At 43.4% G+C, this 70,342-nt stretch overlaps 6 protein-coding genes across 8 annotated transcripts; 4 read left to right on the plus strand and 2 right to left on the minus strand.

Moving 5' to 3' along the window:
• Positions 1-15,128: 15,128 nt before the first annotated feature.
• On the plus strand, positions 15,129-17,823 carry LOC127765857 (transcription factor NIGTH1). 2 transcript variants are annotated; one of them, XM_052290829.1, is made up of 4 exons: positions 15,129-15,775; positions 15,887-16,585; positions 16,716-16,792; positions 16,957-17,823. In XM_052290829.1, exons 1-4 carry the CDS (start codon positions 15,631-15,633, stop codon positions 17,530-17,532), a joined length of 1,497 nt encoding a protein of 498 aa, XP_052146789.1. In that variant the 5' UTR covers positions 15,129-15,630; the 3' UTR covers positions 17,533-17,823. The 2 variants fall into 2 exon arrangements, with proteins under 2 accessions (XP_052146789.1, XP_052146781.1); XM_052290821.1 differs by having other exon boundaries at positions 15,135-15,811.
• A 2,848-nt stretch (positions 17,824-20,671) lies between these two features.
• On the plus strand, positions 20,672-24,604 carry LOC127771167 (uncharacterized). The gene is made up of 2 exons (XM_052297010.1): positions 20,672-20,912; positions 21,224-24,604. The coding sequence occupies exon 2, from the start codon at positions 21,226-21,228 to the stop codon at positions 24,505-24,507; it is 3,282 nt and encodes a 1,093-aa protein (XP_052152970.1). The 5' UTR covers positions 20,672-20,912; positions 21,224-21,225; the 3' UTR covers positions 24,508-24,604.
• A 216-nt stretch (positions 24,605-24,820) lies between these two features.
• LOC127771177 (BES1/BZR1 homolog protein 4-like) lies at positions 24,821-26,447 on the minus strand. Its single transcript, XM_052297020.1, has 2 exons — positions 25,845-26,447; positions 24,821-25,227 (listed from the first exon to the last, which is right to left on the minus strand). The coding sequence occupies exons 1-2, from the start codon at positions 26,229-26,231 to the stop codon at positions 25,072-25,074; spliced, it is 543 nt and encodes a 180-aa protein (XP_052152980.1). The 5' UTR covers positions 26,232-26,447; the 3' UTR covers positions 24,821-25,071.
• A 12,237-nt stretch (positions 26,448-38,684) lies between these two features.
• On the plus strand, positions 38,685-47,237 carry LOC127759932 (transcriptional corepressor LEUNIG-like). The gene is made up of 18 exons (XM_052284144.1): positions 38,685-39,144; positions 39,871-39,968; positions 40,319-40,428; positions 41,114-41,467; positions 41,549-41,637; positions 42,104-42,191; positions 42,265-42,340; positions 42,463-42,512; positions 42,637-42,945; positions 43,408-43,587; positions 43,691-43,930; positions 44,076-44,187; positions 44,536-44,645; positions 44,767-44,916; positions 45,382-45,537; positions 45,894-46,010; positions 46,364-46,570; positions 46,943-47,237. The coding sequence occupies exons 1-18, from the start codon at positions 39,101-39,103 to the stop codon at positions 47,081-47,083; spliced, it is 2,631 nt and encodes an 876-aa protein (XP_052140104.1). The 5' UTR covers positions 38,685-39,100; the 3' UTR covers positions 47,084-47,237.
• Positions 47,238-49,292: 2,055 nt separating this feature from the next.
• LOC127783375 (ubiquitin carboxyl-terminal hydrolase 14) lies at positions 49,293-58,010 on the plus strand. Of its 2 annotated transcripts, none has more exons than XM_052310643.1 (19): positions 49,293-49,524; positions 49,615-49,795; positions 50,300-50,430; positions 50,504-50,840; positions 51,672-51,766; positions 51,981-52,114; positions 52,198-52,254; positions 52,361-52,438; positions 52,984-53,038; positions 53,810-53,890; positions 54,023-54,221; positions 54,296-54,353; positions 54,424-54,546; positions 55,094-55,182; positions 56,104-56,193; positions 56,273-56,446; positions 56,565-56,689; positions 56,899-57,025; positions 57,483-58,010. In XM_052310643.1, exons 1-19 carry the CDS (start codon positions 49,429-49,431, stop codon positions 57,653-57,655), a joined length of 2,403 nt encoding a protein of 800 aa, XP_052166603.1. In that variant the 5' UTR covers positions 49,293-49,428; the 3' UTR covers positions 57,656-58,010. The 2 variants fall into 2 exon arrangements, with proteins under 2 accessions (XP_052166603.1, XP_052166611.1); XM_052310651.1 differs by having other exon boundaries at positions 50,318-50,430.
• A 7,415-nt stretch (positions 58,011-65,425) lies between these two features.
• Positions 65,426-67,419, minus strand: LOC127766937 (gibberellin 3-beta-dioxygenase 2). The gene is made up of 2 exons (XM_052292115.1): positions 66,800-67,419; positions 65,426-66,692 (listed from the first exon to the last, which is right to left on the minus strand). Exons 1-2 carry the CDS (start codon positions 67,270-67,272, stop codon positions 66,044-66,046), a joined length of 1,122 nt encoding a protein of 373 aa, XP_052148075.1. The 5' UTR covers positions 67,273-67,419; the 3' UTR covers positions 65,426-66,043.
• Between the last annotated feature and the right edge of the window lie 2,923 nt (positions 67,420-70,342).

Raw genomic sequence — 70,342 nt, forward strand, 5'->3', positions numbered from 1 at the left:
ATACATAAAAAAAAATTGGCCAACTAACTGAACACGGCCTAAACTTGAAAGTTTAATCCATCCAACACATCATACCGTGTAGACAGATAAATCAGTCTGAGGAAAAAAAAACGAGATATATTATTTACGCATGATCAATTCCAGTGTTATATATCACACGTCAACGTGGTCAAATAATATGGCAAAGTTAGGGTTTAGGCGACGCCCTGGCGACGGGGCGGCGGTCTTTGCATCTTTGTATCGGAGATGGGTTTGGATGGAGTTTTACTCCGATCTACTCAGGAAGTCTGCAGGGATCTCGCCTGCCATCTGGAGTTTGGTTAGGGGAGACGATCGGATCGTCTCTGCTTTCCTCATGTCGGTCATGGTGACCTGCCGGGATGGTTTGGGGTCTCCAATCTAGATCGGTTTTGGTAATTATCCTGTGATCTTTCGTAAAGGGATTGGAGATCGGGAGTTATGGTTAGTTCAGATACAACAGGGAAGGTATGATCCTGGAGTTCCTTTCTGTTGTTTGTTCGTTTGGGATCCGGACTCGGCGGATCATATGTATATATACATCGTTTGGACGATGCGCCGTGTGTTTCAAGGGTGTGCAAAAACAACCATCTGTTCTTTAGGATCCAGGGTTCAAGTGTTCAAGTTTCATCTCATGGCGGCCTCAGGAGGTGGGGGTGACAAAGGGATTGTCGGTGAGACGATTACCCACCCGAAGCCTCCAGGAGACGCCGGGGTTGATTCCGCGGCCTTATTTCCTAAGGGGATGGATGTGATGGTGGTTGATGGGAAGCTGATGGAGGGGTCGTCGGAGCAGGATAGGCGCGAGGAGATCAAGCAGATGAGCTCAAAAGTAGAATCTGACACAGGCCTGACTGGCAATCCTGTGAAGAGCCCGGCCGATTTCACTGAAGGAGATGATGGTGCGGAGGATGATGAGGTGGTGGAGATTGATCTGGAGGAGGAGGAGGTCGAAAAAGCTGGTCAATGGACTATATTGTCACGTTTCTACTCTCTTCGTATCCCCAACACCACAGCTTTGTTTGAAGACATGTGCAGGGCCTGGAGACTGCGAGCTGACATGAGCTACAAAGCGTTGAAGGACAATATGTTCATTGTCACCTTTGGCTCAGAAGGGGATTACAACTTTGTTTTGCAGGGAGGGCCGTGGTTACATCGAGGTGATGCTTTACTTGTGGCGAAGTTTGATGGGTTGCAGAGGCCGTCTGAAGTTCCTTTGCAGGTTATTCCAATATGGGTGAGAATATATGATCTTCCTTTAGTTTTGATGACAAAGACAAGGGGAGAGTTATATGGCAGTAAACTGGGCCGGGTCAGGGAAGTGGATGTTCGAGAGGATGGGTGCAACAAGCACGATTTCTTTCGGATACGGGTTGATCTTCCGGTTGATCGACCTTTGAAGGCCAAGCTAGCAATCAAAACCATTGTTAAAGGCAGCGAGGTGGTCAGGCGGTTTGACTTGCGTTATGAGAGGGTTCCGTACTTCTGCTTTATTTGTGGTTTTATTGGCCACTCAGACAAGGAGTGCAATAAAAGGATTGTAGACAGTGATAAACCTTTTCAGTTCTCAGCAGAGCTACGATATTCCCCGCTAAAATCTTTTGAGAGGAAAACCAGCAAGATTCGAGCTATGCAAAAACCGGGGATGGCTCGTAACCTGTCCTTCCGTGAGGCGGGAAGTGCAAGTTCTTCCTCATCAAAGCTCAGGAGAGGTGGCCAGCAAGATGGTTCAAGTCTGAATAGAGCTGACATAGTGGATGGGTCTGAGGACAGAGAGACGGTCGGTGATGTGAGGGTTGATGAGCAACTAGCTGCACAAACAAAATCTATGTCAGTGTCTGATGCGGGAGGACAAGGCCCAAGTAAATTGGGAATGGATTTATCGCTGCCAAGTAATATGATCCCGGCCATCAGGAATTTACACCAGCAGGCATCCTTTGGTGATGATTCCTCGGAAGATCAAAGTGAAATAGCCAAAGGGGGCCGGCTTGACCTGAGTGGCGGGAAGAGGACAGGGCAAGTTCAACAGGCACTGTTAACCTATGAGAGTTCTATAGCAGAACCTGCAGCAGGGCGTGGGGAAGCAGAGAAGGGCTTCAGGGCGCTGAAGCGATCCAGGAAGGCTGCGACGGAGGGACAAGGGGGAGATATGGAAGCAACCAGTCCAGGGGCGACTGGTAAACTGACGGGACCCGTTCTGAGGGCCCGTCAGGAGAAATGAGTTGTTTAGCTTGGAATTGTCGCGGTATTGGGAACGCTGCGACAATTCGTGAGGTGAGTGCCTTGGTTAAGGAGGCAGGTTCCCTGATTGTGTTTTTGAGTGAAACTAGACAAAAGATAGATAAGGTTCGGCGTCTACGTAATAGATTGGGCCTGAAAGGTTTTGCAGGAGTAGACAGCGAGGGTATGAGTGGTGGTTTGGGTCTGTTTTGGCATGAGTCTGTTCATGTGGAAATAAAAGCTTTGAATGCGAGATATATTGATGCGTATATTCGTTTATCTCCGAACAGTCCGTTGTGGCATGCTACCTTTGTGTATGGTGAACCTAGAGTGGAAAATAGACACAAAATGTGGTCCCTGTTGTCTTCCTTGAAACAATCTGCCAACCTCCCATGGCTGGTAATTGGGGATTTTAATGAGGTGTTGTGGCAATTTGAGCATTTCTCGGTTAAAACCAGGCCGGAGCAACAGATGCAGTCTTTCCGTGATGTGTTGCAGGCCTGTGAACTTTTTGATCTTGGTTTTAAAGGGTTGCCACACACTTATGACAATAAGAGAGAAGGGCGAAGTAATGTCCGGGTTCGGTTAGATAGAGCAGTGGCTGATAACGAGTGGAAGGACTTGTTTCCAAACTCACAAATCACCCATTTAATCTCTCCTCGATCGGATCATAGCCCCATCAGCTTGAATTTCTGCTCCCAGGATAAACAGGAGCCTCGCCATCGATGCCTGCATTATGAAATCTTTTGGGAAAGAGAACCGGCTGTGGGGGAAATTATTGCAGACTCGTGGGAGCAATCTGGTGAAAAAACAAATCTAGGAGACATCAATTGCGCTCTCAAAAGGGTTATGGCTTCATTACAGTCCTGGAGCAAAACTAAGTTTAAGAATATTGGGCGTGAGTTGGAAAAAGCTAGGAAAAAACTACAGAGCTTGATGGAATCTAATGCAGATAGAACGGTGATTCGTCAGGCAACAGATCATATGAATGAATTGCTCTATAGGGAAGAAATGCTTTGGCTGCAGAGATCACGCATTAGCTGGTTAAAAGAAGGGGATCGGAATACACGGTTTTTTCATAGCAAGGCAGTTTGGAGGGCAAAAAAGAACAGAATTTGTTCCTTACGGGCAGCTGATGGATCTATTCACCGTACGACAAAAGATATGGAGGACTTGACCACTGAATATTTCAAGAATGTATATAGAGCAGACACAACACTGGATCAGGAGAGAGTCTCTAGGCTGTTCCAAAGACAAGTATCTGATCAGATGAATGAAAATCTCTGTAGAGACTTCAGTGAGGAAGAGATATCAACAGCCGTGTTTCAAATAGGGCCCCTCAAAGCGCCAGGGCCGGATGGGTTTCCAGCTAGGTTTTACCAGCGTAATTGGGGCACTATTAAGGAAGAGGTGATATCAGCAGTAAAGGAGTTCTTTCGGTCGGGCATAATGCCGGATGGGGTAAACGATACAGCGATTGTTCTCATCCCTAAGGTTGATCAGCCGGTTGAACTGAAGGATTTCAGGCCGATAAGCCTGTGCAACGTCTTATACAAAGGGGTATCCAAGTGTTTAGTCAACAGGTTACGCCCCATGTTGGATGAGCTGATTTCGCCAAGCCAAAGTGCTTTCGTTCCGGGCAGGTTAATCACAGATAATGCTCTCCTAGCCTTTGAATGCTTTCATTTTATTCAGAAGAATAAGAGGTCATCCAATGCGGCGTGTGCGTATAAGTTGGATTTATCCAAGGCCTATGACAGGGTGGATTGGAAGTTTCTGGAGCAAGCATTGTACAAATTGGGATTTGCTCACCAGTGGGTTAAGTGGATCATGGGTTGTGTAACCATGGTGAGGTTTGCAGTTAAATTCAATGGATCCCTATTAAGTACTTTTGCTCCTTCACGGGGTCTACGTCAAGGTGACCCGCTTTCTCCATTCCTATTCCTGTTTGTGGCTGATGGATTATCCCTTTTGCTAGAAGAGAAGGTGTCCCAGGGGGTTCTGTCTCCGGTTAAGGTGTGTCGAGGAGCCCCTGGCATTTCACATTTGCTTTTTGCTGATGATACCCTGCTTTTTTTCAAAGCGGTGCGAGAGGAAGCGGAGGTGATCAATGAAGTAATTAGTAACTATGCAGCGGGTACGGGCCAATTAATTAATCCAGCTAAATGTGCCATTATGTTTGGTGATTCTGCAAACGCTGCTACACGGCAAGAGATTAGATCAGTTTTGCAACTGTCAACGTCGGGTTTCGAAGATAAGTATTTGGGCTTCCCTACGCCGGAGGGGCGGATGCATAAAGGTAGGTTTCAGAGTATGCAAGAGAAGTTTTTGAAGAGGATCATGCAATGGGGGGAAAACTTCCTATCTACTGGAGGCAAAGAGGTTCTAATCAAAGCAGTGTTACAAGCGATACCAGTGTATGTCATGGGTTTATTCAAACTACCGGGATCAGTCTGTGAGGATCTTAACCGGGCGTCCCATAATTTTTTGTGGGGAGCAGAGGATGGCAAGCGTAAAACTCATTGGACATCTTGGAACAATTTGACGAAATCTAAATCGTGCGGTGGCTTGGGCTTCCGGGACATCAAATTTTTCAATCAGGCTCTGCTCGCGCGGCAAGCCTGGCGTTTGTTGACTTCCCCTGAGAGTCTGTGTGCAAGAGTACTAAAGGCAAAATATTACCCGAATGGGTCTATTATCGACACGTGTTTTTCTGGTAATTCATCGCCAGGATGGAAGGGAATCGAACACGGCCTGGAATTGCTAAAGAAAGGTATAATCTGGCGTGTTGGTAATGGCCGTTCTGTCCGAATTTGGAGAGATCTCTGGCTTCCAAGGAGTCACTCTAGGAGGCCCTATTCTGGGAAGAGAACATGTAGATTCAAATGGGTGTCTGACCTCATTGACAGTAATGGGGAATGGGATGAAGGAAGGATTAATCAGTACTTCCTGCCAATAGATGCTGAGGCTATATTGAACCTTCGCCTCCCTGGAAGTCAAGAGGACGATTTTGTGGCCTGGCATCCAGACAAATGGGGTAGATTCTCTGTTAGAAGTGCTTATCACCTAGCAATTTCTCTCAATGAGCAGGAACAGGCGTCTAGTTCGTCAGGAAATGAACTTAAAAGAGCTTGGGAACTACTCTGGCATTGTAATGTGCCGCAGAAGGTCAAGATCTTCGCATGGAAAGCAGCCTCGAACTGTCTGGCAACGATGGATAACAAGAAGAGGAGGAATTTGGAGCAAGTGGATATATGTACTTTGTGTGGTGTGGAAAAAGAGGATACTGCACACGCCTTATGTAGATGTCCCCAGGCTAGGTATCTGTGGCACGCAATGAGGGAGGCTAATTGTATCCACTTCTCGGCGGATGATAGATGGAGTGGTTCAAATTGGATTCTAGACCAACTGGGAATTCTGCACGAGGAGGAAAGGGATATTTTTCTGATGATGCTGTGGCGAATCTGGTATGTAAGAAATGAGGTTTTTCATGGGAAACCTTCTCCCCCTATACCTGTGTCTCAGCGGTTTATTGCTAGCTATGTGGAGTCTCTCCGGGAAATCAAGCAATACCCAAATGCTAACCTGGCTAAGGGAAAGCATGTGGTTCGTCAGGGTCCAATAAGTGTCCCTAGTTTGAAACCACAGGTGAGTAATACAGTCCACACCTGGAAGAAACCAAATAACGGTTGGATGAAGCTCAATGTGGATGGATCGTATGATGCTAATGATGGCTCTAGTGGTATAGGCGTAGTTTTAAGGAACAGCTCAGGCACAATCATCTTCTTGGCCTGTGGAAAAGTGAACCGGTGCAGAGGAGCTCTGGAGGCGGAACTTTTGGCATGCAGAGAAGGATTGTCGTTGGCTCTCCAGTGGACCTTGCTTCCCATTGCTGTGGAGACGGATTGCTTGGAGGCGCTGCAGATGATTCAAGCGAAGGAGGAGATTCGTTCTGAGTTGTCCTTCTTAGTCAGAGAGGTTAAATCCCTCTTGGCCGGAAATAAGGAGGTGGTGGTTTCTAAAATCCACCGGGACCAGAATAGCATAAGTCACTTGTTAGCAAACAAGGGTAGGTGTGAGTCCCTCATGGCCTTCTGGCCGTCCGATTCTTGTAATTTTATCTCACACCTTGCTGGTGTTGACGCTATGGCTAATTAATATATCTCCCTTTCCCCGCAAAAAAAAATTCCAGTGTTATATTTTTTCCTTTATAAAAATACCGGGGAAATGCTGCTATCTAGGCGACTGGGCGGGGGAGCAAAATCGGGCGCTCCCCCCGGCCCCGCTCCCCGCGCGCGGCCGTGCGCCTGCATGCCGCTGGCCCACCATGTGTCTGGCCCACCACAGTGCCTGCCCCCTGCAATAAATTAACCATATATTTTGGAAACTCTCTATTAAGAAATTTTGGTTTATTTTTTTCCACCAAAAATGTTTAACCTAGTGCACTCACAATGTTTCACTATGTATAGATCTAATGTTGCAGTGAACTGAAATATTCCATTACAACAAAAAACCCACATATTTTGGAAACCCCCTATTAAGGGAATTCGTTTTATTTTTTGCTCCATTGAAAAATGTTTCACCTAGTGTACTTATAATGTTTCACTATGTATGGATCAAATGTTGCAGTGAACTAAAACATTCTTTCGCTGTTTGCTGAAACATTGTTTTTATATAAGGTGAAACAACACCCGATTTAAACGAGTGAAACATTTTCGATGTACTTAGTGAGACAATTCCGATATACCTGGTGGAACATCGTGCAACATTTAAAAAAAGGCAAAATTGGTTATATAGCATCGAAAGTTCACGTTTTTGGTTTTATAGCACCGAAAGTTACCGGTTAACTTTAATAGCATCCAAAGTTCACCTTGTTTCCATTTTTAGCACTTCCGTCAATTTTTCCGTCCGTCTTGATCGTTATTGATCTAGCCACACACATGATATGACATTTCTACCCCTCATTGACATGCATTATACTTGTACTTATGAGGGGTAGAAACGTCATATCGTGTGTGTGACTAGATCAAGACGGACGGAAAACGATCGAGAATTGACGGAAGTGTTAAAAATGGGAACATGGTAAACTTTGGGTGCTATTAAAGTGAACCGGTAACTTTCGGTGCTATAAAACCAAAAACGTGAACTTTCGATGCTATATAACCAATTTTGCCTTAAAAGTAATTCAATAATAAGCTAATTTTTTTTTCGTCGGAATATATCCATGTGTAGTCTTGTTTTACAAATTTAATTGCAACGAATTTAATGGTGTAATCGGATCATGATTTGGATAAGTAATTTAAAAGAAAAATCAGTTTAAAGTAGTTTGTATGTAAATCGGAGGCGATTTTACTCCGAATTGATCGGGCGCCCGAGCCTAGGCTGCCCCAAAATACCGTTTAGGAGTTTAGCAATTTGCTACCGAAAAACAAGAAAATTGTAAGTCGTCGTTGGAGGTTAGAATGGGGCCTAAGCCGAAGTGTCAGATTTGGAGCCCATCTGGAGAACGCCGTGCATGATGGGCCGCGGTCTGTCATTTATGGGCCTATCTAGAGCGGCCCATAGCCCCGATACCGGGCCAGGCCAAAGCTATGTGGGCTGCATGGCCCACTCGCCGAATTTCCCCCCTCTCTCTCTCTCTCACGGCCCATGTGCTCGCAATTACCAAAACTTTGCATTGTGGCCTCGTCCTGTAAATGACAAGGGATCAGATCAAGCGCTGCAACACAGGCACATGGAGTAAAACTACTTCAATCTCAACCAAAATTTATGAAAACCGGTATTTAATATTTTTTAAAAAAATATAAAAACAGGTAGTATTTGAAATCTGGAGGGCAAAAACAGAGTATAAAACCTCTGATGCTTTTTACTTGCAAAGTGGGAATTGATCAAGAGTTATCATTGTGAAGTGGCAACTCGTCATTCAGAGATCGATGCCAACCAACAGCTGCTGTTCCCAATGGCATCCATCCACTCTGCATGCAGTTGCAGTATCCCTTTCCAAGATTTGGATCATCACCAAGAGCTCCTCTGCCTATGCCTAGCTTCCTCATGTTTCTACTGGCCCAAGAAAAGCCTTTTTGCAAATGCAGCTAGAGTACTTTACTTGACTACCTAAAGCCCCTTTGAAAGCAGAGTCTTCTTCTTCTTCTTCTTCTTCTTCAGTTCATCTTGTGGATGGATGGATGGAATATGGATTCCCATCCTTGCTCCAAGATGCTTCTTTTTCATCTTTTCCCAACTCCACTTTTCCATTGTCTTTGACATCTTCAAGCACCTTCCCTTAAAACCCTTTAAAGCTCACCACAGTCCACAGCAGCAGCATAGATCCCCCTCTAACCTTATCCCAATGCATGTGTTTTAATTATAGTACTCCCTCCGTTTCAAAATATAATGATTTATAGTATTTAGATTTTAATACTCATATAAGCATTCCTTCTCTGATTTCTACGATTCCCATCATTTCAATAATTCCAAAGCCAGTTAAATGCTTGGAAAGAGAATCTATGCAATTCAAAATTTAAAAATTGACAACTAAAATAACAAAAAAAATTGCCCTAAACTTAGTATTTTCTAAACAACCTATAAATCCTTATACTCCAAACTCCCTTTGTTTAAGAAAAAACAACAACAACTTCTGAGCCCAGAAGTTTATTCTTTCTAGGACGGATGGTGTATTTTGGACCAGAGCGAGTAGTAAGCATTTTGTTTTGTTTTCTTTTCTTTAGCTATACCTCTTGTTTGCAGCCAGCCATGGCAGTATCTATCTCCAAATGATTGGCTTGGGTTTGTGAGCCCAAGCTTCTGTCTCCTGCAGTCCATAGGTTCCAAGAGGCAATGCGACAAGTGATTGGTGGCATGAGGTAAAGAGAGCAGCAGTAAGGATGGATGGATGCAATGCGTGTTCAGAAATGACAGCAGTTGGACTCTGAATTTTGCTGCAAAGGTAGCTAGTGGGGGGATACTCCTATATAAAGTGGTCACAGAAAGATTTGTGCCATACTACTCCAGTCAATGCAGTGCACTCATCTTGTCATGGAAGTTGGGACACTGCGCAGCAGCTGCAGGAGTGTTCAGGTAAAAAAGGATTTGAGTCAGAGTTCAGGCATTGTTCTCCTGCTAGTAGTACTGGAACTAGCGATCCTCTGAATTCGTGTGAAGCAATAAGCCAAGAAAGATCTGCCAAGACACCACTGCATATCATGTTATTTAATCTTTGCAGAAAAGAATTGGAGATAAAAACGAGCTTTCAAAACAGAAAAGAAAAAAGTTCTTCAGTCTGAAATGACTTGACATTGTCACACTTCGTCAGAATTGCTGTACTCCCAGTTCCATACTTACATGCCGATCCATTGGCCGATAGCCCGATATTTCTTGTGTTGCACCGGGATGAACAATACATTGGATGGATTGTTCATGGCTCCTTGTGGTACGGAAGAATCGATTCGTAAAGCCTATACTCGAGAAGGCTGATCTGCAGCTAGGCAAAGCATCAAGCATTGTACAGTAGAAAACAAATGCAGAGAAACTTGAGAGCGAATGGCTTGGGTTCAGAGGCAGCCAAGCCAAAAACACCTTGCAGAAGCAAGAGAGAATCATGCAGTAGCATTTCAGGCTTTGATTAACGTGGCTTAGCATCTTTGATGTCGGGGAAAAGACGGGTTGCTAATCTAATCAATGGGATTAAAACGGTAAAGAGAGTGGTTGCCTGGTCAGGCAGGTTCTGATTTCTGAAACTTTAGTTTGACAACAGGTGGCCTACTTCTCGAAGATGACCGTGGCGTGGACCAGTGATTTTTACTGCTAGATTACTACTGCACTAGATAGGATTGAAGATTACACTAATGTGAATGAGGATGAAAAGGAAAAGTTAATCTCGGACCATATGAGGAATGTTTTACTGCTAATGCATCATTCGTTATCTTTCTGAAAAGGCAGACTCTGAAGAAACTCGTTCTCCATCGAACCAAAGTTTCTGATTTGAAAGTAATATTCAGTGTTGAAAGTTGAATTTTTTTAGATAATGAATGTTGCAAGTTGAATACACTAACACAGTAATAGATGCGGATAAATTATATAAAACCGCCAAAAAAAAATGTTTGAACCTACTAAAAGAGAAGACTTTTAGGCACAGACAAACAAGTCAGAACAATGCAGTGACAAGAAGACTAGAAACTGTTCAGAGTCTCCTCTGATGCAGTTTATTCACATCGGTTTTTACAAATGCATCTGCTTATGATGATCAGCATCTAAAACCGTCATCATTATCTAAAAAATCTAAAACCGTCGGAGCTCAATCGAATCTAGACCTAAAATTTCAAGTCCCAGAGAGAGAGAGAGAGAGCAATCATCTCCTCTCTTTTCTTTAACCATCCATCCATTTGCAAAGCAAACAAAGCAAAGCAAAGGAATGTCAATCGATCATAGCTAAGCTAAGAGCTGGAGGATATGAGGAACATTCAGAACCCAAATCCGAATCGACCCAACAAGAGATATGATTTTTTTCCCTAAAGGAAATTCCCTCTCTTTTCGATCTTTCCACTTGCATTTTCTCAGCTTTGCTGCTCATCAATCAGAGAAGAAGAAACAAAGTTGGATGGTGCTTTACTCTAAGAACCTTAACCGGTGACAATTAGCATCCCGTTGGATTCCTAATGAGCAATGGCCGTTCCTTTTCTGCATCGCTGCCCACATTGCATTATTCTCCTCCTTAGCCCCCCCAAGCATATGCATGCAAAAACCGCGGAATAACTAAGGGAGGGCCCACATGTCAGTGCGCTCTGTTGCTGTCTACACTAGATACTTACACACGCCTATTATACAAACATGTCTCGAGCACATTGTATTCTCAGCTGATAGTGAATACTGTAGATCTTTTTTAAAAAAATAATGGGTATTTCATTGAGTGACAGAATCACGGGTTGTTTGGTTCGGGACCTTAGGGGTTGTTTGGATGAGTGCCAAATTTTATTGCCCTTGTAGCTCGCTTTGGCGACTTAGGACTAGTTCGGTTATCAGAAGTCAGCCATAGGACTAAGATATTAATCTCACTATACCTTTTTAAGTCATTGATGTTTGGGATCTAGCTAGTTTGTTATAGGGTATTTTGTCGTGACTATGGCTACAACCAAACAAATATTTAAGTTGCTTGCTTAAGCTGAGACGTGGTAAAATATGGCAAATTATGGACACAAACCAAACCGTCCTATCTTTGGCCTCGTCTGTATGCAGGGATGCACGTATGTAAATGTAAAAGTAGTGGAGTACATTGTAAATCCTGGTGTACATGGAGTTGTAACCATAGTTCTACTTTTCTTTCTTACTTCCATGTGATCCGGAACGATTTTCCAAGAGAACTGACAAAAAACACACACAGCAAGTAGCAGTAGCACTGTCATGGATGGAACCGAGGCAAAATTCAGAAATCCGAATAGCAAACACCACCAAAAAGTACACACTCAACACTGGAGAACAAAAAGGAAAACTCGGGGGTAATTAATCAAAACCTCGGTCCATCGATCGATCAGATCAGACCATGGAATTTAGAGCAGGGCAATGCAGGTAATTAAATTAAATTAACCAATCAACAAGATCCATCCATGCTGACGATCTTGTTCCAGTACACTCACTGTTCATTGGCCCGGAGGCCGAAGAGAAGATGGGGGCAAAGCTCGCTGGGATCATTTGGTGTGGAAAGGCGAGCGAAAAAAATGGGAAAAGAAATGGCAGCTCTAGGACTAGTATCAGCTGGTGGTATTGTATGCATGGGTCGGAGAGAAATGAAAAGAGGAGGAAGACGATGAGGGAGGGGAATATTCTTGGCGTCGGGCCAGACAAAAGGGATATTCAGAGGACGATTTTGGTCAGGGAAGGCAGGCCACCACTGACCAAACCACGCGTGTCACGAGGACAAAGTTGCCTCAACGGCTCAACGGTTAGACCCAGGGTTTAACTTATCACTAATTTTTCGAAGTGAAAACAGCTCCTTACTGACTTGCCAAAAGCTGATAAAAAACAAAAATATTCGATCAATACCGTACGAAAACCGGCTAACATAAACCGATTTTTCACAAACGAAAACTTAGTGCAACATTTCTATGAATATATACAAAACTTTCTGTGAGACATTTTTGAATTTCCGATCAAATATGAGCCACTATGTATAGCTTTGTCATCCTTCTTGTAAAACATTTACAGAGGCGGGGCTCCTATTAAAAACGTCAGCTGTACGAACAAATCATTTTATTGATGGACCGCTTAAAAAGGTCACATGTATATATCATTTCCACGCAAGATTATATCCACTAGCGGCTTCTTGTCCACCTGTGGAAACAACCATTTTCACATGCCTTTACTTAGAGGCGGGCACAAAACCTGCCTATAGAAATGCATTATTTAGCCCGCCTAAAAAAACGTTTAATTCCGTATGTGTAGGGATAAGTGTACATATCAGAACAATTTTTCTAATGCTACAAAACATGTACCGCAAATTCTTTAAGTGCTTGCTCCGTAACATATTATAAGTTGTTTTGGTTCTTTTAGTCAAACTTTTTATAACTTTGACTAAATTTATCGAGAAACACGCTGACTTTTGTAATACCAAATCAGTTTCATTAAATATAATATTAAATATATTTTGATTGTATGTTTGGTATTGAAAATATTGCTATAATATTAAACATGTTATTGAGATACCAATGGCATATCTCAAACTTTGCAAAATTATAATGGTATGGTTCCAAATTACCCTATTTTTAATAAATTTAGTCAAGTTTACAGAAGTTTGATGAAAAAAATAAAACTACTTAGGGTGTGTTTAGTTCACGCTAAAATTAAAAGTTTGATTGAAATTGAAACGATGTGACGGAAAAGTTAGAAGTTTATGTGTGTAGGAAAGTTTTGATGTGATATAAAAGTTGAAAGTTTGAAGAAAAAGTTGGGAACTAAACCAGGCCTTATAATATAAATGGAGGGATTACATGCCTAAAAACATGTAGCGTGAGTAAGACCAATGAATTCATGCATGCATAAACAACAGATGTGCAAGCTAGTGTTCCTGTACACACATGCATGTATTGGTCTGTACCTTGTACGCGAATATTCTTGTCTCTGGACCATGCAAATGTATATGCATGCATATATATACTTTTGGGGCATGTACATGTACGGTGTTCAGGTACGTAGATGATATACGTATATACGTATACATGGGCTAGCTATACGTTGGATATATAGCATGCAGTACGACGACTGCGACCATGCCGTTCGTACAGAGAGAGAGAGAGAGAGAGAGAGAGAGAGAGAATCCATGGAAAAGGTAGGGATTGGAGTCTTGTACCTCAAGATTGCCCCAAGAAAGCGACCAACCCTAATTATTGCACAGGGAATTCGATGCACTAAAACACACACACACACACACAACACCTTTCTCCCATCTCCTCTTCTTGTGTGTATGAACTAGCTAGAGAGAGAGAAATCAAGAGAGAGAGAATCTTCTTAGCTTCCTCCCCACTTCCTAAAAAGCCAAGAGTAGTAGCAGCAGGAAGATTCTCACATTCTCCTTCCCTTCACCCCTCTCTTCTCTCTCTCTCTCTCTCTCTCTAAAGGATACCATGTCTTCCTTTGTGGTGTCTTTTTGTGTGTGTGCTTCATATCCCCCTCCAAAGCCTTAAGATATTCCTTGCTTGAGCCATGCTGATATATTCCCTTGTGAATGCAAAGTGTGCCAGTCCTCCTATCTATCTAGCTATCTCTCTATCTACACACACTCACTAGACTACCATATGTGCTATAACAGTGCCACAACATGCATATACATGTACATAAACACATGCATGTGTGAAGAAGAAGAGCACAGAAGAATTTTGGAGCTTGTGTGTGAAGGGATGCAGCTCACCCCTTTTCAAAGCAAAGAGACCTAGGGCATGCAATCTTTTTTCATATCTTTGGCTTGAATTATGTGTGGTATATGCTTTTAGTACTGCTTTACCCATTTAATTCCTTCCTCCTTTGATTAATCATGTAAAGAATCTTCACCCATTAGAACATCAACCAGTAAAGAGAGAGAGAGAGAGAGAGAGAGAGAAAAGAAAAGTTGATTAATTGGCCCTTGTCTGTTGGATGTGAGAATCTATGAATATCGGTATCGATAATTCCCGGTTGAAATTTAGGTACTAATATAGATTTCTTTTGATTTTTTGTAATGCAAGTTGGGGAGTTGGGAGAGAGAGGGTGGTGTGATTCCCACAGCTAGGTATATCTGGTGATTATCCCCATTGCAATATGCTTTAAAACCCAATATTAGGTAAAATGTAAAAATTCCCCAAGACACCTAGCTGGGTTCTCTTAGACTCTTGCAAGGTTCTCTTTGGACTACTTTGAACTTTGAGCTCATCTTTAATTCGATCCCTTGAATCAGACGCACCCCGGCGTTAAGCTTTAGTTTTCCCCTTTTTCCCTGCTGCATTTGCCCGGTAGATTCTTAGATTTGTTGTAAAGTTAAACTTACCACAGAAATGAGGCAGGCAGCATCTTGATCTGTAAAAAAAAAAAGGATTAATGGCAAAGAAAGATACATTCAGATCATAGCAGCTGATCAGCTAGGCTAAAACAGTGTAATTTGAACAGGACAAGAAGACGTGGCTAACAAAAGTTTCAGTTTTTCAGTCACGCATGCATGCTGAAAAACAAAACTGCATGCATGCAGTGTACAAACACTGATCAGAGATATTCAGAAAGCAGGCAGTACATATTTGAATGGAGCAGAGAGAAATCTATATATATATAGAGAGAGAGAGAGATCTAGAGAGAGAATGCAATGCATGGTGCAATATATGCAATATGGCCCCATCTGGTCGTAATGTTAGGAGATATGTTGATTCCCCTGTTGGTACGTAGTACATGAAACCTCCTGCATGCAGAGGAGGAGCAGAATTAACCTTTTTCTTTTTGTTTTTGTTTGCCTTTGATCTTTGCAAGAAGTTACCATGCCTTTGCTTTATCCCTCTCTCTCTCTCTCTCTCTCTCTCTCTCTCTCTCTCTGATCTCTCACTACTGTTGCTAGCTAGCTATAGCTGTTTAGCTAAGTGTATATGTGCAAGATCATACAAAGCTAGCTTTTCCTTTTCCTCTAAATCCAACTTTATTCTCCTCTTCCTTCTCCCAAAACTCTCCCTTAAAAAGAAGCTGATTCCCCATCTGATCCCTCATCAAAACCCTTCTCACATTCGATCTCGATCACTCACACTTACACTCGCAGTTTGCACAGCTACTTCATCTCAAGTAGTAGTAGTAATATACTAGCTAGATCGGTCGGCTATTTGCTGTAGCTAGCTAGTGTGAGCTAGCTTGGTTTGTAGAGCTTGTGTACTTGGAGGGAGGAGATCGATAGCCATGGCTTCTTCGTCTTCTGACCTAACCCTAGACGACCACCACCATCTGACGGCGGTGGCTGCGGCGTCGGGGCAGGCGACGCAGAAGCTTCAGGAGTTCTTGTCACGTCTCGAGGAAGAGAGGCTCAAGATCGACGCCTTCAAGCGTGAGCTCCCTCTCTGCATGCAGCTTCTCAATCATGGTGAGTAATTGTATGTAACCTAAGCTAAATCGATCGCCATGGCTAACCCTAGCGAGGATTGGTGTGTGTTTGCAGCTATGGAGGCGTACAGGCAGCAGCTGGAGGCGTACCAGATGGGGAGCCAGCATGGCGCCGCGGCGGCGGCGGCGGCGAGGGCGCCGCTGGTGCTCGAGGAGTTCATACCGGTGAAGAACATCGGGATCGACGTCGTGGCGGCGGACAAGGCGGCGGCGGCGGCGGCGGCGGCGGGGGGCAACAGCGTGTCGTCGGAGAAGGCGAGCTGGATGGTGTCGGCGCAGCTGTGGAACGCGCCGGCGTCGGCGTCGGCGGTGGACACGGCGGCGAAGGGGCCCCAGACGCCCAAGGAGCACTCGGAGCACCACCCGCTCGACACGAGCCCCAAGCTGATCACCGCGCTCGACGGCGGCGGCGGCGGCGGCGCGTTCCTGCCCTTCTCCAAGGACAACGCCATGGGTGACGGATCAGCCGCCGCCGCCGCCGCGCTGCCGGAGCTCGCGCTCGCGCCCGCGGAGAAGGCGGCGGCCGCGATCACCATCGCCGCCGGCGAGGTCGACAAGAAGCCGTACGCCCACGACAACGGCGTCGTGGCGAGATCGAGAGAAGCCCAGAACGGCGGGAAGCCGCCGTCGACGCCACCGGACGGGCAGGCCGTCCCGCCGCCGCCACAGCCCCACCGGAAGGCGCGCCGTTGCTGGTCACCGGAGCTGCACCGCCGCTTCGTCAATGCTCTTCAGATCCTCGGCGGCGCCCAAGGTACAGTACACCTACACATGTAACTCGATCAAGATCGAACACCATGATTACATGCCGTACCAAAGATGAAAAGACAACAAACAAATTAATCTTGAGCTTGCGTTTTTGTTTTGTTCTTTGCAAATTAAAGTGGCGACCCCGAAGCAGATTCGCGAGCTGATGAAGGTTGATGGATTGACCAATGATGAGGTGAAAAGCCATCTCCAGGTAGGGTAATTATCATCTCATCATGCAATTCATCCATCTCACGTACGTTCTTAATTAAATACTGTTTAAATTGATCATTGACTACAAGACAGTATGATTAACTGATTGCTAGACATGAATGCCATAATGAGCATTTTGATCTGAATTTTTTTTTGTTTGGGCAGAAGTACAGGTTGCACACAAGACGGCCGATGCCGTCGCCGGCGCCGCCGACGGCAGCGACGCCGCAGCTGGTGGTGCTGGGAGGCATCTGGGTGCCGCCGGAGTACGCGACGCAGGCGGCGGGGCCGGCCATCTACGGCGCGCACCCGGCGACGCAGCCGCACTACACGGCGGCGGTGGCGGCGCAGGAGTACTACCACCACCACCACCACCACCTGCAGCACCACCCCGCCGCCGCCGCGCTGGTGCACCACCGCGCCGTAGCCCCGCCCCCGCCGCTGCCGCCTCAGCAGCAGCTGGCCCCTCCCTACAGCGCCAAGTCGTCGGCGTCGGCGAGGCTCGGGTCCCCGGACTCCGACGGCCGTGGCAGCGGCGGCGGCGGCGCCGCCGCCGCCTCCGGAGCCGGAAGGGACATGTCCGAGAGCATCGAGGAGGAAGGCGAGGGCGAGGAGCGGGAGGACGACGACGACGACGAGGAGATGGCGGCGACCAACAACGCCCACGCCGTCGACGGCGACGACGACGACGACGAGATCAACACCACCACCACCACGAGCGCGGGAGCGATTAACTACTAATTAATCAACCAAACCAACCAATCAAATCACCACGCGTCGTAATTAATTACTCATTAGTAGTAGTACTAGCTAGTAGCTTAATTAATCGCGCTAATCCGGGAGATTAATTAGCGTCACCTGGAAAAAGGGAAAAGTGATTTTTTGTTGGCGCGCGCGCGCGGAGAACGGGAGCCGAGCCGAGCCGAGCCGACCAGAGAAGGAGCAGGAGCTTGAGCTTGTCTCACTCGTTGATGTGATGCATATGTATGGAACTATGGATCGATGGATAATGTGAGGGCTTTACTTTGCTTTTGCTTTTGCTGGGTTTTTTTCTCCCTCTTGTTTTTCTTCCTTTTTTGGGACTCTCAGCTGTTCCTGATTTAATAATCCGGTAGTACTAGTAGTAAATATCAAAATTATGTGATGGTGGAGAGATTAAATATGAGCTAGATGTAATTGTTTGGGAGATTATGTTTGTTGTTGTTGTTAAGTTGAGAATTGTGAAGAGCCAACAATAATGCATAATGCAGGGTTTGCTTCTGCAATTAATGTGATTATATGTGAATGGTTCTAATTAATAGTAGTTGTTATGTTTTGGTATGCACAAATATAGCATATGACATTAAATTTTCCAATGGGATAATGATATGCTTGGTGGTACCAAGGCTGTGTTCGGAACCCTTTGTTCCAACTTCTCTTCTCGTTTTTCGCGCCCACGTTTTTCTAAACTGCTAATAGGTGTATTTTTTCAAAAAATTTCTATACGAAATTGCTTAAAAATTATATTAATCATTTTTTTAAAAAAATAGCAAATACTTAATTAATCATGCGCTAATGTACTGTTTCGTTTTCCGTGTGCACAGCTTGTGCTGGGAACATAGGGTTCCGAACGCAGCCTAAGTACTCCATCCGGCAAAGATTACTTGATATTTCCGGCAGCTAAAATCTATTAAGCGCAAGTTATTTTGTTTGTCCGAAACGTCATATAGTATTATCGTCCAGGGAGTATATTGCAGCTTTACCGCTGTAGAAGCAATCCTGACACTTTGAAAAGCAACAGCCGCATCGATTTTCAGGAATTTTTGCGATGGCTATTCAGATTCTTGATGTTTTATAAAAGTCTACTGGTCAAAGTTAATTTAGTTCTTTATTAATTCTTCGCATAAATAACACCCTTTTCACCATATTTTGACTATGGGAGAATATTTTTGGAGACAAACATATCAACTCGGTTGACTACTTTTATTTGCAAGAACTTTGATTATTACACTTTTAAAAATGAACTTTGATGATTACGCAGTACTACAGCGGTTTTAGCCTGCAATCAACTGCAGGCCCATGAATACAGTTTTAGCTATACTAGTGATGGACCATTATGGGCCAGGCCGTATTTAACAGCCGTCTCAGAAAAGGAATAAGTTTATCATGACTTCCTCACTCTCGCTCCTGATTGAATCGCTTCCCTCAGCCGCAAAACCAGGTATAATACATCTACCATCTTCGAAAACCGGTTCAAATTGACTTCTTTGTTAGTTTTAGAAACGGTTTCTACTGACGTGGTATGTTGGCAGCATCAACAGGTAGAGCCCACGTGTCAGGGCTCTCCTCTATTCCCCTCCTTCTCTCCCTACAGTGGGAGACTGCTTTGTCCTCACCCTCTTCTCTTCCTGCATTGGGAGACTACTTTGTTGCCATGGCCCAGGTCAACGAGGCACTCGAGGACCAGGCGCAGGTGGTGGCCTCGTCGGCGTGTACGACGGGCATAATAGCCCCAAGGCGGTGTAGTTGATCAACAAGAGGCTCTCCTCCCGCATCGAAAGAATCATCCAAGCGACTATGGTGGCGAGCCAAACCCAGAAAGGTGCAGTGATGGTGACGAGGTAGGAGATGAGAAGAGGGTGGCGACGCAAGGGTTCCAACTGCATCCTCCAACATGTCTCGTCTCTGCTACCGTCTATGATGAGAGAGGGTACCACCTTCCTCGGCTCGTCAGTCCGACTTGCCACCACCAAAGCCCTCCCCGGAGTCCAGTTCGCCACTACCACCGTCCTCTTGCTGTTGAAAGGTCGGAGAGGAAGAAAAGGGGAGAAAGGTGGGTTAGCAAATGAGGTAAGTTATTGACATGTGGGTCCCAAGCGCTCAATCAACGAGTCATCCGTGGTCAACCTACCACGCTAGGAGAAAATTGCTTTCCAAACCACTAAATGAGTCGATTTGCACTAATTTTTTTTAAGACGGAGAAGACATTATACCCGTTGTTACAATTAAGGGAGACGATTCAATAAGAATCAAAAAATGAGAGAGAGAGAATATAATTTATTTCCCAAGAAAAACACATGCATATGCTACTATTTCTGGGCCGAAACGAGTTGAGCATGATGCCCTCATCCCACCTGTCCGATCAAATAACAACGCTTTGCATTCGGCACCGAAAGATTGAGAGGAAAACTAACATTTTTCGCAGGTACGTTTTTCAAATGATTTAACAGTACGTTTTTATTAAAAAATAAAAAAATGTATTAATCTATCTTTTAAAATTTGAATACGCTAGCTACTCATCTCATTTTAGGTATCTTCTCACATCCTCTCCTCTCAAACAAACCAGATTCGTCGCTGCAACCCAACGGTCTCCGTACTCCGGCGAGCCGCCGTCCCGCTCCAGACGCGGCGCGGCCGTCTCCTCCGGCGCCGGCCAAGATCAAGGTGGATAGCAACACTGCAACACACATAACTCTAGAAGTAATTAAATATCTCTCTCCACGGCCACGTGCGGCCATGTGACGGCGCGACGTCCCTCTCGCGGCCTCAGCCGCCCTGACATGGCACGGGCTTCCCGTGCGGCGAGCGGCCGGCCGGCCGCGATGCCCGCCGCGGCGGCCTCGCGCGCCACCTGCGTCGCCTCGTCAACTCCCCCACCCTCACCTCGCTGTAACCCTCACCGTTGCGAGATAATCTCCGAAATGCCACTGCTCGTTTGTACCGAGACGATCCTCTCACAGTGGCAATCCTGTGATAAGTCACTCTGATCAGGGGCATTCTCGGTGATCAAGGGTGTAACCCTCTGTTTCTGGGTCACTTCGTCGCAAAGTCAACCCCCAATACTATACTAGAACCCTTGATTGATTCGATGATGCAGAAGGGGAATTAAGGTGTGGAAAAAGATAATGCGGGGGAAGCATCCATCCATCAGTGTTGTTCAGTGGTGGTAGATTAGATTCCAGCTGATCCAATCTGGTCCGGGAATTTTTTCTAGATCTGACACCACATTCTGGTCAAATTCAGAGATCCATGCTGCTCTAGTCTGTACTAGAGCCGTCCTTGGTGAACAGTTCTTCGACACTCACCTCACTCTCATCGAGGTCTCCCAGCTCGAGGAGCACTGAAGAAATTTCTATGTTGAGGTCAGTGATCTGATCATCTGATCATGCAAGCTGAACAGGATTAGTTAGATATGCTGCAGAATTTTATTAGATTTTTTGCATTCTTCTGCAAGTGTTACTGCATAGTTGTGTTCATCCAAGTTGATACTGATCTGATCATGCAAGCTGAAAAGGATTAGTTTTACTGCATTGTTGTGTTCATCCAAGTTGCCAAGAAGTGTGAAGATTTTGATGTCAATCACTCACTTGGTCAAATTTGATCCAAAGCAGCGTTGCTAAATTCATCTGAGTTCAGATTGCGAGTTTGTGACATTGGGTTTGGTTTTGCGCAGCAATGGTGTCAAGAAGTCTGCAGCTTGTCGGCGCGTTGCTGCTGCCGCTGCTCGCCGTCGTGTCGTCGTTTGATCCGTTCCACCGTGATGCGAACCCCATGGGCGGCGGCGCCGGGCAGGGCCCCTTCATCCCCCACGAGTACGTCCGCTTCGCCGACGTGAAGCGGCAGTGCAAGTCCGTGCTCTCCTCCGCGGCGGAGCTCACGTTCGACGCCAACCGCGCCAACGGCCTCATGCCGGAGCTGTCCTTCGTCAAGGGTGACTGGAAGCACGACGGCGACGGCGACGGCGGCGGCGGCGCGCCGCTGCTGCCATTCGACGGCACCGACGTGGCGGAGGACGCCGCCGCCGGGGCGGCGCGCGACCCGCTGCCGCTCGCGTCGTTCTCGCTCACGCACGTCGACGCGGCGCGGCGCGGGAGGACGGCGCTGAACGTGAGCGGCGTGCTCGGCGTCGCCATCTCCCGCAACGGCACCGGGCCGGAGATGGGGCCGTACGTGTCGCCGGAGTTCAAGGTGTGGCCCGGGAACACCGAGCTGAAGGTGCTGCTCGAGGGGGTGTACACCGAGAACGACGACGGCGAGAGCGTGCTGTGCATGGTCGGCGACGCCGTCCTGCCGGCGCGCGGCGGCGACGCCGCCAACCCGTGGGGCTGGGCCAAGCACTCCGACCGCGACAGGTTCCAGCCGCCGATCACCAAGGACGGCAACATCCTCCTCGTGCTCCGCTACCCCAAGACGCTGACGCTGACGACGCGCGCCGTCCACGGCGAGCTCACGAGCACCAATGGCAAGACCCACGCCGCCTACTTCGACGCCGTGCACCTGCTGTCGCAGCTCGGCGCCTACTCCAACTACCAGTTCGGCTCCGAGGAGCTCGTCGGCACGGCGTGCAAGCCCCACCCGTACCGCGACGACGTCCTCGCCGGCGGCGGCGGGGACAGGGGGCTGTACAAGGGCACCTCCTTCTGCGGCATCCTCGACAGGTTCACGTCGGAGGACGTGCTCGCCGTCGTGCCGAACTGGAGGTGCAACACGACGGACGACGCGCTCTGCCGGCGGCTGGGGCCGTTCGAGACGGACAAGGCGGTGGACGCCACCGACGGCGGGTTCGCCGGCGTCAGGATCGTGATGCAGGAGGTCCGGTGCGAGCCGAGGACCGACGGCGGCGAGATCTCGGCGAGGGTGTCGGCGGTGTTCCGCGCCGTCCCGCCGTGGGAGCACGCGTACACGGCGGCGAAGCGCAGCGGGCTCGGCGGCGCGACGCTGTCCGCCGAGGGCGTGTGGCGCGCGTCCTCCGGCCAGCTCTGCATGGTGGCGTGCCTCGGCGTCGGCGCCAAGGCGTGCCACTCCCGCGTGAGCCTCTACCTGCAGACCACCTTCTCCGCCACTCGCCGCAGCATCACGGTGGGCCAGATCACCAGCATCGGCGGCGGCGCCGCCCACTTCCCGCCGCTGACGTTCCAGCGGACGGTGCACCCGATGGAGCTGTGGAGCCGGTTCGGCGTCACCGGCGGCGAGCCGCTGAGCTTGGCGTACAGCTACACCAAGACCAAGCAGGCCGGCGAGTTCCTCCGGCGAAGCGAGCCGTTCGACTTCGGCACCGTCATCGCCAAGTCGCTGCTGAGCTACCCGAGGAAATCCGGCGACGCCGCCGACGAGACGACGAGCCTCTCCAACCTCGCCGAGGAGCTCACGCTCCACGTCGCCGCCGTGCCGGATCCGTTCCCACGCGGACGATTCGAGTGGCCATTCCTTCAGCTCGAGGTGCTCTCGCTCGGATCGCTCGTCGGCCGGGCCTCGCCGGCGACGTTTCCGGGGACGCCAGCTGCGGTAGGGCAAAGCATGGCATCATCATCGTCGTCGACGACGACGAAGCTGGATGCGACGGCTATCCTCAACGTGTCGGCGGAGCTGACGATCTCCGGCGACGCGTACGTGAACGTGTCGACGCTGTCCTTGGAAGGCGTGTACAACCCGGTGGATGGCCGGATGTACCTCATCGGCTGCCGGAGAATCCAGGCGCCGTGGCGAGCCTTCTCGGCGATGGGCGGCGTCGAGGAAGGCATGGACTGCTCGATCGAGGTGAGGGTGGAGTACCCGCCGACGACGGCGCGGTGGCTGATCAACCCGACGGCGAAGGTGCACATCGCGAGCACGCGCGGCGGCGGCGACGACCCGCTGCGGTTCAACGCGACGGCGCTCCAGACGCTGCCGATCCTCTACCGGGAACAGCGGCAGGACATCCTGTCGCGGCGGAGCGTGGAGGGGATCCTCCGCGTCGTGACGCTGGCGGCGGCGATCGCCGCCGAGTTCAGCCAGCTCATGTACATCAAGTCCCACACCGACGTGATGCCGTACGTGTCGGTGGTGATGCTGGGCGTCCAGGCGGTCGGCTACAGCGTGCCGCTCATCACCGGCGCGGAGGCGCTGTTCGCGCGCATCGCCGCGTCGAGCGGCGACGGCGGCGCGACGCCGCCGCCGTCGTACGAGGTGGACAAGAGCCAGCTCTACTGGACCATCGACTGCGTCGTCAAGATCCTCATCCTCGCCGCGTTCCTCCTCACGCTCCGGCTGGTGCAGAAGGTGTGGCGCTCCCGCATCCGCCTCCTCACCCGCTCGCCGCTGGAGCCAGGGCGCGTGCCCAGCGACAAGAAGGTCCTCGTCTACACCTCCGGCGCGCACCTCGTCGGCTTCGCGGTGGTCCTCGCGGCGCACTACGTGAGCGTGCTGGCGCGGCCGGTGAGGTCGGAGGCGTCGTACATGGACGCGCGCGGCGAGGCGCACGCGCTGCGGGAGTGGGCGGTGACGCTGGAGGAGTACATCGGGCTCGCCCAGGACATGTTCCTGCTGCCGCAGGTGATCGGGAACGTGGTGTGGCGGATCAACTGCCGGCCGCTGAAGACGGGGTACTACGCCGGCTTGACGGCGGTGAGGCTGCTGCCGCACGTGTACGACTACGTGAGGGCGCCGGCGATCAACCCCTACTTCGCGGAGGAGTACGAGTTCGTGAACACCAGCCTCGACTTCTACTCCAGGTCCGGCGACGTCGCCATCCCGCTCGCCGCCGTCGCGCTCGCCGCGGCGGTGTACGTGCAGCAGCGGTGGAACTACAAGATCATCAGCAAGACGGTGAAGACGCAGCAGAAGAAGCTGCAGCACCTCGGGTCGCGGGTGTACGAGCGACTGCCGTCCATGTCGTCGGCCAACTTCGAGGCCGAGCTCGTCGCCGGCGTCAACGAGGGCGTCGGCCATGGCCTCCGCCGCGACGCCAGCTTGAGCTAGCTAGCTACACTGCTACACCTCATCGATCAATCGCCTCTCTTAAAGTAGTCTTCTCTTGTTGCTTTCTTAGGTTTTTATCATGTTCTTCTTCTTCTTCTTCTTCTTCTTCTTCTTCTTCTTCTTCTTCTTCTTCTTCTTTATTTCTTCTTAATTAGATCTTCAGATTCTTCTTATGATATCCAAATGTACTCTACTACAAGTTCAATAAAGTTTTAGTTTCTTATAGCTCTTTGTTCACATTTCTGCACTTCTTGTGTGTGTGTTCAGCTTATGTGACACAAAGTGTTCGTGCTGACAAATTACTTTCCGATATTGCGTGCTCTTGGTGAACACATTCCAAGTTTCCAATAGGTAACTAGACAATGATATTATTTGATTATTATAGATTGTCAACGATGCTAAGATGATTAATTAGCAGTCTTCTTGTTTGACAATTCTGTCAAGCAAGCTTGCTTGCTAGTTAGTTAATTACTACACTGATTTGTGCTTAACTTCTGCCATGTGAATAACTGAATATAATGCACCTAGTTGTTGGTTGGTGTTTAAACAAATTAAGCATTCTACCTACATGTAGGTGAATGAGAGTGTCAGCTCGAGTGATATCTCTTGCTCCTGCTCCTGATGCTGGATAGCCACTGCTGCCTCTGTTGCTCCACTGTAGGAGGACACCTGCAGCTGATCGGAGCTGCCGCCTCCGCCGGCGCCGGCGCCGGCTAAACGCTGAAAACAATTTCAAGAAGAGAAACAAATGAAGAAAATTACAGTGACCAGTTATGTTGCTTTTTTAAAAGACAAAAACACTTTTTACTATCATAACTAGTACTAGAACAATGTGATCTTGACATTCTATTATTATTCCTTTTGCTGTTGCTGTTGTTCAGTTCGATACAGATAGCATGCAGTAGACCAGCACACTGTCATGCATAGCACTGAAAAGGACCATAGCAGAAAACAGAGTTTTTCTTTTCTTGGCAATTAACAACAGAGTTACTAAAAGCCCCATCTTTTCGCTTATACTTACATTTATCAACCAAAATTTAAATTTTCAACTTTATGATTTTGGAGTTTCTTTTTCATCGAAATTTATTTTTTATTCTTTACTTTTCACTAAGAACATGTATATAAAAGTTTTATTCATAAATTATTTTTCATTTGCAAATATGGCGTCAAACGATGGGGGCCTTAGGTCAAGAGATAAAAGAAAATGATGAGGAAATAAACCAAATTGGTGTGCCAAATTCAAGAACTAAACACAAAATACATGTTCTTGTGTCCAAAATGAATGCAAAAGAGAAGACAAGAGATCGATGAACTCAAATTAACACACACGCTCTGACCTCGTCGTGGCGGCGCGAGACGTTGCCGTCGTCGTCGACGAGGTAGCCGGCCTCGGCGCAGAGCGCCCGGAGGACGTCGTTCTGGTCGGCGTGCTTGGGCAGCGCGTACCCGGCGCCGGCGCGCAGGCCGGCGTAGATCCTCGTCGCCACCTGCCGCCGCCGCCGCTCCCGCTGCCGGTTGTTCTCCCGCTCCCGCGCCGTCGGGTGCCGCAGCGACGTCGTCACCCCGCCGCCACGCCCCCTCCGCCGCACCGTCCACGGCCCCCGCGTCGACCTGATGCACCCCCTCCTCCCCGCCGCCGCCGCCACCGCCTTCGTCCCCGGCGCCATTGCCGCCGCCGCTTCGCCACCCGCTTCCTCTCTCCCAGATGCTACCACCTGATCCATGAGCTTGGCTAGCTTGAGCTCGAGCACTCACTCTCACTGATCACTTGCTCACACACACACACACACACACACTCACTCACCTCTCCAACCAACACGGCAACACACCAACACAACACGAGTATTTATACATGAATTGCCATTGCCATTGCCATGGCCTTCTTCTTGATCCCCATTGTGAAAATAGAGCCAAGTGCTCCTAAGCTAGCTAGCTCATGAGACTTGTTTCTATGTGCATGTAAGATGCATCTCTCTATCTCTCTTTTCATGAGAGGAATAAGGTGGTTGGAGGCATGTAACATATGTGTTGAGTATAGTACAAATAAGTGGAGGAGAGAAGAAGGGCAAAGAGAGAGGGGCTATTTTTGCCAGAAAAGGAGGAATCGTTTTCATCCCAAGTACTTCCAATGGTTTCATGCCCCCATTTGGATCTCCTCTCTATATCTACAGCCTTTCTGGTTAAGCTAGCCCTCTTGTCTCCATGCATCCAGATGCTGCAGGTTCAGTAGTGACAGAGACACAGAGTGAGTGAGTGAGTGAGTGAGTGGAGCCTAGAGAAAACCAGCTTACAATTGCATGCATGCATGAAGGGAATTGATGCTGTGCATGCAACAGTCCAATGCCAGTATGCCACTGTGCTAGTGTGCATGCATATGTGGCTCTCATTGCTATGCATGCAAAAATCATAACCAAATTGTATCTCAGGTGTTGATCTTTCAGTTTCCTATAGCAATGCGTGATATTTGAAGTATTGTTAGTCTTAGAAATTTCAGGATGGCTAGTGTCATGAGGATGGATTCTAATCTCTCGGGTGGACGTCCACTCGTTTCTTGCATGTCACCTAAATGATTATGAAAAAATTTTAAAAAAAATCACAAGATAGTTTAGTATGTAATATATCACTTCACAAACATGCAAGTTCAAATTCGATTTCTACAAGTTGTAACGAAAATAACAAATCAAACTCTAACTAGTATACGTATATTCACAGTTAAATTTATTGTTTTTGTTACAACTTGTAGAAGTCGAATTTTGACTTGCATGTTTGTGAAGTGATATATTACATATTAACCTATCATGTCATTTTTTTTGAAATTTTTTCATAACCATTTAGATGACATGCAAGAAACGAGTGGACATCCACCTGAGTGTTTAAAACAGTTTCCCCTAGTGTCATTGATTAGTTGGGTGGTCAAAAGGGGAGCAAGAACCACCAGATTTTGATTGCTCATGAGACATGTGCATTAGAATCTATAAAATTCTCACGCATGCTTGCTTACATTTTGGGGGTCACGGTTCAGGTGTGCCACACTCACACTGGTTTGGTTGAACTATGATGTGCAATTGTGCATGCATGCATGCCAACTGAGAGCACCAGCCAACACCAGGTAGATGAAAGGATATAAACACGGGTAAGCAAAATTATCAAGGAAGACTATGACTAGGCAGACAAGTATTTAATTTGAGCAAAGTTCAGCATGATCCCTAGCTGTATTTACTGAATTATTAGCAGTTTTTCACCCCACGTATATGTGAGAGGCAAATGGCCATCTCTGAATTTTTAGATTGTTTTTTTGGTTTGTGAATAAGGCTATATAGTACATTGCACAATGTACTTATGATCTGCTAGTGTGTGTTGGTAGATGAGAGGGTTCTTTGATGGGATTTAACCACATATGCTGCTGTGCAGAGGTAAAGACAAACATAGCAGGACAAGGATATAAAGTAAAAAAGGAGATTACCACACCATGCTGCTTCAGAAGTTCAGACACGCTCTGGCTGCTGCATTTTTCCTGGGCCAATCCAAACTTCAGTTTAGCTCACCTAGCTTTCAGTGTTATACAGAATTAAAGTTTACTGCACGAAGAACCTTCATGTATTCACTGCACATAGGAGGTTTCTACCCTGCAGTAATAGTAGTACTAAGTACTGTAACTTTGGTTAGTCAGAGTGTCAGATGCTCATGCCAATCGATCTTCATCATGTTCATGGCATGCACATTGCTCTCTTTGCCCACCCCTGCTGAACATGATAGAGAAATTCATCACTTACCGTGCTGCCATTTGACAGAAAATATCTCTTCAGCTGATCAGCTCGCCAGGAAAAAAAAAATCTGAGTTGATTTGCTACTGAACTGCACAGCACTGTAATGATAAATTACACGGTCTCTTTGCTTATAGCCTTAATACTGCAGTACTAGGAGTAACAACAACTATATGCGCTCCAGGTTACTACAAGATCGAACCAGTAATCCGGTATACCGCCAAAATCGCCACGTTTCACTTTGGGATTTCGAAATTGCTCTGAATTCCTGCGAATGAGAGAACCATTTGGCAATTTTTAACTTGTAAGCAGGAGCAAACGAACATATATGCAGGGACAAAACATCACGACTCAAAAAATGAAAGATGGTAAAAGCCTGAAATGTAATCAGAAATTGTTCTCTTTTCTACTTTTCTCTTCAGAAGTTCAGAGGAAGTCACTCTCTCTCTCTCTCTCTCTCTCTCTCTCACACACACACACACACACACCAAATCATGTCAGGAAAAAAACAAAGCACATTCCCAACTGCTTGTCCCTGAACTCCCGGTTGATTTGATTCTCCTTTCCTCCTCCTCCTGCTCCACCTGCACCTAGGTTTCCTGGGATTACGCAGGAATTTACTCTGCTCCCGGGGGAAGAGAAGAGAATTTTACAGCTACTCCAGTCTCCAGGCTTGCAGCATCTGATCTGATGACTGTCTGTGAGCTGCAGTTCATCCGGCGTCTCAGTCCAAATCGATCCAATCAATCTCATTCTCGTGGCTGTTCTTGGTGGTGATGATTGGGCGGGAGGAAATTCTCGGCGCCGCAGCCTTCCTCCTCCTGCTTGGAACGCCGCGAAAGGCGTCGGCGCCATGACGTCTGCTTCGTCAGAATCGCAATGGAGAGAGAGAGAGAGAGAGAGAGAGAGTGTCGTCGGCTAGCTCCATGGATCGACGCCGCCACGCGGACTGCGACAGGAACCCTCGCTTCGCCGGCCGGCTCCCCGCCGCCGGCCTGAGCAAAAGTTAGGTTTTTTTTTTTTTGGAAAAATAATGGATTCTTAAGCCTTCTACTTTCAATTTTTTTTCTAATCAAACTTCCTTAAATTAAAAAAATGACAACGCATACAACACCAAATTAATTTTACTAAACCTAATATTTAATATTTTGTGTGGAATTTTTTATATTTTTCTATAAACTTATTCAAACTTAAAAAATATGAAAAAAATAAAAACGACTTATATGAAACACTTAGGCTGCTTTCGTTGCTGGGAGATTGAGAGAGAAAACACATCTTTTTCGCGCAGACGCTTTCCGAACTACTAAATGGTATATTTTTTTGAAAAACTTTTCTATAGAAAAGTTGTTTTAAAAAATCATATCAATCCATTTTTAACTTTAAAATAATTAATACTTAATTAATCATATACCAATAACTTACCTCGTTTTACGTATCTCTTTTCCATTTTCCTCAAACACAACTTAGGGCCTGTTTGGGAGAGCTTTAGATTCTGAGAAGCAGCTGTTTGGTAGCCAGCTTCTGAGAATCTAGAAAAGCTTTGAAACCCAGTTTCTCCAGCTTCTGGCTTCTTAGTTCATTTTTCAGAATATGTAACTACAGATTCTCAGAAGCTGTGGACTGTTTGGGGCAGCTTCTAGCAGAAGTAGATTTTGGGAAAAGCTGTAGCTGGGATAAGCTCCCCCAAACAGGGCCTTAGGCTCCTCTCGATTCAATGGTATGCACTATGCAGGTATATTTTCAGCGCACTCGAAACAAGAAAACTCAGTAGCACATAATTAATTAAGTATTAACTATTATAAAATTGAAACATAGATTTATGTGATTCTTTTAAATAACTTCTACATAAAAACTTTTAGTAAAAGCACACTATTTAGTAGTTTGAAAAGCGAGAAAGTTAAAGTTTGGAGATGAGAAAAGGTACTAATGCCTAGGTACTCTATAGGCTTAAATACGCTAAATAGGCTTAACATGTTAGCCCAGCCCAAGATGTTTCCTGCAAGAAACGGTGGGCCTGAACAGAGCGGCCATGTTAGTCCGAGACCATTTGCGAATTAATGGGCTTCTCTGAAACTCTGAACTTTTTCCTTCCCTTTTTTTTTTTTTTTTGCGGGGACTGAAACTCTGAGCTTTTGATGTGCTTCTTTTCTTCTCGTATCCTATCATCAGTTCAGAGAAGTTCAGGTGCGTGTATCAAACGAAGAAGAACAGGATCACCGTCCTTTTCTGGTCGTTCCATCACACATTCACATTGCCAAGAAGACATTTTCATCGCTTGTGAACTCTGAAGCCTGAACATTTACTAGTACTACACGGGCAAGGCGATGGTTTTGGTTTTTGTATTGTTTTCTGCAGGCAGAAAACAGGTCTGAACTTTTCCTGTCACGCACTCACACGGGAATACTCCTGGATATATACTTTCAGAGTCAAAGAAATACGAGTATTTGCAAGTTTGAGCCAGTAGTAAAATGATGAAAACTGAGACAAGACCCAGCTTCAGCCGATAAGCAGTAGAAAAGGCAAATTACAAACTTGGCTCTGATTGTTTGAAAGCTCGTGCCGGAAAACATGCCTCCGATTGTTTGATTTGAGACTAATAAACCCTAGAAAATGAGTAATCCATATGTAAAACTTATATATATATATATATATATTTTTAAACGGTTTAAAATCCAACATTAAAAGGACTCAAAATCAACTTTAAAACTAGGTTCTACTGTAAACTTCAAATTTGGCTATGCTGATTAGATAACTAACTACTCCCTCCGTCCTAAAATATAAGAGATTTAGGGATGAGACTTTTTCTAATACTATGAATTTGGACAGGCTCTTTGTCTAAATTCGTAGTATTGTAAAGTGTCACATTTATCTAAAATCTCTTATATTATAGGACGGAGGGAGTATCACAAGCTAAAAAAAATCCTAAAGGCCATTTTGGTTTGATACTAAAAACATACCCTACCAATTTGTTGGCAAATTAAATAGTATATGTGTATTAGTTTGGATTGAGACTAAATGTTTGTTAGTGCCCCTATCATATTTGGTCATATTCTAAAAGTTTCTCAACTATACCGTGAGAATTTAGCTTTATATTGGTAATGCTAGCTAAATAATTTTACCCTACCAATATTAGAATTTAGCTTTATATTGGTAGCGATCTAAATACTAGCTAAATAATTTTACCCCACCAATATTTTGGTATTGCCAAAGTTTACCAATGAATTGGTAGGGTAAAGAACCAAACAAACCCTAAAATCAATTCTAAAATTGTCAGCACTAAAATTAAGTTTGAAGATTTTTTTTTTCTTTTTTATAAGCTGACTAGTCTAGGCCTTATTGTTTAGATTTCAACTTTTTTCTTCAAACTTATAATTTTTCCGTCACATCGAACTTTCCTACACACAAACTTTCAACTTTTCCGTTATATCGTTCCAATTTCTTTAAACGTCTAATTTTAGCGTGGAACTAAACACAGCCCCTATGTCTGATTTGGTGGGCGTTATTAGCTGATGCCTTGATAAGCTGATTAACTAGCATTGTCACATCAAACCTCTGAGCACAGTGAGGTCAGGCCGGTCAGTGGGGTGCTCAACTGCAGCAGCAGCAGCGGAACCAAAACCAAAACAGCCCAAAGGTTCGTCAGTATTCGTACTCTTCCTCTAGAGAGTTCAGTTCACACGCCCAAGAAGTACAGTACACCATTTGACTGCAAAAATCTACTGCTAGTAGGAGTGGGGTACTTGCTAGTACTTCTACGGCTGTGTTCGCGTGTGGATGATGGGAATATAGTGCCTCCGCACGAAAAACGGAGTGATCTATTAGCACGTAATTAATTAAGTATTAGCTAATTTTTTTTTAAAAATAAATTAATTTGATTTTTTAAGCAACTTTTGTATAGAAACTTTTTGTAAAAAATACATCATTTAGCAGTTTGAAAAGCGTGCACGATTTAGGTTGGGAACCTAGAGGTCCTAACACACCCGTAATGATGATGAATTTTGGGAAATTTCAGCACTCACAAAACACTCGAAGGCTGGAAATTAGGCTGCCTTTGGCAGTGAGCTTTCCCAACTTTTACCCATGTTTTCCCCGTGCGAGTTTTTTTAACGGTTAAAAGGTGTGTATTTTTTTAAAACAAAAAATCTATAGAAAAGCTACTTTTAAAATCATATTACTTTATTTTTTTAGTTAGCTTTAGTTAATTCTTAATTAATTATATGCTAATGAGCTGTTTCGTTTTTTTATGTCGGAGGGAAAGGTTGGGCAACGCTAAGTTTATGACTTTGGCCGTGTTTAGTGCCATTTTAATTTTTTTTAAAGTACAAGGACACATTTGAAGTATTAAATGTAGACTAATAACAAAACAAATTATAGATTCCGCCTATAAACTGCAAGACGAATCTATTAAGCCTAATTAATTCGTCATTAGCAAATGTTTACTGTAGCACCACATTGCCAAATCATGGCGTAATTAGGCTAAAAAATTCGTCTCGCAATTTACATGCAAACTGTGTGATTGGTTTTTTTCATCCACAATTAATGCTCCATGCATGTGTCCAAACATTTAGAGTGACGGAAAAGTTGGAAGTTTAAAAGTAACTGAACACAACCTTTGTTCAGGAGGATGTCAAAATCAACATTATTAAATTTTTTATTCTTAAATGTTTGGCACATTTTGACGGTACCAAATTTCGATAATGTTGGATAAGTTTAGTTGATAGCCAGATCAAAATTTGGTAGTATTTTTTATAGGAAATGTTTTTGAAAATACCAAAATTTACTAAGGTGTCAATGATAATAAATTATTTAATTTGTTACTTTACCAAATTTTGTGACACGGAGCCACGGATGCAGTGCACTACTCCCTCCGTTCAAAAAAGACAAACCCTGAGTTTCCTTGTCCAACGTTTGACTATCCGTCTTATATGAATTTTTTTATAATTAGTAATTTTATTATTGTTAGATGATAAAACATCATTAATACTTTATGCGTGATTTGTCTTTTTAATTTTTTTTCATAATTTTTTTAAAATAAGACGAATGGTCAACGACACGAAAATGTAGGGTTTGTCTATATATATATATATATATATATATATATATATATATATATATATATATATATATATATATAGACACACTAAGGGAGTAAGTACGAGTGCTACACTTGCCTCCATTGATGAGAGCTCGAGGTGGCTAGTACTCCCAGTGAGGCGCATTTCTCCAAATCCTCCAGGATCACAAGTGGAACGCTAAGGGCCCCTTTGTTGACGAAAAAAAATCGAACACATCAGTCTGGGAGATCTGCTTAGCTCCTGTGTAGATCCAAAGATTGATGAGATGCGGGCGTACCAGTCAGTTTAATCCTGCAACTGACAAGATATGTAAACAGCAGATCAAAACAGCCGATCGGCTGACAAGCCGATGGAGTAGTTTCAGCCGGTAGCCAATAATAGCCGATGCCGATACCAGCCGATAGCGATAGGGTTTAAGCAATCGGCTATATGTCCAATGTAGATAACGATATAAAGGCAATCGGATGATGATGATGCAATAAAATAATAATATAATCCAGTATAAACCAATCGGCTAGCAATGATATGATAAATAAGCATCGATCCGAAGGTTAAAGCACACATCGGCTGGAGGTCCGATGTCATGAAATCTACAAGATTAGATTAAACAGTGAAACCTTTGTTGTCATCGGCGAAATCCAACTTATATGTATGTGCAATCCTTATGAGCCGATGCAACGTCCAGATAACTCACCGGCTGAAACCCCGATGAAACCCTTATTGGCAATCAAGAAGCAGGCTAGAGATTATGGTTCTAAGCACGACTTAGTAGATCAAACTTAACTGATGCAACACTAAGTATAAAAAGAAACATAATATCTAGACAATCAAGCCGTTGACTGATCTTTAGGGTGGTAGATGTTTGAGCTAATCTAATCTAGCAACGCGATTTAGCCGATATCGGCAGAAACCCTAAAAAGAGAAGCAGCCGATAGAGCTAAATTGATATGCTAGGACTAGATTAATAGAGACATATGATAAATAGGTAGGCAAAAATATCATCCAAACCAGAGTAATCCAAGAGGTCGAATGTGCTGATGCAGCCTTGAATGACGCCGATGTAGATGAGACAATTGCCTGGGCCGACGGAACATTGGACTTATCCCTTCGCCGGAGATCGAAGACGATGCAGCCCCGCGTCGGGTGCCAAGTTCCGCCGGAACGTAAAAAACAAAAATAGAAGTAAAAAGGGTGGCGATGCGCCGAATTGTATTGATCGTAGAGATAGATTACATAGACCCCGGGTGTACATATTTATACCCATGGGTTGATACAAGTCCTTGTCGGACAAGAAAGAAACTAACCTAAAGATAAAAGGAAAATATAAAGTTCTTATCGGACACTAAACACACTTTCCTAAAGATAAAAGGAAACTAACAAACTATTCCTAATTAATAGATAAACTGCCATGCCGCATCCTTTTTAAACTCGGTCACTTAGGGATAAGCTTCCTTTAGTAGATTGATTTCCTTAACCGAATATAGCAGGAATCCGACTATTGGCGACTTGATAACTCCCATTGGCTGATTCCGAGATGCTGCAGCCGATAATGATTCTAAGCCGATGACGTCTTTGCCGATTACCAAATTTCACTGTTAACACCCTTTGAATCGCAGGGTAGAAAAAACGGAGGAATAGGAAAAACACAGGATTCTGACAGGAATTAAAGTGTAAAACAAAGGATTGCAAAACACATGAAAAACACAGGAATGGTCGTTTGATTGGAGCACAGGAAAAACGCAGGAATCGGATGAGAGAGATAGACTCAAAATAATTTTTCCAAGAGGTTAGAGCTCTTGCTAAATTTCCTCCAAAATCCACATGCAATGTGCCATTCCATAGGAATTTCATAGTATTTGGAAAGCTTCAATCCTTTGAATCAAAGGACCAAATAGGAAAATTTCCTATAGAATTTAAATCCTATGAAATTCCTACATAAATCCTTTGATTCAAAGCGGTCCTAAACAAGGGTGGGGAGGCTGCGAGCTCCACATCGAACAGAAAGAAGCAAGAGTCTCGAGTCTCCCACTAGGCGAGGGAGGGAGACACAGGTGACACCCCTGGTGGCCGCGGAATGACGGTTGTGCCCCTGGTGGCGAGGGGTGGCGTGGGGGGCAGGACGGTAAATCTGCAGTGGAGGGGGAGGCGACTGGGCGGTGAGCTGACGAGGGAGGGGGGCAGACTGGTCGCTGACACGTTGTCGGCGAGCGCATTGACCGTTCCGCCCCTGCCACCCGCCACGTGGCCCGTCCTCACTCACTGTCATGATGTCACATGCCCTGCCCTACTGTCCTCTCCTGCCCTGCCCTACCGGTACGTGCTCCGTCCATCCCTTAAAAAAATTCCATGATATTTTGAGACAAATGAATACTCCCTCCGTTTCAAAATGTTTGACACTGTTGACTTTTTAGCACATGTTTAACCGTTCATCTTATTCAAAATAATTTGTGAAATATGTAAAACTATGTGTGTACATGAAAGTATATTTAACAATGAATCAAACGATGTGAAAAGAATAAATAATTACTTAAATTTTTTGAATAAGACGAATGGTCAAACACGTACTAAAAAGTCAACGGTGTCAAACATTATGAAACGGATGGAGTAGTATTTATGCTTTTAATCTTAAAATAAACCAAGTCTTATATATGAAAATAATACTGATAGATATTATCTTCGTTCCAAAATAGGTACTCCCTCCGTACTCATAAAGGAAGTCGTTTAGGACAGTAACACACTCCAAAACACAACGTTGACTTCTTGTTTCTATAAAAATATTTATTGAAAAGTGATATATGTATACTTTTTATGAAAGCATTTTTCAAGACAAATCTATTCATATATTTTTTACATTTTTAAACTCAACAACTTGAGAGTTATTCATGATTTATATTCCTAAGGTTTGACTTAAACATTGTCCTAAACGACTTCCTTTACGAGTACGGAGGAAATATCCTTTTAGGATTCAATTTTTTTTCCAAAATATTTGGTACTCTAAAATATTACCTCTGTTTCAGGTTATAAGAACGGAGGAACTATTTATCCTATCCATCTTCTTATATTAAATTTCTCCTTGTTATACCCTCCAACTGCCACTCCGATTCTAACCATATCATTTACAGAAAAGAGAATATTGAGAAGATACGCAAAACGATGTGAGCCATTAGTGCATGATTAGTTGAGTATTAACTATTTTAAACTTCAAAAATGGATAAATATGACTTTTTAAAGCAACTTTCTGATATAATTTTTTTTATAAAAATACACGTCGTTTAGTAGTTTGGGTAGCGTGCGCGCGAAAAACAAGGTGTTTTCTCTCTCGATCTCCCAGCAAGGAACGCAACCTTAGTGAAGAGTAGTATAGTATTTTAACTTAAACCTTAATTTATGCTAAACTAACAAAAAAAACAATTATTTTGGGATGAAGGGAGTATAACCTAACGGAGATCCTCTGCGGGGTAGCGCTACTCACTGGACACAAGGGTTTATGCCTTATAGATCCACGTGTCAGTGAACAGTACTGCAGAGAATCCTCTTTCAATATAACCTTATTCTACTAAGATAAGCATATTATACTGTTGATGTTGGTCATCGGAGATGATCAGCAAACATTTACTAAAGTTTCAAAGAAGGAAAAGAATAATAAAGCTTTAATACTACTACTACACATTTGGTCCTGGATGAATGGGGAAATTAGGGCTTATTTGAATTAAAGGATTTTTATGATGAGGAAAAAAAATGGAGGAATCCAATTCAAAAGAAATTCTCCTACTATATGAGCAGTTTAGTTTGGATCATACGATTGTTTCAAAGGGATTTCAAGGGATAGGAAAAGTCTCTCCACATCTTCGAGGAATTCTAGCATGAGGTCTAACCTCGTTGTTTCGAATTCTTTTGTGATTTTTAAGGCATGTTCTCTCCTCCTCTCTCTAGCAAATTAAACATGTAATCTCAATTTTTTCTTACCCGTTCGATATATCCAAACACTTGTGTTTGAATGATTCCTGTAGTTTGATTGCTTGGAGGATTTTTCATGTGGTGACATTTCAATCCTAAGTTTTCCTCTTCCTGTATTTTGAGTCATGTTCCAAAGGAACCCTTAAAGTGGACTTATAACTTTCATCAATACATATTTGGTAACTCATGTAAGGAGATTGGAAATTTAGAGTAATAAGCTAATGAAGGGATTGATCCTGTAAGTTTCATTTTTAATCACTGTCCCTCTTTTGATAGGAGATATGAGAATTATGATGAATTTGAGTGAGAAATGAATATTAAGTGATGATATACTAACTTATTTTTTTCTCTCAGTTACCTGTCTCTACCCAAATATTGAAAAGACGAGAGTTCGCTCTTAAAACTCCTCACCCCTCAAACTTCCATCATCTTCAAACATTCCCCCTCCCTCCTAACCAAACACTCCCTCAGCATACTGAATGCAACGTGCTATTCAATTAATCACAGGATACAACTTCGGCTGACTTACAAACTTAGTACCAGAAGGGGATAAGAAGTGAAATCCGAGTAGAAACAGGGAGATACAAAATCACATATAGGAAAGTAAGAATAACCATAACTCCTTCACTCTTGGATAAACGTTGTCACAAAATACGTACCGTCAAATTTTAAAACCTTACATGGCCAATTAATAAAAACATCAAAGTTTTACACAATGATGAAATATGTCTGTTATACCTATTGATAGTGAGACATCTACATGATTTTCTTTATTAAAGATATGTTGGTGCAATCTCTGAAGGTGCTCTATGCACAAGTGTACATATAAGTGCATGCATCTGTCATGTGTTAAAAAAAGCTCAGAGATGATGATATATGTTCATTACATTACCAAAACAAAGCATAACAATGAATTAAGTACCAGATAAATCTTGGCAATTGGGCTCTTGAAAACCTGGTGCACAGTCTCATCATCTCTACTGTTCTACAGAATCACCTCCCTTATCTTACCTGCATGACAAATGCCTCGAGAAAAAAAATATAGCCACGATGGCAGTAGCGAAATATCGTGCAAAAGGAGGGGCAGTTTCGACCGAGGAGCTACAGTGAGCCGCAAGTACGCTTTTTTCTGCAGGCTCATCAATCCATGCACACTCATTATTAGCCCTAGAACTGTAGCATCATTTCACATTTATTTTCTTTCTCTCTCTCTCGGCCTTAATCGCATATAACGATAATTGATATGGATAATTGGATTGGATTATATGCAGCTGTATCACAAATTCACAATCCCACAATCTCATTTTCTTTTTCACTCGGTGAACCACTAAAACAGTGTGAAATGGGCAGCTGTTTGGCGTTTTCAAGAAAGAAAATATTGTTAAACTGACCTTTTTTGACAGTCATCTTCAGTTTTTATTTTTTTTTTGTTAAAGCCCTTCCTCTCCTCACTCACACTGCCCTGTTCATCTCTTTCTTTTTTATTCGATTCCTCTATTCCATTCCACACGCATTGCCGCTGGTAGTAGAAGTATAGTATCTCTCCGCGACCGAAGATTTTAAAAAGGAAGCAATTTGCCTCTTTTTTTTTTTTTTGGCGCACCTCTATTAGTAGTAGATTTTAGAGGCGAATGTGAGCGGTCAAATCCTTCTTTTTTAGCTTGTGCGCGTTGTGTTTTGTGCTCTCCTTTTGTCAGTTCCTGAGGCGCTCTCTCCTGTGCCTTTGTGTTTAGCGTGCGTGACCGCGAGCGAGGTCGAGGAGTGAGAGGGAGTGAGGCGGCGGCGGCGGCGGCGGCCATGGCGCAGCAGCAGCAGCAGAGTGCGTGGGAAGCGGAGAAGATGTGAGCTTTCTCCTATCTCTCTTCTGTTCTTCGTTGCTTCATCATTCCTTAGTTTGTTATTGCGATCAGATTGGTTTGATGTTCTTCGCACATTCTTTTTTCCCTTTTTTTATGTTGGTGAAATGTTCTCCGTTTTGTCTTGAGATTTTTTTGTCATTCCATTTGGTTCTCTTGGTGTCCTCATGGTTATCTTTCCCCAAGATTAGTTTCTTGTTTTCCTCTGGGAGGGGTTTCGGATTCGTTTCTTGGCGGTTTAGATCGTCTTTTTTTCTGGTGATTTTTGCAAGAATCTTGTCCTTCATCTTCCCTTGTTGTTGCATTTCAGAGGGCTGCAGACGCTTGAGATTCTGTTTGAGTTCCCTGAAATTTCTGCATTTTCCGTTCTGCATTTTGGTTTCTCCTTTTGCAAAAGCCATGCCTCTTTTTTTTTTCTTGTTCCTCTTGTTCCTTTTATTTTTCTCGGATACAGTACTAGTTTGGTTTATTGCTTGCTAGCTTTTCAACTGCCTTTTCCTTTTACCTTGCATTGCAACTGCCTTTTTCATTTCTCGAAATTTATTTGCTCTTTCACACTTTAATCTGCATTTTACCTTTTTATTTTCTCATGAAAACTTTCGATCCCCTCCTTCCTGTTGCTGCTGTGCTTGCATGCAAACCCCCATGTTTCCTTTTTTACTTATTATATATCCCCGCACTGAACTTATCCATGTCTGTTCTTGGAAGCAGGTTGGACGTGTACATCCATGATTATCTTTTGAAGAGGAACCTGCAGAGCACTGCCAAGGCATTCCAAGCAGAAGGCAGCGTGTCTTCCGATCCTGTTGGTCAGTGCATCAATTTCTGAATTTTGTCATACTACTGTAGTTTGCAATCTTTGCTCTTTCTGCATTAGGACCAGATAGTTTGTTCCTCAGACTGCCATTGTTCTTGGGCCAATAGGATGGTTACAAATTGATCATTTGATTAGCTTGATTAGTACTACACTTACATTTGTGCATGTGCGAGACACGAGTATTATTAGCTACTCGTACCGGGCAGATACAAAGGAACAATACTACAGCCACATTGTTTTGTCTGATTTATGCATGCCAGTCTCTGATGTTTCTGCATTGTAATGAATGCGATTTTAATCTTCTTGTACTGAAAGATGTCAGCTTTTGTTTTGCAAAAAAAGCAATTGATGCCCCAGGGGGTTTCCTCTTGGAGTGGTGGTCTGTCTTCTGGGACATCTTCATTGCAAGGACGAACGAGAAGCACTCTGATGTTGCTGCTTCGTACATTGAGGTTCTTGTAGCACATGCATCTTGGTTATTACTTGTCCTTGTTGTTTGCTTGCACTCACTTGGTACAGTGGTTTACTGCTTATCTTACAATAAACATGTGTAAATGCTTGAATTGTGTCAGTCATAGAGATCATGTTCACTGTAAAAGGATTTAGTTTTTTGCCTAAAGCAAATGGATTTAAATTCCACAAAAACATTGAAAACCAAATTCAAGAACTTTCCATGTCACTCTTGAAAAAAAAGAAGAAAATGCCTAATTCATCTATGTAGGAAAAACTTGTTATGGTGGATATTTTTTTTTTAAAAAAATCAAATGTTTCCCCATATTTCCAAACAAAACATGCTGCATCATATCACACAATTATAGAAGAACATGTGTCTTAATCATTTTAGAAGGTACAGAATGCAAAACACTTTCTCATAGAATACATACTATGTTGTCTCCAGCTATTATCATCTTTAAAATTCAAGTAAAATTTCAAAGTCAACATTTTATTATCAATATGATTAATTACTTTGAAGGCAATGGTCCCTTCCCTTTGTAGTAGGCCGTAGCTAATACCTGTTCATTTTCCGGTGATTACTCATTTGAAACTAGCCATTTCTTGGTATATGATGTGTCAATCTTATTGCAAAATGCTATTTTCATGTTCCTGATGTTGTTACACATAAATTTTGTAACCCAGACACAGTCAATTAAAGCTCGAGAGCAGCAGCCATCACAGCTGCAGCAGCAAGAGGCTCATTCCCAGCAGTCATCACAGCAGATCCAAATGCAACAACTCCTACTACAGAGGCATGCACAGCAGCAGCAGCAGCAGCAGAGTCAGCAACAACCACAGCAACAACGCCGCCAGCAGAAGCAACAACAGCGTAGTGAAAGCAGTCATTTGCCGACAAGTGCACATAATGGTTTGGTTTCTGCTGATCCTCCAACACGACAAAGCACTTCAGCTGCAAGTTCTTTGTCTGCAAAGATGTACGAGGAGAGGGTGAAGAATTCTGTTCAAAGGGACACCTTAGATGAAGCACCTGCAAAGGTAGTTTCTTCATGGCAATGTGTATTGTTGCTTTCATGATCTAAACTCTCATAATATGAAATGCATATCTTTATACTGCAGCAAAGGTTTACAGAAAATATTGGACAACTGCTGGAATCAAACTCATCATCTATGCTGAAGTCCGTTGCAATAACAGCTCAGGCTTCAGGGTACCAACTGCTCAATAATGCTTGCTAATCATTTACTTCTCTTATTTTTTTTTTTTTTGGGGGGGGGGGGGGGGAGTGTGGGGTGGGGATGGGAGGTTTGGAGCGCAAAATAAATACCATATCAGTCTTAAATACAGCCTATAATGTGTGATCTAATAGGATTTCCTACCATGCTTGAATTGTGTTTACCGCCTTTGTTTTTACCTAACTATTTTGCGGTCTTCAAATTGCAACTTTGACCATTAATTCTTATTGTACACTAAAATGTGCTAATAAAAACTATTATATTACTTTCATATTATTCACAATAAATCTATCCAGCATGTAGTAGCTGTTTGACTAAATTTCCGTAATCAACGCTATCTTGATGGTTCATACTGTAATGGCTGTTTAACGGCAATTATCTCTAGCTTCTGTTTTCCTGTTAGCGTGTGTGTATTGATTTGCTTTGATCGATTGTTTTTAGGCAAATTTTCCATGGATCAACTGGTGGCGTGTCAGGTACTTTGCAACAGGTTCAGGCCCGGAACCAACAACTCCAGGCATCAACACAGGTAGACAGTCTTATTTCAGATGTATAATCTCATGCATTATTGTCTATAACTAGACGAGTCAAATTTGTTTCAGGAAATAAAGGTAGACACAAATGCTGCTGTACACATGAGAGCTGCAGGGGCAGATGGATCATTAATTGGAGTACCAGGTTTTTTTGCTTTGAACTCTACTAATTTTTGTTGTTTCTGGCTGCTAACTGGAATTCTTAGACCTGCTGTACTGTTTATTCATGTACTTAGTGCCATTGTTTGATACCCTGTTGTCTGGCAGGCGCTAACCCAGCAGGGAACAATTTGACGTTGAAAGGGTGGCCTCTTACTGTGAGTTCTTCACATCATTCCTTAACTGGCATTCTAAGCTATAAATTAGGAGCAAGTTTGAATACAGCACCTTCTTTTTTTTTTTGTTTTTATGATGTTTTACCATTTGATTATAACTTTTCAGGGCTTAGACCAGCTTAGATCTGGGTTTCTCCAACATAAATCTTTTATGCAGTCTCCCCAACCATTGCACCATCTACAATTTCTCACTCCACAACAACAGCAGCTTCTGCTTCAAGCACAACAAAATATGACATCTTCACCTGGAGAGATGGACAGCAGAAGGCTTCGGATGCTTTTGAGTAGCCGAAACATTGTCCCTGGGAGGGATGGTCAATCAAATGCCTACACGGAAGTTATTCCTAGTGTTGGCCCTTCATTGCAAAATATGTGCTCACCTGTGCAGCGCATGGAGACAGATATGCTGATGAAGGTAAGTTTCACTTGTATGTTTTACTATATTCATGCATTTATTTATTTGCGAGGATACATTGGATGTAAGAAATAGTACCTTGTAAACCACCGGGTTATGCATAATTTTGTTCTCAGTTGATATCTTATATGTCCATAGATTATATTGTTTAATTCTTGTCAGTGATCAGTAATAGAATTTCATTTAAATTTATCATGCTTGTTCTTGTTATGTCATGTTGCCAAGTTTGCATAACACAGTATCATTTACTTTCTACTATAGCATAGTGATTAAATCATGAAAATATCGGTCTTGGTCCTTGTGTAATATAATCTTTCGAACAGAGGAACTCATACTATTTGGATTTCATAATGATCTAGCTGCTATTAATACATGCTCACATGTTTTCTGAAGCTACCTTTTTCAAGATAACTTCTACATCTTTGGTTTTCAACCTTAACACCTCGTCATTATATGTAGTAGAAGATAGCAGCTATACAGCAGCACCAGCAAAGCAGCAATCAGCAACAGCTCCTTCAGCATTCTTTACTTAGCCAGCAACCACCAATCTCTAATCACCTTCCAGGCCAGCAGGAAAAAATGGGAGCTGGAAGTGTTACTATTGATGGAAGCCTGTCTAATTCATTCCGTGGAAGTGAACAGGTTTCACTTTGTTCTACATATATTCAACATTACCACCTTGATTTGTTACTGTGCCTATCCTTTTGTTAAGACTTGTATCCGTCATAAATATATTGTTTTGCAGGTTTCCAAGAATCAAAATGGGCGAAAACGCAAACAGCCAATCACATCGTCTGGTCCAGCCAATAGTTCTGGCACTGGAAACACCGCGGTCCCCTCCTCAGAACCCTCAACTCCTTCATCGCAAAGCCCAGGAGACACAATTTCAATGCCCTCGCTGCACCACAATGCTAGCTTATCAAAGGCTTTAGTTGTTTACGGTACCAGTACAGCAGGGACAATGGGATCACCATCAAATCAACTTGTAAGTTACAACTGGTTCTAAATCCAAACAGCTATGGCCCTATTACGTGGATATATTATGCATGCAACATAGTTTGGAAATGTTTCATTGCACTGATGGTCTGTTTGATGCCTGACTTCTGAACATCTGATAACTCACACTGCAGGCTGACATGGATCGTTTTGTGGAGGATGGCTGCTTGGAAGATCATGTGGATTCGTTCCTGTCGCATGATGATGCAGATCGAAGAGATGGCAGTCGTATGGAATCTACTAAAGGTGTGATAAGGCTAACTGTTTTGTAACTTATGGCTAGTTGAAGTTGAATGGTTGGCTTCGACATATTAACATCATTGGCAGTGGTTACCCTGGCCAGTTTAGTCTTGAATGTAATTATGGCTGGTGTAAATAGTACCAACAAGCTGAACTCATTTAGGTGAATTTAGCTTGGAAAGTGAGCAGTTGGTGCGGTTCAGGCTATGGTCCTGTGAGAGGGGAAATTATCTAATATGTCATGTGGTAACATATATTGGTTCAGTGGGTTAGATTTATGATGTATTTTGTAGGGAAGTCTAACATGAATTTGTGTTCTGTAGAGCTTTGATTCTATTTATATGTCTTAAGCAGGATTCATCTTCCGAGAGGTCTCTTCTGTACAAGCAAGCACGAACAAGGTTGTATGCTGCCACTTCTCATCAGATGGAAAGCTACTTGCTACTGGGGGTCATGATAAGAAGGTAAGTGCACATGCCTGGGCTTGTTAAGATGCTCAGCCTAGTTGATACTCTCGGAAGTGGGCAGGCATATCTTTGACTTCATGGTGATATTGAAATAGATACTTGCAATGTTTCAATGCAGGTGGTATTGTGGCATGCTGAAACTTTAAAACAGAAGTCAGTATTGGAGGAACATTCTCTTTTGATAACTGATGTACGATTCAGTCCAAGCATTCCACGCCTTGCTACCTCCTCATTTGATAAAACTGTCAGGGTCTGGGATGCTGACAATGTAAGTACATAACTGTTTAGTTCTTTTTTCCTACCATCTATTTGCCTCGGTGATTGCCTCTGTGTTATGTTGCAAAAACCTGCCAACTAGCACTGAAACCATATCAAATTGCCATTTGTATATTTAGCCAGATTTTTTTACCTTTTGAACTGCCCTTTATGTAGAAACAACATCATAAAGTTAAGTAGGCTATAAATTCTCAAAGAATACAGTAAGCAATGTCCATCTCAAGGTCATATGTCGTGAATGATCTACAACATCAATTTTGAGATTCATAGGCATGGCATGGATTCATTTTGTAGAAGTGGAACTTGTTTGTTCTCTAGGGGATATAAGCATGATACTTCTGAACTTTCAGATTCCTGGGTAATGTCAGTACTTGTAATGTTAAAGCTGCAAGGGCAGCAAAGTACTTTTGTGTTTTACTGCTCATCATATTCTAATGCTGTCATTGTACTTTTGCAGCAAGGCTATTCAATTCGAACGTTCACTGGGCACTCAGCATCTGTTATGTCACTGGATTTCCACCCAAACAAGGATGACCTCATTTGTTCTTGTGATGGGGATAATGAAATTCGATTCTGGAGTATCAACAATGGGAACATCGTCCGGATATTTAAGGTTACTCAATTTTTCTTATTCAGCATTCTGTCAATCTGGAAGTGCTGCTTTATTGTGAACAATCCTAACATTTCCTTGACAAAGCACTCCAACGTATACTTGTAGACTTTTCTCTTTATAGAAAATGTGCATGATGAATGTCAATCTGTTGAAAACATCCTAAAATTACGTAAAAGAAAACATCCTAGATGATTTCCATACCTACTTGTTAATTGGTTTCAATCACTGTCATAACCCCTTTGTAGTTAATGGGCTGTTATTAGGTGTCTCCATCCATAATCAACAACTGGTCTCAAAAAGAGATGCCTTGTAGGATACACTGTTTCTTGATTTATTTGTTTCCAATCCCTTTGTAGGGAGGATCAAGCCAGCTGAGATTTCAACCACGTCATGGGGGATATCTTGCAGTAGCTTCGGAGAATGCTGTCTCTATACTTGATGTGGAGACTCAAGCTTGCCTTAGGAGATTTGAGGTTTGTAGAGACTTTCTACCTTGCAGTTGGCACGTGCATTCTGATCTTCTAAATTCACTGAGGTTCCAGTAACATATATACCGACCAACAAATCTATGTGCAAGGATGTATTTACTTTTCAAATCTCGTTTTTAGAGTGAGTTTTGGATACTGCAAATCTATCTATTTATTTTGTAATTAGCTTTGTGGTGTTCATTTCCCTTGATGGTTAGTTGTCCTTGCTTGGTTGTTTACATATTTTCAAAGTCGCATCGTGCTAGCTGTAGCCAGTGTTCACTTCCATGTTAATCTTTAGAGTTTCCGAGTGATGGTAACCAATCACTTTAATCTGTCCTCTTTATTGGGAACTGCAGGGCCACACAAAGCATGTCGATTCAGTATGCTGGGATCCCAGTGGCGAATATGTTGTATCTGTCAGTGAAGACACGGTGAAGGTGTGGTCTGTGAATGCTGGGAGCGATGATCGCTGCGTGCAAGAGCTTAGCTGTACCGGGAGCAAGTTTCACTCGTGTGCTTTCCACCCTTCATATTCATCTATGCTTATCATTGGTTGTTACCAGGCAAGTACTTTATATTCGTGGATCTCTTTTATGCTCATGCGTCACGATTCATTCAAAACTAATCTGCACTGATCATCCTAACTCCTAAGTAGCTGGTTAAAAATGACATTTTCTAGATCAACTCATGACTACTCATTCACACTGAGGATCATTCCACAACTTGAATTTCAGTACATCATTACACATATATCAAGTTCCACAGATATTCCTTCATAATACACATGCAATTATTTTGAAGATTTACTGCAATGAAATACTTTTCCTATTTAAGAACAAGCATTCGGCCATAGAGACCACTTATGTTTCCACCGCGGTTCATGTTTATAATGCCTGTAGTACGCTTACCTCTGGTTTTGTGTTTGAATGCCACAGTCTCTTGAGCTGTGGGACATGTCGGAGAACAGAACGATGACGCTCGCAGCTCATGACAGCCTCATCACAGCCCTGGCGTCGTCAAGCTCCGGTTTGGTCGCTTCCACGAGCCACGACAAGTTCGTCAAGCTGTGGAAATGATGTTCTTCCAAGCTAGCCGCTCCCTCTAACCCTCTTCTAAGGATGGGCCTTTTTCTTCCTCACTTTTTGGTCACACCATCAGCGCTGAAGAGCTATTGTGTGATGATGGTATAAACACTCTATATGGTACAATATCCCCCCCCCCCCCCCCCCCCCCCCCAAAAAAAAAGTAGCTGGCTACTGAATGACTGATGAAAATATTGCTATCCTAGTATACCTTTTGCTGACCCTGGGAAAGTAGCATTTTGTACAGAACATGAACTATGCTTTAGTATTAATCATAGTCTATCTGAACTACTGAAGTGTTTATGGTCTGAATTCTAAGAAGTTATTCTGCTGCATCTCTGCTATGAATATGAAGAATGTGATGAATGTGGCATTCTCGTAGGAATTTCAAGGGACTTTTTTTGTAAGAAGTATGCTCAATTCCAGCAAGAAATTGGAAATTTTCTTACTGAATTTTACAAACGTGGTTTCGTCACGGATGCTTGGTGTCTAGGGAAAGCAACGAATCGGCATCTCTGGCCTGCAATAAACGAATGTATTTGCCCTGTTTGCATGTTCAGTCTTTGCACGGCTCTTAGATTCCCCAGCCTGTCCAAAAATACCCATGACACGGTTTGATCGATCGATTGCAACACAAATCTGTGAACAGATCATTGGTTCCTGATCAGAGATGTTCAGTTACTTCTCTGAACATTGATTTTTCTTCTTATCAGATAGGGAATGTGCATCTTTCTCTCTGATCTTCAGTTTGGAAGAACACTGCATCCTGTAGGGCTTTCACAATGATAGCTACACCTACATGGGAATTTTTGAGAAGAGTCATATGCATCTTCATCAGAATGATCAGAGGTAAATACAATGCTTAGTTGTTGCAACCATCATCACAGGTTTAACAGGTTCTCAGATTCTGTTTTGTTTAGTTTACCACTTGACTTTATAGGTTTATAACCTGGAGAAAAATGTATTTCTCGTTCATAAAGTGAGGAGGATAAAATGCCGTCCGAGTAGATGGAAAATACTGGTTTAATAATCCAAAATAATCTAGAGGTTCTAACCGTTTCTAAAACAGGCTGGGTGGAGTGTCATCTAATCCAACTTTACAAGAACTTTTTATCGGTTTTGAGTAGCGGAAATGCCTATCCGTATAATTATCAGGAGGAAAGCGGCAAATTCCACTCTACATTATTTAAGATCTTGAAGGTGTTTGGTACATCGCTCTAGCTAATAAAATCTTGGAGTAGTAGTGCCAAACTGTTCTTAGGCGGCATTCGGGAGGAGGGGTTGTGAACCCTTCATCCTCAATAGGCAAAACGAAAAATACGTATTATTGTATGATTAATTAAGTATTAATTTTTTTTAAAAAATGATTAATATGATTTTTTAAAACAGCTTTCTTATATATTTTTTTTAAAATACACCGTTTAGCAGTTTGAAAAGCGTGCGCGCGGAGAACGGGAGAGGTGAGTTGGGTATACTGGGGAAGAACACAGACTTTGCAAAAAAAAATAAGTCCTACGATGTGCACACGCACATCCCCGGTGTAATTGGGAAAAAAAATCATTAGGGATAGATGGATGTATCATTTTGTTTCACATGTTTATCCCTGGTTACTATTATAAGCCGTGTTGATATTTTATAGCCAATTCTTTTTGAGTTTGATCAAGTTTATAAAAAAATATAGCAACATTTTCAAAACAAAACAAATATATTATCATAATATATTAAATATTAGTTTTAGTGAAACTAATTTGGTTTTCTTTATAAACTTAATCAAACTTAAAGAAAGTTGATTAGAAAAAAACAAATTATAATATCAAACAAAGAAATACTCCCTCCGTCCCATAATATAAGGAATTTTGAGTTTTTGCTCGTAGTGTTTGACCACCCGTCTTATTCAAAAAATTTATGCAAATATAAAAAACGAAAAGTTGTGCTTAAAGTACTTTGGATAATAATGTAAATCAAAAATAAATAAATAATAATTCTAAAATTTTTTTTTGAATAAAACGAGTGGTTAAACAGTACAAGTAAAATCTTAAAATCCCTTATATTATAGGATAGAGGGAGTAGTATTTGTGCCTTTTCTGAAAGAAAATCTAAAAACAAGACAATAAATGCGCCGGCAAAAGCCAAACTAACCCCCGTGTTTAAATCGCCTCCCGTACAAGTCTCCTGCCCCTACCAATACCAACTTAACCCCTCTTCTTCCATCTCTAATCTAATCACTCCTCCCCTCTTCCACCCTCCCCCCACCTCGTCGCCTCGCCGTCTCCACCCCCAAAACCCTAGCCGCCGCCGCGCTCCTCCTCCTCCGCCGCCGCCCGGCGCCTCCCGCGGCCATGGATCTCCTCCGCTCGCACCTCCACAAGGTCCGCATCCCGGAGCCCGGCAGCCGCATCCACAAGGACGAGTGCTGCGTCTCCTTCGACACCCCGGTAAACCAACCACCCACCCACCCACGCCTTGTCCCCCCCTTCGCTCTGGTTTCCTAGGGTTAGGGTTTTGACGCCGATTTCGCCGTGCAGAGGTCGGAGGGTGGGCTGTACGTCGACATGACCTCGTTCCTGGGGTTCGGGAGGGAGCACGTGGCGTGGAACTACGAGAAGAGTGGGAACCCCGTGTACCTCCACATCGTGCAGCGCCGGAAGCCGGAGCCCGACGACGAGGCGGATCGCCCGCTGAAGAAGCCCACGCTACTCGCCATCGGTATGAGTGACAGCGCTTTCTCACTGATCACCATCGTGTATTTCATACTGTTAAAATTGTGAACGCATGAATCGCGTTAGGGTATGTGATTGTGTTTGGATGATGTGATCGTTTTCCTATTGCGACTTGTTTTTACCCTATGATCAACATCGTATTTCATACTGTTGAAAATCTGTATCCCCATTATCTGTTCCCCATTGTGGTAGAGACTTACCAAACTATGGTAGTTATCATATATCTTGTGTTCTGTTTGATCTGTTGAGCTACTGTGCTGTAGAGAAAAAATATGGTAGTGCATTGCTTTGTTTGCTAATCTGGAAACAGAGACCAACATATGGTGGCCATGTTGGTGAATTGTTTGTTTTGTGATATCTGTATGCTAGTTGTTTGTAGTTAGAATAGTTGCCTATGTCCTGGATTTAGATCTATATAGTTGTATTTTCTCTGTTCTGTATTCCCATGATGGCAAATAGATGAATGTGTTGACCATCTTTACTAATCCAGGTTTTCTACAATTTATAGGAGTGGAGGGAGGTTTCACTGATCAAGAACCCGAATACGATGAGGCTTTTGAAATTGTTATCTTGCCTGAATTTACTTCTCTCCCTTTTCCATCAATTGACTTGCCAGAGAAGGTAACTGTGCTTGACATAAGAGATTGTACTTACTTACTACATAGTAGTTACTTACTACTCTACAACTCCACAGGTTAGGATTGCAGTTGACAAAGTTATACTTGCCGAAAGTGCTGATCGAAAACAACAATTGGCTTCTTGGGTTGCTGACAAGAAAAAAGTCAGTGCGCATGCTATGGATCTGAAGCAGCTAGACAATGGTGTCATTGTGCCACCTACAGGATGGAAGTGCAGCAAGTGTGATAAAACTGAGAATCTCTGGTTAAATTTAACTGATGGCATGATCCTATGTGGGAGGCGGCTTTGGGATGGAAGTGGGGGGAATAATCATGCTATTGAACACTACGAACAGACTAAATATCCTCTTGCGGTAAAGCTTGGAACAATTACTGCTGATTTGGAAGCAGCAGGTAATGCTACTTGTGGACCTTTTACATATTTAGGCTTCCTCTTCTATTATCGAATACAACTTACGGTGACATTGGGTTGTCACCTGTGAAAAATTGAACTAAACCCCTTTTAACCTCTCACAAACTGTATCCTTTGTAATATCTAAATTAAAAGTGTCATATATATGATGCTCAACTTGGAATGCACTTTTAGAATACTATACTCCCTCTAGTTTTAAATATACAAAACGGTGGACCTTTTAAATTCGTTTGACTATTTGTCTTCTCTAGAAATATTTGTGCAAATAAACAAACATATAAGGCACTCTTAAAGTACATTTGATGACCACTTTACTTAACTAAGTAATTGAATAAACATTGTTGGTCAACGTTTGAGAAAAGAAGTGGATGGTGTCATATATTTAAAACCAGAGGTAATACTTAAATAGCTTTTAGAGATATGTTTGTTATAAATACTTGTCTTCATTCAGAGGCACAAAAAGTTGGAAAATGTTAATGATTTTGTGATTGGAGGGAGTATATTGCAATTATTATTGAATATTCACTTTAATCAGTAAGACTCGTTCTTAAATTCCAGAGTTGTTCCCTGGATACATACTGCTCGTACTTCATAATTTATAACACACAGCCCAATTAGCTACTATAAAAGTAATTTACACTGATATTTTAACCTTCCATTGAAATATTTTGCTTTTGTCTTATTTTAGTTTTAACAAAGAATATTCTTAAAGTCCTAAAGCAACCTTCCTATCAAGGGCATGTGCTGCTGAAGTTACTGTTGTTTTATATTTAAATATACCTATTCATACAAGCTTTTCTGTGACAGCTCAGACGTTTTCTCATACCCAGAAGATGATAGTGTTGAAGATCCACTATTAGCGCAGCATTTGTCACATTTTGGTATTGATTTTTCTTCACTCCAAAAGGTGAGTAGTATCATTTTCGATGACATTTATGAGCGATAATTTAGCTCTGCTCAATATGACTTGCTTTTTTTATTGTGATAGTAACAGATTAGTACTTTTTCATGGGAATAATATATTCTGTAGCATCTCATGTTCTTACTGTGTTTTCCCCTTTATATGCTTGTCTATCTGTCTAGTTTAGAGGCTATTTGATGTGACCCTTTTGTTCGTGCAGACCGAGATGACTACTGCTGAAAGAGAGCTTGATCACAACACAAATTATGACTGGAATAGAATACAAGAAAGTGGCAAAGATGCCGAACTTTTATACGGCCCTGGTTATACTGGCCTTGTAAATCTTGGAAATAGGTAGCTTTGGTTCATTGGTTGACGTCATGAATTTTCTTTTGTAATAATTTCTCTTATGTAATGCATGCGTTTCTTCTTTGCAGTTGCTATATGGCCTCAGTAATGCAAGTTATGTTTTCAACTCATCCTTTTATATCACGGTTGGTTCTACTTTCTCAATTGATACTTCAGCACTTCTTGTCTAGAGTTGCATTTTTTCCTTTTTAGTAGCACATGCTCTTGCATTTATTTCTTGCATCATTTCAGCTACTTTGAGAAGCAGAGCTTGAAAGCTGCATTTGCAATTGCCCCAGCTGATCCAACATTGGACTTGAACATGCAAATGTAAGTGTACACCAGCTGATTCTGTGTTTTTGCGTGTATTGGTATTGGATTAGTCACTATTCTGAGGTAGTTGGTGTGAGATGCAGTGTTACCTTCTTCTAATGCTAAATGTAAGGATAATACATAAAGCAGTTTTTTGGCCATTTATCCTGTATGGTTGTATGTGAAGAAACCGTAATTCAGGTACAATTACTTTTTTAAACACTTGCAATCACAAACAAAGTGATTCTTTCTAGGATCTTTTTTTTTTTGGTGAATCAGCACTTTCTTGTTTCTTTGCTCGCGCTTGGTAGCTGCTGGAGGGAATTCATCCTGGGTGCTGTAGTGGTCCAGTGTGCTAGACTCATAGCAAATGCTGTAATCAAACATATATCATGCTGTCCAAGTGTCCATTGAAGGCTTTGCATTTTGTTTCTAAGTGAACATTTTCCTCAATTCAATGCTACTGTGGTATGATAAAAGAAATCTAGAAAGAATCTATTTTTATGGAAGAAGTTTTAGTAAAAAATATTTCCGCTCTTATACTCATCACTTGACATTTTCAGGACAAAGTTGGCTCATGGAATGCTCTCTGGCAAATGCTCTGTGCCAAATCAGGAGGTAAGAATTTGTTTGTATATTTGCCTGTTGTTATGCTCTGTGTTGTTGGTAGTTACCTACTTACCTTAGCAATTTTGTTTGTTTCAGTAATGGTTCAATCTTCGAGTAGACTGCTTTCTTGTTTTATTTTGGATATGTGCACAAATTACAGCTTCTTAATTCTCTGACAAATATGGTCCCTATTTGGGTGGGCAAGTCCTCTCAAGTCTCAACTGATATACAAAACCTGCCTGCATTTAACTGTGTGCGAGAACTTGGAAGTTGGAATATTCCTTTTCTGTAGCATAAATTGTGACTCAAGTCAAATTCTAAGGAAGCTTTAATTCCTAAATGTGCTACACACAGCTTCCTGCTATCAAACATGGTGTAAACATGGAATCCTACCCACATGTTTGGAAGTTTAATACTATTGTGGATTTCAACTCAGCCAATATTCACTGATTGGATGCACAAATTCTTTAACTTCTATTCCTTCAATTCTATGCAATTTTAACCACTGGTCACTTTCAATATGAATCGAGACCCTGTCTGGAATAATGGAATTACTCACGATATAGTTCAATCCTATGGAATCTGAAAATGTTTGGCGTTCCTAACAGGGCCCAAGGTCGGGAGTACCATATACTTACTATACCTGCTAAGTTTTCTGATACATAATGTGATCAGCAGATCTCATTTTGATCCTATTCTCATTTTTTGATACTTACAGCCTGAATAGTACTTTTGGACACACTTTTGAATACTCCTAATTTTTATGTTCCATATTGATAGGGACAAGAAGGAATACACCCTCGTATGTTTAAGACAGTTATTGCTGCAAAGCATCCCGAATTTTCCAGTATGAGGCAACAGGTACTTTGGACCTGGAATCACACATTTTTGGTTGAGGAGCTACTTATTTGAATTTTCCTTTGCATCATTAACTGCAATTTTGGGTACAATTTTTTTTTCCAAATAGTCATTTTAACTCATCTCTTTGTCCAGGATGCGCTTGATTTCTTCCTTCATCTTATTGACCAAGTTGATCAGGCAAACACCGGAAACCATGAGCTGAATCCTTTTACAGGGTTCAAATTCATCATTGAGGAGCGTCTTCAATGCCCTTCTGGAAAAGTCTCCTATAACAAACGTTCTGACTACATTCTTTCTTTGAACATACCGTTACATGAAGCTACTAACAAAGGTGACTTTAAAACCTTTTTCCCTGTTGTATTATAAAGTTAGTGCATATATCCTTGACACCTGTGAGATGTGCAGAGCAGCTAGAAGCATTTCATGAGAAGAAAGCTGCAATGGATTTGGATGGAAAGGAAGTGTAAGTTGTTCATAGCTCATGCACTGTCTAATGAACACGACTTATGTTTCACTTTGCTTCCATAAAACAGGTCTAATGAGGAAATTGTGAGGCCTAGAGTCCCACTGGAGGCATGCTTAGCAAGTTTTTCAGGCGCGGAGGAAGTGCCTGAATTTTACAGCACTGCATTGAATTCAAAGACAACAGCAATTAAGTATGCATATCTTCATTGCCATTTGGTTCTATTATATACATGGAAATGTGGTACTGCCTTATTGATTGAATAAGAAATATTTCAAAATGCAAGCAAACTCATATCTGTGGCATGTTCAGTTTGTAAAAGACTGAATCTCTCAAACTTGCCTTATATGTAACTTGGCTAGCTGTAATTCAACTCAATATAGCAGATGAAATGTAATGCCTGAGCAATTCAACATTAACACATTACTGTGACTGGGTGTACTGCTATAATTTAGTCGTACTATCTTAAGACCATTACCGAGACACTTAATAGGGAACTTCCAGTCCTTGTTTTTTTAATTTCTCAGTGTGAGGTGTCATGACCTTGGTTTTTATTTTTGAACATGATTCCTCTGCTTATTTAGTCTCCTGGATTATTCACAATGTTTTGTTTCAACATTGTCCTTATGTGCAAATAGTAAAATGGTATGTTCATTATAGTTTTAGTATAGGTCTGTTTAATGATGTGGAAACAGGAGATGGCTTCTTACTAACACATTATATAACTTGTTGGTTTTCAGGACTGCTGGCTTTAAAACATTTCCTGATTACCTGGTGTTGCAGATGCGCAAGTTTGTAATGGAAGCAGGATGGGTGCCAAAGAAACTAGGTAATGTCCCTATCAAGTGTCAGTTGTCTCTCATGTGTGCTGACTCTAGATTCGAATAGTTGCCCCAAACTGTATGGCGGACTGATTTCCTGAAAGAACTAGCACTCTAGCAGTACCTATCCATATGATGACCTATATTCTTCGTATTTTCTGGCCCAGTAAACTTTTTATCCCATAATTCATGTTGATAGAAGTTGATTGGAATGAGGCTTTATTACCAGCGAATGATATTCCCTCCATTTTTTAATAGATGATGCCGTTGACTTTTGAACACATGTTTGATCATTCGTCTTATTCAAAAATTTTATGCAAATATATAAGATATAAACCATGCTTAATGTACTTTGAGTGATAAAACAACTCACAACGAAATAAATTATAATGGTCAAACGTGTAACAAAAAGTCAACGGCTCCATCTATTTAAAAAGGGAGGTAGTGTGATGTAACACATCGCATTGTTTGATGTACTCTGTCTCCAACAAACAATAATTTTGAAGTAATCCTATAATTTGGCAGGAATAACAACTAGGCTTTACTTCTAAGTTCTTAGTATTTCACTTCTCCTGTTTGAGAAATTTTGGAACCTGAGCTGGTTTCGTGGTGCATACACTCCCTCCATCCCAAAATATAACAACTTCTAGCCTTCAATATTTGTCCCAAATATAACAACTTCTCCACCTACATTCTCTTCTCAACTAGCCACAATCTTCCACCATTCAAATTCTCTACCTACCTCCTCTTCTCAACCAATCACAGCCTTCTCCCATTTAGTTCCACTTTCATAATAACCGAGTCCAACCTACTCCTTATATTTTGGGACGTAGGTAGTAACTAAGTTTCCATGTAGACAGTAATTCAGTTTCTTTTCACCATATTTGGTCATTTGTTGTCTTGAGTCTTGACATTGAATTTCCCCTCAGATGTATACGTAGATGTGCCAGATATAATTGATATCTCGCACATGCGCAGCAAAGGCATACAGCCTGGTGAAGAGCTACTACCTGAAGGAGGTTAGACTGTTGTTTATTAGATTTTCAACTTGATCAGATTTTCCCGATTGACTTTGCTGACTGCAACATATTCTTGCAGCTTCTGGTGATAACAAAGCTGAACCTGTTCATCCTGTTGCCAGTGAGGACATTGTATCTCAGCTGGCAAGCATGGGGTTCAATTATCTTCATTGCCAGAAAGCTGCTATTAGTACATCAAACACAGGAGTTGAGGAGGCGATGAATTGGCTTCTCTCACACATGGATGATCCAGGTCAGTATACAAACAGAAATGTTACATATTACTTCTTTGTCATCATGAAAGGATGATTGGCTGTCTTGTAATTTGTAACTTGACCGCTACAAACTTTAATCACCTTTCTGCTATACAGATATCAACGATCCAATATCTAAAGATTCACAGGCTGCTGAACAAACTGTTGATGAAACTAGCGTTCAAACTCTTGTTTCCTTCGGATTTCAAGAAGATGTTGCTCGAAAGGCCTTGGCAGCTTCTGTAATAATCTTCTGTTTTTAATTTCATCCATGATAGTTGATCTTTACATTTTCTTGTACAGTTCGCAATGTTGAATACCACTCAGAAAGTTGATATTTGCTTATTTTCATATAATGACCTTTCAAAACTGTCTTAGGGTGTTCCTTTCCTGTTGTCTGCAACCAACCTTTTTGATCGGAGGCTTATATTTTGTACTTCTAATGTGATAGGGTGGAAATATCGAGAGAGCAACAGACTGGATTTTTAGCCACCCTGAGGCTTTTAGCTCAGTACCTACTGATTCTTCAACAAGCAATATGGAAGATGATGATGCACACATACCAGATGGAAGTGGCAGTAAGTTTTTCTACCGCTTCTGTTTTACTGTTTCTGGTGCCAAGCTTCCAATCTCATGAGCTAATTTCATTAACATTCTGAACTGTTAATGTTGAATTTGTAGTTTGCAACATTTGAAAGATGACTTTGTACATGCCCTGAGCATTTCTGAATAACGATGGCACATTATCGTCAAGAAATGGATGTGGATTTACAATTATATGACCCATGTCCCATTTAAGTTTCCAAGAAAACTTACTTTTTTAATTTTTTTTTCTTTTAAGATATATGTAAAGAAATCCATGGTAGTGAATGATTAGCCAAACCATATAAAAGTAAGCTCCAAACTTGTCTCAGACTGTAGGTGTTTCCAAACCATTGGGTTCAATACTTCTAGATGGTTGATTATCTATCTTCAGTATGTGTGTCTGTGTGTTTTGCAGTTCTTGGTTTATTAACATTGCTCTATGCTCTGCAGGATACAAATTGATGGCGTTTGTGAGCCATATGGGCACCTCTACCCATTGTGGGCACTACGTTGCCCATGTCCTCAAAGACGGGAGGTGGGTAATATTCAATGATAGTAAGGTTGCTGCCTCTGTCGACTTGCCCAAGGATATGGGATACCTGTATTTCTTTCAAAGGATATAAAGCATTAGCAGCTGAAAGACTTCACAGGCAAGAAATACATTCGCTCGCTGACTTGAGTCTTAGTTATGGGCACCTATGATCAAAAGCACGGCGGATAGTCGGTGAACTTGCATGCAGATGGACTTAGAGCGAGTGTTGGTCACATCCTGTCGTGCTGACTTTAGACTGATCGATCAGCTGGGATATCGCTTTGTTCCATGGCATTATGCATTGGCACATTCAATTCATCTTTGTCGATCTATCATCTTAGCGTTAACATTCTGCCATGAAAACTTTGGACTGGCTCAACTTTTTACATATGAAATGGAAAACAAAAGGCAAGGGACGGTCCCTGATGCCGCATATATATTTTGCACATTGTAGCAGAGCGCTGGGTGTTAAAAGATTGGTCCTGGACACCAACACCAAGCATCCCCTTCGCCATCTCTCCTTGCCCCTTGCCCCTCTTACCTGGTGAGTTTTTCATTATACCCTTGTGTCCTCTGCTATATCATATGCGTATACAACATACTTGTAGAAGATACTCCTAAGAGATGAGCACTGCTGGTGTCTGGTTGGCTGGCTGTTCTACTTGTCTGTCCCCCCCCCATTTTGATTTGACGGCGTCGCCGATCGAGAGGCAGTGCTGGGCGACACGATCGCGCACATGCCGGGGGGCCATTTGGCACGGTTGGCTGTCCCCTGCGCCGGCGACGCCCACACCATGTCTCTGTCGCCGGCCGGGGCCCGGGCCCTCCCACATCGGCTGGCGGCGGGGCAGCAGCCACCTCATGCCGTGCACACGCCGCTGTCAGAATCGCACCCCCTCTATCTCATCTCATCTCATCTCATCTTGGGCCCAGCTCATCTCTGTCTTGGGCCTCCTGTCTCGTGCTGCTTCTTGTCGCCTGCCTTCTTGCCTACCCATACATCCATGCCTTCTCCAAACCAAAAGCGTATACTCCCTTTTCGTAAAATTAGACTTCGTGCGACGTTGGAACTCTTGCCCAATTAAAACCTTCCGCTTCACATTGTCCACAACCTCACCACATTGTAATTCTCACAGCCTCTTCATCATGGTAATTCCAATGAGAGTCACTCGCCTATACGTAATTCGTTGGTGACGATGTCTTCTCTGCCAAGGGTTAGCCGAGTTTGGGGATATGGTCGCACGCCTCACATTACACGTGCACAATGCAAGCCACCGACGCATTTGCGATACATATCACCTTGGTCACCCCTCACCCGTTAAAATTGAGATAGGCAAGAGCCACGGCTTTAATTGCACCGGCTAGTTGTACACTTGTTCGGGCCGCGTATACATGTCATCTGTCTCCATCATCGTTGTCGTCGCAGCAGTGGGTTCATGTCACGGTCACTCGCCTGGATGCGTGCTAGTGACTGCAATCACATGCACACCTTGCGTCATGCTTTACAAAACCGTACGGTAATCTTTTCAGTTTTTAAAATCATGGTATACCGCGTGATTACCGTGATAACCGCCAAACCGTGGCGTGGCGTGGCGGTAACCCCACCCTAAACAATTTGATAAACCTTGGCTTGTGTCATCTGTCTCAAAATATATCAACTTCGAGCGTTAAGAATTTATTTTAAAATATAACAATTTCAACACTGATGCTCTTATTTCAACTAATCACAGTAGTCTCTTATTTAATTTCCCGGTTTTGACCAATTTCAATGTCTCTTATTTAATTTCGCATATTTTGTTAATACAAGTACAAAACAAATATGCAAGTAAAAACAATTGTACATTAGAAATGCGGATATTTTGAGAAGGAGGGACCGAGGGAGTAGTACTGGTAATTAAAATCTTCGGGTTGCTTGGGCTGTCATCGTTGCGACCCAGCTGCTAGTTGTCATCTGAAGCAACCCTTTTTTCCCAGCATTCCGTGCCTGTCCAGCTTCAGCTTTCCAACCGCCATGGGCCTCACGCTGTTCGATCGACAAACATAATGTAGATGGAGACGTACATATATCTGTTTGACGAAGACTAATTAACACTAGTTGATCCAGGCTTAAGCTAATCAACCACCCAATCAGTTCAAAACACGCAAGCCACATACGTGTGGTGTCTGATCAGAGCACGTAGTAGCTGCTGCTGCTGCTGCTGCTGCAACTTTAGACATATTAATGCTGACAATGCTGGGTAACTGAAGCTTTTGTTCGATGTTTTTGGTTTGTCCAACGCTATTAGCATGTGCTTAATTAATCGTGTAGTCAGCCAGTAGGCTACGTGTCCATGTCATTGGCTCGATCTGCCTGCGTGTGTGTAGCTGGTCACTGCTCGCTGTACCAACACTAGGACGATTAATTCTAAGGTGTGTTTTGGTCCTTTTTGAGACAGCTTCCTTTATGAGGTCCATCTGAAGGCTGCCAACTGTAGTCAGCCATTGTTTTTTTTTTCTTTTTTTTTTAAAAAATACTTGTAGTCAGTCGTGATTCGAATTTAAGACCTCTAGGCTTGATATGCATCTGGCTGACACAAAATAATTGCAGTTTTCACGTCAGCTGTAGTATTGTATTGAAATATAAGTGAATTGCTCGTTTTTCTTGTCATCTTAATATTCAAGATGAACTAGATCGGTACATGCAACTCTATAATTTGCAAACTCATTATTGTGCAGTCACCCTGCTAGAAACAAGTAGAGCAGCAGGTAGGAACCACTCTAGTATGTGTCCATTGCATTGCATGCATGCAGTGACCTACAGTATGATGCAAGTTCATCTTTTTGGAATTTGTGTCAGTTCCATTTGTATGCATACACTGTTTTCTTTCTGCCACTGATAAGCACTGCTCGCTGAAAAGTACATCCCAAATTATAAGAATCTTTTTTATACGTCTTCAATTATATATTTTGATTATTAATTTATTTTATTTTATGCTCTCCACGAATATGAAATTAGTATCACATGAAAATATTTTAAAATATGAATATAGTGATATAACATTCATAATACTTAGCCTATATATGATTAGTATGCTTACTAGTTAAAAGTTGTAAAAAATTATTAAGTTTGATTTTCCTTAAAAAGAGTGTCTTATAATTTGGGATGGATGGAGTAGTAGTATTGTGCAGTACTCCCTACATACTTGTAAAAGAAGTCGTTTAGGACAGCGACACGAGTCTCCAAAACATAACTTTGACTTCTTTTTTCTATAAAAATATTTATTGAAAAGTGATATATGTATACTTTTATGAAAGTATTTTTCAAGACAAATCTATTCATATAATTTTTATATTTTCAAACTCAACAACTTGAAAGTTATTAATGATTTATATTCCCAAGGTTTGACTTAAACATTGTCCTTAACGACTTCCTTTATGAGTATGCAGGGAGTACTCCTGCATGAAAGGCCAACACAATAATGATTCACTGCATGTCTCTGCATCCATTCCAAGGAGGGTAAATAACCCAATACTGTATCGGGCATTGTCATTGGATTGCATTGCTTTGCTACTAGCTAGCATAGCAAGCCCAGCCCCAGCCCTGCAACATTCAGATGTTCAGAACGGCATCTGCATCTGCATTACATGCATGATGCAGCTTTCCCCAGTGCAATGGAGTTGATGATGCCTCTCGACCAGCCAGCTATCAGCAGCAGCTGCAGCTAGCAGCATCCGGCACTGTTCCTTCCATCGCTAACCACCTGACTGTTCATCTATGGATGATCATATCCGATCCCCATCTTGTTTGGAATGTACAGTTTGTATATCTGAATCTGATAGATTGATCTGGAGCCAAAACCAACATACAGTAGCTGTAGCATTACACATCAACACCACTGTCCCCCTGCAGTAGCACTGTTGCTTAGCCTAGCTAGCTGCAGCTGCCGGTGCCCCCCAACCTGACTGATTAAACATCGATGATATTATCCCTGTCCCTCCCGGCCAACCCTTCTGCAGTGAAAAGGCCATGCCATGGATTCTAGCTAGAGTACCTCGCTAGCTACCAAGATCAAGCCATTCATGCATGCTGTCTGCATTATGGAGTGGATTGAATAATACTATTAGTTTTCGAGGATTTTTGTCGGAATCGAACTGGTTCATGTGAAAATCCTGTAAGATTCCTGAAGGAGAGGCTTTAGTCTATCACATCCTTTTGTTTCTTTGGAGAGGATCGATGTTATCCTGGGAATTAAACGCTGGACCAGGTTGGTGGATCAACATTAATCAGAAGTTCAGAACAGAGGAGCATTATGGAGTGGATCATCATGTATGCACTCAGCATATGCCAATTCAGATTATTTCAGAGACCATTACGCTTTTGCCGTGCTGGGTGATCGATCGAAATCATGGTTGTGTGTGTCATCTGCCATATGATTGTGCCAGAAAACCCTGATCCTGGGTGGTCCTCTTTGGGGTCGCAGCTCATCTTGTTCATGGCCAAAGGTAGAAGAAAGAGGAGAGATCTAGAGTTATTATTACTGCGTCGCCATTAACTGCGCGTGGTGATTAAGAAGAAATCAATGTGCCTCGTTTGTCCTCCCGTCTTAATTGTGAAATTTACGGCCGTATTTACACACCGGCAATGTGTATGTATTGCTGACTGTCATGGTCAGTCACACACACACACAAAGAACAGTAGACAACGACGATGGCATCAAAGGGGAGGAAGTGGCAGCAACTTCTGTTACTGTTTCTGAACCACCATCCTTTTACAGCTTGAAAAGGAGAATAATTCAACGTGAAACCATCTCTCCCTGTTTCATTCCAGCTAGCAGTCTGTCTGCCGTTGTATTTGCATCGTGGTTTTTAGTGAGATCTCAAATACCGCTGGACGATGCTTGGGAGAGGTCAAATCCCAGCCTCTGCATCGCGAGATGCACATAACCAGCCAGTAGTTATATTCGTTCGGGCTCTAAAAGTTATTTTTGGCTCCGTTATACTAAAGCCAACCAATAGATATCAAATACTTAATGCAGTTAGATTTATCTGGGCTCTAAAAGTTTACTCGGTTCTGTCACGACAATCAGTGTCATATCGTTTCAATCGTTTGTAGTTAGATTTATCCGGGCTCTAAAAGTTCACTCGGTTTTGCCACAACAACTAGCGTTATGTCGTTTGTAGTTAGATTTATCCGGACTCTAAAAGTTTACTCGGTTTTGCCACCACAACTAACGTTATATCGTCTTGTAGTTAGATTTGTCCGGACTCTAAAATCTTACTAGGTTCCGCCATGACAGCCAGTGCCATATTGTCGCGCCTGGCTGTCGTCGGCGGAGTAGAGCTCACTCCATCTCCAGCATCCTATCCTACCCTTCTACTGGTTTTGAGCTTTGAGGCAGGGATGAGTTGCGTGTGCTCGAGGCGGCCGGCCGGCCATAGTTATCCTCCATGTGGTGTCACACCATGAAACCAAGCAGCAATCCAAATTCCCAATCCGGCACAAACACCTTCATGCGAAAAACGGGATAGCTACTACTACTTGCTACTAATGGTAGGAGACTATCATCTTTTCCAGGGAGTAATTAATTGCACGTTTGTACGAGTGCCATATTGTGGATTTTTTTTAAAGGTTTATATATATATTCAGGCCCGGATTGGTTGGTTCCAGATGAGGTTCAGTAAAGATCAGAAAGCGAAGATTAACCTGCAAAGAAATCATCATATATCCGGTTTTTCACCCATATCCATCTTGCCTTACACATGGTTGCACCTCCTCCTTACAAGTGTTCCAACCTAGCTCCCTTCCATACCTCTAGCTTTCACCATGGCACCTGAACTACAACTACATGCATATAAATCCAGCCACGCGACTCTCCGCGTGGCGGATCCATGAATTTTCTAGAGCCTAGACAAATACTACACGCGGATTCCGGTTTACGGATAGTGTTAGATAATGAAGCCCGGAAAAATACAGGCCATATATCACAGTGGCGCGACTCGCTGGCGAGCCTAGTTGGCATGCCTACTCTGCAAGAAGATAACAACAAATCGTTGTCTGAAAAAAGATGATAAAAAAAATGGAGATGAGGAGATGAAAAATGAGGTGGCAATGGCAAAATGCCGCGGGCGCCGTCGGTGTCCGGGGCTCCGGCTCGCCGGCCGGCGTACTGTGGAGGTCGCGGTGCCTGTCCGGGCTCCGGGTAGACAGAAAGGCCCCAATGGAGCCCGCCGTATCTGCTCTGCTACACCTACCCATCCATGTCACCATCCATAGATAGACGATGGCGACGATGACGGCGAGCTCTTTATTATATAATTTTATTTATGTTTTCTTGGGGGGAGAAGTTTGATTGATCCAAATTTGATCGAAAACCGACGGTTTTTTAATTTCTTTGCTGTGCAGGGATGCGTGCGGATCAAAAATAAAAAATCGGTGGCATTAATTCTTGGAATTGATTCACTGGACGGACAGTGAATATTGCATGCAACAACTGATCATCCCCTGCAATGGCTTAATATTGCCCTGTGTTCAGTGACTTGGCTGCCGTGCTGCATGCCAGCTATGGAGGGAGAGAGATGAAATGAAATGATCTCAATGGGAGGAAGAGAATGATGCCGAGAAATTAAAATCTCTCTTGTGTTCATGCATTCAATTTGCTTCTGCACATGCTCATTCACTCATCCAGTCAGTCGCTCACTCACTCACTGGGCTCAGTGACCTAGCTTTGCTACTACTAGCTCACTCATCATTCTCTTTGCTTCCTTCACCAAACTTCAGATTTCCAGTCCCCTGGATTGGCTTCCTCTGCAACCATCACATAAATTTCCTCTGCCTCCATGTCTGTACTGACTGCCTCTCTAACTACTCAGCTTTTGTGTGTGTGATGGAGATAGAGATGGCATCTGATTTGGCATTGGCACTAGTAGTACTTTGTACTAGATTTGCTTGCAAGTTGCAGCCTCTGAAAATCTGAATGTTAGTTGAGGAGGCCTGGCCCTGTGTCCTAACTCCTAATGCACATATGCATGGCATCTTCTCTGGTTTTGCATCATTCATTCATGCATGCATGCATGCAAATGAGGGGGTAGTAGTCAGTAGATCATAGATGTGTCCAGGCTGAAATGCAAAAAGTAAAAAGGGATCCCTGCAGAGATCTCCAATTTCTTTCACTCTTTCAGAACAAAAGGGGCTCCCTTGTGGCCTTGTGCTTGCAGGAAAAGCCCTGCATCTTTCAGGCTCTTGCCCCACATGTATCATGTACATGATTCGTAAACACACAGCTAGCACATAGTGTTCCCGGCAAAAAAAAAAAAAGAAAAAAAAAAGAAAAAAAGAAAAAAAAAAGAAGCTAGCACATATTTCGAGGAGCTTCTCGGAGCCATGGCTTCTCTCGGAATCTTCGACTCCCTCAAACAGAATCCTAATTAATTCTTTAATAAAATTCCAAGAATTTATAGTTGTAAAATCTAAAAAATAAACTAGAAATCAGGAAATACAAAATCCAGTTTAGTTTTACCTTTTCAGATTCATACAAAATCCAGCTAGCTACTCATCTTAGCTGCTTCTCAGAATCTCGAGCTTCCCTTAACATAACCATGTACTATTTCTTGCTTGTTCTTCTCTTCTTCTACATCTTGCATTGTATCCGTGTGGATCATGCATGCATTGTCTGGCCCATCTGGTTTGTTAACTTGTTGAGAGCATGCTTGCTTGCACAACAGTACAAAGCCAGATGTGTCCTACAAAGTTGCAGACTTGTAGCTGCACTAGCTTACACATCCATGGCCTATTCCACTGTAGGAATATAAATATACATACACACACACATCTATACAAATACATGTCTAGCTATACTAGCTAGTGGTTCTCATCACTTGCATATATACATACATGCCAGTACAGGATCAGGTTCAATTGCTTAAATTGTACAAGTTCCTATCATTGACCAGCCTGGCTATAGCTTAGCTCGAGCCAAAATGCCAAACAGATTAGTTTAATCAATTAGATGCATAACTAACTAATAATCAGTAACGACAAGCTTGCAGCAACAAAACAAAGCACTTAATCAGCAGCCAGGGTACAACTAGAAGAGACAACACAGCATGTCCTTTTCGTTTTCTTTTCCTTCTTCTTCGATCCTCTTCTCTCTTGCTTGAAGATCTTGATTCTTTTTCTACATCTAGATAAAATTAAGCCTAACCAATAATTAATTAACCACACTTTTTTTTTCAGTTCTGAAATCAGAATAATAATTCTTAATTATTGCATGCTTAATTAGATTAATTAATTAATTAATTATCTCCATCTAGCTGTCTGCTTCTCTGCTCTTGTAATTCTTGCAGCTGCAGATGCTAGCTTTGCATGCATGCATGCAAACCATTTTGCATGGAGGAAACCTTAAACACAAGTACCACCATTTTCTCTTCTTTTTTTTTTTGCTCTATTAATTGTTTCTCTTTTTTTTTTTTGCGTGAGATCGAGGTAGCTAGTAGCTATAGCTTATGCGTGGACGTCGGCGGCGGCGGCGACGTCGTCGTGTTCGTCGGCGGCGGCGGCGGCGTCGGTGGAGACCATCTTGAGGGCGGAGCCGCCGGTGGCGAAGGCCTTCTTGCGGACGGCCATGTACTCCGGCCACGTGACAGCGCGGTAGGCGGGGCTCCGGCCGGCCGGCACGGCCTCCGGCAGCGGCGCCACCTCGGCGTCCGGCGGCGGGCCGAGGAAGTAGCCGAGCGAGACCCGGTCGCGGTCGCGGTTCACGACGGCGCGGTGGTAGACGCTGTGGAAGCGGCCGTTGGTGAGGATGTGGAAGAGGTCGCCGACGTTGACGACGAAGGCCCCCGCCACCGCCGGCACCGCCACCCACCGGTCGGGCCCTCGCCGGAACAGCTGCAGCCCCGGGACGAGGCTCTGGAGCACGAAGGTGAAGAAGCCCGAGTCCGTGTGCGCGATGAGCCCCAGCGCTCGCCGCGGCTCCGGGCACCTCGGGTACCAGTTGAGGTGCACCGTCGCCGTCATCCTCTCGCCGATCCTCCTCTCCGCCTCGACTCCGGCGACCTCCTCGCCGGTGAGCCCCAGCGCCCTCAAGAACAACCTCAGCAACTCGTCGGCTAGCCGCCGCATCTCCTTGTGAAACTCCTCCATCACGTCACTGCGTATATTATACGTAGATCAATACGTAGATATATACGTAGAGGTAGATATATACGTAGAGTGTATGTGCATGGAATGCATGGGAGAGTATATATGTATATATACCAGAAGAGGAGGTAGTCGTCGCCGGACTTGGGCCAGAGGCGGCGGAGCTCGGAGCGGAGGGAGGAAGGGGAGAAGGTGTAGCCCTCGGACCACATGAGCTTGGAGAAGAAGGAGGAGATGGGCGGCGAGCCGTAGCCGCAGGGCTCGCCGGGGCCGCGGACGGCGCGCATCTTCTCCGACGCCGGCAGGGAGAACACGCGGGCGACGCGCTCCTCGACGCGCGACAGCAGCGCCGCCGGCACGCCGTGCCCGACCAGCAGGAACGCGCCCCACTGCTCCGCCGCCCGCGCCACCCGCGCCGCCGCGTCGCCCGCCCCGACGTCCACCACCGGCACCGCGTCCTCGCCGCCGCCGCCGCCGCCGTCCACCACCGGGTGGTCGTCCAGCCCCGGCCACGCGTGCGTCTCCGGCACCCGCCTCGCCGCCCGGAAGTCGAAGCAGAGCGGGTTCTTCAAGTGCGACGGCGTCGGCATCGCGACGACGACGACGATGACCAGAGAGGGAACACACTCGCGCGCTCGCTCGTCTCGTCTGGCAGAAAGCCAGTAACAATAACAACACTAATTTTTTCTCTCTATATAAATTTTTTCTATGACTTTACAATAGTGGAATGAGTAGTAAAGTGAGACGAGTGTAAGAACTGGACAAGTACAAGGGAGAGGTATATATAGGGAGAGAAGTTTTGGAGCGTAGTGGAAGAAAAAAAAAGAGAGAATTAATTGGTGAATAAATCAGTGATGAAGAATTGAAATGGATCATTAATTAATAGATTTGGAGAGGAAAAAATGTGGTGATTGGGACAGAGGGTTTGGAGTGATGTGGAGCACACAAGGCCACCAGCTTAGCTACACAACACAAATCTAGCTAGTATGCTCATCACCACCCCCTGGCTGGCTAGTGGCACTGCCACCCAATTAATAACACACATATTCATACAAATTAAGTTATGTTATAGTAAAGTAAAATCACAATGTGAAATAAGCACCAGAGTAATTTTTAATTATCACATTACATAAAACAGATTAGGTAATTAAACATAGGAATTTCACAGGAACAGTAGCGTCCTCCGTTGCCGTGGTGTTTTTTTTTTTTTAATTCGTTTGTCTGCTTTAGAACCAAACATTCTCACATGCAGCCACTTCTAATTAATTATGATTACCGTATAATTCTCATACACGTCGAATTTCATTCGATATTTTACTTTCAGTAGCAAGATCTTCATGCTAGTTCCCATATACAGTACTACATCCGTTTCAGGTTATAAGACGTTTTGACTTTAGTCAAAATCAAACTGCTTTAAGTTTGACCAATTTTATAGAAAAAGTAGTAATATTTTTAACTCAAGACAAATTTATTATGAAAATATATTTAATTAACTAATTTAGTATTATAAATATTATTATATTTGTCTATAATATTAGTCAAACTTGAAACAACATGACTTTGACTAAAGTCAAAACATCTTATAATCTGAAACGGAAGGATTACGTCCTAATTTATCGAGCACGGTACAGTTACCAAGATTCAAACCGTGTTATCTACTTCTTCTTTTTTCAATATATTTACTAAGAAGACTAACCTTATATTACAACTACAAAAATAAACAAAACAAAACAAATATAAACAGTAAATTGTTTAGAAAACAGCACACAGATTCTAGAACAGCAAACAAGAGAAAAGACAGCACTAGTCTGCAGCCACGAGTAAAAACAGAGGACAGAGGCCATGATCATCATCATCCATCCATCCATGAATGGTTGCTAATACATTACAAAATTAACACACACACACACACAGAGAGAGAGAGAGAGAGAGAGAGAGAGAGAGGATGCATTGGGTCTGGAGGTAGGCGGCGATGGAATGGCCGGCCGTGCGTGGAAGGGAAGGGACAGGGGGATGATCGAGAGATGGCGGCGACTAGGGGCGGCGGACGATCGGCGGCGAGGTGTCGCCGGCGCCTTCTGGATGCGTTGTCGGGATCGATGGAGCAGAGGGCGCGTCGCCATTGGGTGGGATCCGTGCAGCCCCGCCGCCGCCCGCCGCTTCCCACGCGCTCTCCACCAATTTCTCCCTTTTCTCTCTTTAGGCTACGTACGGCGCCGCCCTGGAACCATTCTTATTTCTTATTTAAATATAAACAAATAATAATGCGGTAGTATATAAAAATTTGTATATAAGGATTCGAGTCCACTCTAGTTCCTGAATATATGTCTAATCCTCATCATGATTTTTGCTGCACTATATTTCTTTTATTTTAGTAACAATAATAATGCAATGGTCTAGGTTTTACCTTTTCTTTGCAAAATAATGTTGATTATTATGCTAAATATTAAGAAATAATTACAACCATATTTTTTTAGATAATTGATTTTCATTAGTCCGGCCTCTATATCTACGAGGGATATACAAAGTCAAAATGATACAAGAACAATTAGACTCACATCTCAACAAAGAGAACACAAGACCAACAAAAAAAAGGAAAAAAAAAACACTACGACCTCTATACATCCCTGCTTCCCCCTCTCTTGAAGTGGCCAAATTCAACGAGTGGAAGTCATCTAGTTGCCATCACCCCTAGTGCGTTGTCGCTACGAAACTCCGCTGGTGCTATCTTCATCCGCTTCAAGTGAGCTGATGCCACGCGACGCCGGTTAAATCCCACTCATCCATCGTCATACAGTCAGAACTAGCCGACCAGATATGAGCCAAAAGGATCAGCTTCTGCTTCATTGGATTCCTAGACCTCCATCGACGTCAGAATCCTCCTCCACCTCTCAGACCCCTAGCCCGTTGCCGCTGCTATTGGAGTCCTCAACAGCTGTCACCGAGGATATCCTCTTTCGTCCTGACTCCGAGGCCTTTGCCGCCCCTAGCTAGGGCCACTGCCACCGCTAGGATCGGCCTCCTCCTCACCAAGATCCTTGTACCGGCACTTAGGCCGCCGCCGCCCCTAGGGCCGCAGTTACCGAAGCTGAGGAGGTCTTTTACCCGGACTCACAGGTCGCTATCGCCCCTAGGGTCGCTACTGCCTACGAAACCACCTTTACCGGATTCGCCTTCTTCTTGCCGAGGACTATTCGTCGACGCTTAGGACGCCGCCATCCTCTGCCGCACCCTTCGCTGTCGTGCTCCGCAACACCCGCTACCCAAAGAGACGTCGTCGCCAACGTCTTGCCGCTACCTGCCGCAGCGCCGCCCTCCTGACCTTCTCCGCTGCAACGCGCGGCCCACCGCCGCCCATGGCCCCGCTGACTACAACCATATGTTATTACATGGGGAAAATTCAGACATGCTAGTCATACGCACACAGATACTCCCGTATCTTAGAAAGCCACGAGAGATGTATTTTGTTTCGAACGTAAAGGGGGCCATTTGCCGGTACATTTCCCATATTTCACAATCAATGGAGCTCCGGCGAAAAGTCCCGTTGGGCCTTTCTCCTATGGGGAATGGAAAGTTGTAAACCAAATATCTTTTACAAGTCATATACAGCTCAAGGCAGGAGTGTGGAATTGGTGAGGAAAAGGCCAAAAGAATGGGAGT

This window comes from Oryza glaberrima, chromosome 1 (assembly GCF_000147395.1).
Source record: "Oryza glaberrima chromosome 1, OglaRS2, whole genome shotgun sequence".
Lineage (NCBI taxonomy): Eukaryota > Viridiplantae > Streptophyta > Magnoliopsida > Poales > Poaceae > Oryza > Oryza glaberrima.

Coding starts and splice junctions, on each gene's coding strand:
- LOC127765857 (XM_052290821.1), top strand. CDS start 15,631: ATGGCTTCTTCGTCTTCTGACCTAACCCTAGACGACCACCACCATCTG. Junction 15,812..15,886: donor CATGCAGCTTCTCAATCATG/GTGAGTAATTGT, acceptor GTGTGTTTGCAG/CTATGGAGGCGTACAGGCAG. Junction 16,793..16,956: donor AGGTGAAAAGCCATCTCCAG/GTAGGGTAATTA, acceptor TTGTTTGGGCAG/AAGTACAGGTTGCACACAAG.
- LOC127771167 (XM_052297010.1), top strand. CDS start 21,226: ATGGTGTCAAGAAGTCTGCAGCTTGTCGGCGCGTTGCTGCTGCCGCTG.
- LOC127771177 (XM_052297020.1), bottom strand. CDS start 26,231: ATGGATCAGGTGGTAGCATCTGGGAGAGAGGAAGCGGGTGGCGAAGCG. Junction 25,228..25,844: donor TCTCGCGCCGCCACGACGAG/GTCAGAGCGTGT, acceptor AATTGTTTTCAG/CGTTTAGCCGGCGCCGGCGC.
- LOC127759932 (XM_052284144.1), top strand. CDS start 39,101: ATGGCGCAGCAGCAGCAGCAGAGTGCGTGGGAAGCGGAGAAGAT. Junction 43,931..44,075: donor GATCACCATCAAATCAACTT/GTAAGTTACAAC, acceptor CTCACACTGCAG/GCTGACATGGATCGTTTTGT. Junction 46,571..46,942: donor TTATCATTGGTTGTTACCAG/GCAAGTACTTTA, acceptor TGAATGCCACAG/TCTCTTGAGCTGTGGGACAT.
- LOC127783375 (XM_052310643.1), top strand. CDS start 49,429: ATGGATCTCCTCCGCTCGCACCTCCACAAGGTCCGCATCCCGGAGCCC. Junction 54,222..54,295: donor ACATGAAGCTACTAACAAAG/GTGACTTTAAAA, acceptor TGAGATGTGCAG/AGCAGCTAGAAGCATTTCAT. Junction 57,026..57,482: donor CATACCAGATGGAAGTGGCA/GTAAGTTTTTCT, acceptor TATGCTCTGCAG/GATACAAATTGATGGCGTTT.
- LOC127766937 (XM_052292115.1), bottom strand. CDS start 67,272: ATGCCGACGCCGTCGCACTTGAAGAACCCGCTCTGCTTCGACTTCCGG. Junction 66,693..66,799: donor GACGACTACCTCCTCTTCTG/GTATATATACAT, acceptor TAATATACGCAG/TGACGTGATGGAGGAGTTTC.